Source organism: Lithobates pipiens, unplaced genomic scaffold (assembly GCF_037356315.1).
Source record: "Lithobates pipiens isolate NorthernLeopardFrog02 unplaced genomic scaffold, aLitPip1_a1.2 Scaffold_16, whole genome shotgun sequence".
Taxonomy (NCBI): Eukaryota; Metazoa; Chordata; class Amphibia; order Anura; family Ranidae; genus Lithobates; species Lithobates pipiens.
The window spans coordinates 462,003,308-462,075,396 of NW_027507748.1; the positions used below are offsets into that span (position 1 = coordinate 462,003,308).

At 42.3% G+C, this 72,089-nt stretch overlaps 1 protein-coding gene and 1 long non-coding RNA gene across 4 annotated transcripts; one reads left to right on the forward strand and one right to left on the reverse strand.

The window, feature by feature from the left end:
* Positions 1-15,950: 15,950 nt before the first annotated feature.
* On the reverse strand, positions 15,951-18,903 carry LOC143983334 (uncharacterized). 2 transcript variants are annotated; one of them, XR_013274595.1, is made up of 3 exons: positions 18,348-18,833; positions 17,727-18,257; positions 15,951-17,570 (listed from the first exon to the last, which is right to left on the reverse strand). It is a non-coding gene; the product is annotated as an uncharacterized LOC143983334 (long non-coding RNA). The 2 variants fall into 2 exon arrangements; XR_013274594.1 differs by having other exon boundaries at positions 15,951-18,257; positions 18,348-18,903.
* Positions 18,904-22,470: 3,567 nt separating this feature from the next.
* On the forward strand, positions 22,471-60,385 carry IRS2 (insulin receptor substrate 2). 2 transcript variants are annotated; one of them, XM_077482899.1, is made up of 4 exons: positions 22,471-22,736; positions 23,015-26,133; positions 27,696-27,737; positions 57,466-60,385. In XM_077482899.1, exons 2-3 carry the CDS (start codon positions 23,115-23,117, stop codon positions 27,734-27,736), a joined length of 3,060 nt encoding a protein of 1,019 aa, XP_077339025.1. In that variant the 5' UTR covers positions 22,471-22,736; positions 23,015-23,114; the 3' UTR covers position 27,737; positions 57,466-60,385. The 2 variants fall into 2 exon arrangements, with proteins under 2 accessions (XP_077339025.1, XP_077339026.1); XM_077482900.1 differs by lacking the exon at positions 27,696-27,737 and having other exon boundaries at positions 22,472-22,736.
* The last annotated feature ends 11,704 nt before the right edge of the window (positions 60,386-72,089 follow it).

Below are 72,089 nucleotides of genomic sequence, written 5' to 3' on the forward strand. Positions count from 1 at the left end.
ACAGTGTGTGCACATCCTGTAGGCTAAGATCTATTGCATTTGCTAGCTGGGTGCGTCAGCAACATAATAGCAGTACATAGAAAGAGAGCCAAAGCAAAGCTGAAGAATATAGCTGCCAATCAACCATTTAAAAAAAAAAAAATTAAAGATGAAATTCCAAAAAGGTACAGACAGCTGAAACTCCATACAGACATACTGGAATACATGAAGTGGTTCTAAAGGTACAAGGTTTTTACCTTAATGCATTCTCTGCATTAAAAACCTTCTGTGTGCAGAGCGGTCCCAAGTCACCTAGGGCAGTGATGGCGAACCTTGGCACCCCAGATGTTTTGAAACTACATTTCCCATAATGCTCATGCACTCTGCAGTGTAGTTGAGCATCATGGGAAATGTAGTTCCAAAACATCTGGGGTGCCAAGGTTCGCCATCACTGACCTAGGGTGACCGCTTGCTATGGGGGCACTCAGCAGGGCAGGGGGGTGCAGGAGCGCCCCCCAGAAGAGGAGAATCAGAGCTGCTCTGTGCAAAACCATTGCACAGAGCAGTTATGACATGTTTTTTTTCCCCCCTTTAGAATCACTTTAAAAGAATACTACACTGCAGATCTTCTACTTTGCAACAAAGATGCTAAAATAGACGTATTTTATGTATTAACACTAAGCATTCTCTGTAATAGACAAGTGCTTAGACAAGGGACATCCCATCGTAGAGTGCTGTACAACAGAGACAAGTATAGTATGGTTCTTCCTTATTACGACAGTGACACCAAACAAAAGGTGTGACATCATTGCTCTGGTAAGAAAGGTCTATACATTCTGTTTAGGATATTGTCTAATACTACTTCTTTCAGGACACTGACATCAAAGGGAGTAGGGATTTTCACTCCATAATCCAGGATGTAAAAGCAGGATGCACATTTAACACTGCAAGGTGACCTCAGGTCATCCAGCGTAGGGAGCTTGTGTTCTCTTGGAATGCCCCCCACACTCATTGAACTGTTCAGTAGTCATTTTGTCCACGTTTTACCAGATCACTAATGGATTAGATAAACCTACTATTTTTTGAACAGAGCAAGTAATGTGCTCCACCCTATCAAATCACAGAACAAATTGCCTGGTTTAATTCAAGAAAGTTTTATTGTATTTTCGTAGGTAAACAGAATAACATTGGCTCCATTGCAATAAAGAAACATGTAACAATACAGCGACCAGTATACATGTACCAATAATCAAAAGAAAAACATGAAATTGATATAAATAACATATCAAGAAAGAGCCATACAAAGAGCAAAGCGTAACCAATTCATGAACACCCTCAAGAATGGTCTAAACTGATCGGGGAGAACCCCCCGAAACAGGTCAGATAGGACCGGGAGATCAGAAGCATGGCATAAAAAAACGCAGGGGATCCAGTAGAAGGCCGCAGAGCGACCCCCGAGAGTCCAGGCCCCCCCACCCCAGTGGGAGCTAACTGTGTGAGGACCTAGGACTCCCAGAGAGCACCCCAACACCCCCCACCACATCCATCCCTTATTGGAAAAGTTCGTCCACACCCCTGGACCCCCCGGTCCCCAAGTCAAGGATAGAAATTTGAACCATATGTGCTTCTAAGGAGAAGGTCAGATCATAAATCCCTAAATCCGTAACTAGCCTCCGACCTTCAAATATGCGTGGGTGCCATAACAAGTATAGTAGAACAAATGGAGAGAGGGGAAAGGAAACCCCCCAAGAGAGAAAAGAAGAATACGTGGGAAAAGAAAGAGTGAAAATTAGAATAGAGACAGAAAGGTTATAACTGGTGTATCTACCGGAAGAAACAAATAGAAATCAACTGGACAGGCCAGGTCTAAGGGGAAGGTGGCAATAGGCTGCCCATGGATCCCAGGTGGTATAGAATCTCTCAACCTTATCATTCAATTTAGCCACTAGGTGCTCCTGTGACATAATCCAAGAGATTTTCCTTTTACAACACTGAAAAGAGACCGTAGGCTTTTTCCAGGCCTTCGCTATTGTAGTTTTAGCTCCCAACAGAATGAAGAAGGCAAGTTTCTGTTTAAGTTTGGACAAGTTGGGTATGGATTGATTGAGAAGAGCTACATTTGGGTTAGGATGTACTTTGGTATCGGATACTATGTTGATGGTTCTAAAAATTTTCTGCCAAAAGGACCGTATATGTGGGCAGGACCACCAAATGTGTATCATAGTACCCTCTAGTTCGCAGCCTCTAAAACATAGGGGTGAAGTACCAGGGAACATCCGAGCCAATCTAGCTGGGACATAGTACCAACGGAATAAGATTTTAAGGCTGGCTTCTATTAATGAAATATTGAAAATACCTGTAAAAGAGCGTGTGGCTGCCTGAGACCACTCAGTAGGGGACCATGAGCTTCCCGTGTCCTCCTCCCATGCTCGAGCGTAAGTCGGCTTTTCCTTCCTCGTCAGGAGCGCTGAGTAGATCAGAGAAATGCCGCCTTTCTGGTCTGTAGTATTGACACACCAGTGTTCATAAGGTGTGATGGTGGGGGGTGTCCGATGATCAGACCAAATTGATTTTAAAAAATGAGATATTTGGGAAAATCTGAAAAGTTCCGTATCCGGCATTTCCAGTTTCTTTCTACAGTGAGAAAGGGTCAGGGGACCCCCCGGAGAAAGAAAGTGGCCTATGCGGTATAGCCCCTTGTCAGTCCACCATTTAAAAGCCTGAATGTTCAACCCAGGAGGGAAATTGGAGTTGTTAAATATGTGGGCTAGCGGTTTCAGTGGAGATGTCAGAGTGTTACGTTGGAATAGCTTTGAACAGAGGGCTACAGAGTGGGACAGTGTAGGTGACATGATGGCTGGGCGCGCCTTCGGATTGCACCAAAGCAGGAAGTCTATAGTGTGAAGTGGGACTGCTTTCCTCTCCATAGAGATCCAATCCGGTTTTGTACCTTTGGAAAAGACCAGGGAAATCTGCGACAATTGAGCTGCCATGTAATAGTTCCACATATCCGGGAGACCCAACCCTCCTTGAGATTTTAAGCGAAGTAAATTTCTAGATGGGCAACGGTAACCCTTCTTCCCCCAGACAAAGCGAATGATCTCAGATTGTAATTTGTTAAGGACCTGCTTACGAATCGGGATGGGAAGAGAGCGAAACAAGTACAGAATACGGGGAAGTAGCGTCATTTTGACAGCATGAACCCTACCTAGCCAGGACAGACCACACTTCGACCACTGTTCCAGATCTCTCCTACAGTTGGTTAGCATAGGGGGATAATTAGCATTAAACAGATCTTTGATGTTAGGAGTTAGTTTAATCCCCAGATACGAGATTTCTTTGGGAGCCCATACAAAATCAAAGTTTCTAACAAGCTGCAGAAGGCGGTCCGGAGGAATATTAACGTTCAATGCCATTGATTTATGCATGTTAACTCTAAGTCCAGAAATCCCACTAAACTTACCCAACACTTTATAGATCATTGGTAAAGAAATTAGGGGAGAGTTAATATACAGAAGAAGATCATCTGCATATAACGCACATTTATGAATCTGGTCTCCACATACCACCCCCCGAATGTCCGGGTTCGTCCGAATAGCTATCGCCAAAGTTTCTATTGCAATTGCAAATAGCAGGGGGGATAGTGGACAGCCCTGTCTAGTACCTCTTCTAATATGGCATGGGGCAGAATATTTACCCAGCAATCGTATTTGTGCTGAAGGAGTAGAGTAAAGTGAATTTATTAAATTAAGGAAAGAAGGGCCAAATCCCCATCTGAGCAGGATATCTGATAAATAATCCCAATCTATCGAGTCGAAAGCTTTATGTAGATCTATCGAAAGAAGGAACCCTTCCTGTGGGGGGCCTCCATCCCATTGGGAATTGAGAAGAGAAATGATATCGATGGAACGTCTTATCTGGTCCGGGCCCTGCCTCCCGGGAATGAAGCCCACCTGGTCTTTGTGTATGTATGCGGGAATAAAGCTCGCTATCCTATTGGCCAATATTTTAGTCATAATTTTAACATCATTATTAATGAGGGATATAGGGCGATAGTTTCCCACATCACTGACGTCCTTTCCTGGCTTGGGTATTACCGAAATATACGCCGAATTAAGGTCTACACTCAGGGGTGACCCCTTCCTAAGGGAGTTAAAAAAGGAGACCAGGTGAGGAGCTAGGGTGGAGCTAAACTTCTTATAGTATCCTGTAGAAAAACCATCTGGACCGGGGGAAGAACCTGTTTTCAGGGATTTGATTGTACTTAACACTTCATCTTGGGTAAATGGGGCTTCCAGGAGGTCCTTGTGATCAATAGAAAGGGAGGGCAGTGGGAGTGAATCTAGGAAGGACTTCCGTTTCGAATCCGAGAGATCGGGGGTGTGTTCGTAAAGTTTAGAATAAAACTGTAAGAAAGCCTTCATTATTTTCTCTGGATTCTGTGTTAACTCACCTGATGGCAATTTAATTTTAGGAAAGGCTAAGATGCGTTGTTTGGGGCTTAGTTTAACAGCAAGTTTGGAGCCGATCCTATCCCGTTGACTATAAAATTTAGCCCCTGTCCATCTGAGATGTCTTTCTGCTGCTGTCGTTAAGTGTAAATTTAAAAGGGTCCTAGCCTTATCCAATTGGTCTAGGGAGGCCGGAGTAGGGTGACGTTTATGTAGCCTAGCCAACGATCTAAATTCATTAGTCAGCTTAACCGTGTCAGCTTTATGTTCCGCTTTAAGTTTTGCCGATAATTTGATTATGTCTCCTCTTACTACTGTCTTATGGGCCGCCCATATAGTCATAGGGGAAACGTCCTCAGTCGTATTGTTACTGAAATAGTCTTTAATAAAGCCCTCAATAACCGAACAATGGGCCGGTTCGCTTAAAAGGGATTCCTGTAGACGCCAACGAGGTGGGGACCCCGTCCCCATTGGCCTGTTTATACTCAGAGTGACAATGGAGTGATCAGATAATGGAGTATCCACTATCTTAGAGCAATTGACGAGGGGGATCGATGTGGGTCTGACAAATATGTGGTCTATCCTGGCCAGAGTATTATGGGGTGCTGAAAAGTGGGTGTAGTCCTTTGTATGGGGGTTGACTTCCCTCCAAATGTCAATCAGACCTGCTGAGTGTAGTGATTGGGCGATCTTAACGCTTTGTCTAGGTGGATGTCTGAGTTTTTGTCCGCGAATACTAGATTTGTCCAAGGAAGAATCAAAAGCTATGTTTGAGTCCCCTCCAAGGATGATAGTACCCCTAAAATGAGGTGTAATCTTATGCAGTAAGGAGTCAAAGAAAGCCCTCTGCCCTTTGTTAGGGGCATAGTAAGATATAAAAGTATACATCTCTCCATCAACCTTCCCCGATACCACAATGTATCTTCCCAGAGGGTCCGATACAGTCTCATGGTGTGTGAAATTAACATGTTTGGCCAAGCAAATGGCCACCCCCTTTGTTTTGTTTGAAGCGGAGGAAAGAAAAAATTGGGGGTAATGTTGGTGGAGAAAGGTAGGATTATATGAGGCTGGGAAGTGTGTCTCTTGTAATAGGAGAACATCTGCATGCATAGACCGATAACTTTGGAACATTTTCCTGCGCTTTACAGGGGAGTTAAGTCCCTGAGTATTATGAGAAAATATTTAGAGAGTGGGGGCTGCAGTGGTGGAACTAGGCATGAGACATGTGTGTAGAGGCTAGTTGATAGGCTGCTTTCTTACCTGTGTAGTGAAACAGCACTACTTGGAGGAGTAGACGCCAAGTGGGAAAAAAATCGCCGGAGCATGGGAAGGAAGACCACGGTCCGCCAGGATCTAATGACTGAAAAATTGAGCAAAAGAGAGGAGCTATAGGAAAGAGGTGAAAAAAAGGAAGGAAGGATAGAGAAGGGGAAGAAAGAGACAATGTTAAAAACACCAGTATAACATCAAATGTATAGATAGGCCCTAACAAAAACATCTCCCCATATAACCTGGGGTCCCCAGACCCCTGCCCACCCCACGGACGGAAAGTTTGGGTCATTCCGCCCCCGTAATCTAAGAGGACCGGAAAGTCCTAAATATAGGACCCCCAGTATAGTTTCCAAGGGCACCAAAGGTGCTCTAGAAACCTGTCAGAGGTGCACTGGGTCCACCACGGCCCCAGAAACCGGAAAAGTAAGACAAGCAAATGAGAGCCAAAACAAAAGCCCATAAGAAAACTCATAGGCCGAACGTCCCTGAGAATAAGAACAAACCTGAAATATAACTAACCACCAGTAAAGAAACGAAGAAAATTGATAAAAAACAAATAACGCAACCCTGCTACTGGTCATTGTGGTTGCAGTGAAGAGGCCTACTCAGTAGGTCTATACTCTCTCCAAACCCTCCCTCCCCCTAACAAGGCCCCTAAAGAGCATCCCGCTCTCGCCGGGCGTGGGGCTGGGTCAGGCTGCCCCTTACAACAGCAGGAGCCCCGTGGGCCAAAAACCCCGCCCCTAGCAATAGCCAACTGAAAGAGCATGCCTGCCTGGCCCAAAAACCTGAGATCCTAACTGGGAAGTCTCAGAGTGAAGAATGGAAAGTAGATAGCAATAGAATGAACCCCAGGTTAGGATATATACATTCATAAGGAGTCCTGTATAACTGTAAATGAATAGGATTTTATAACCCACCCTCCCCCCCTACCCCATAGGGCCAAGGCCCCTCAATCCCTCCCCTCCATTCCTCCCCACCTGAGCCCCCCAGTCCAATAACAATGAGAAAAAACAAAAAGGAAAGTATAATAAAAATTGGAAAGTACAGGTAAATGGCCCTAGGCCAGAGGAGGGAGTCCCAGAAAGGGTCACTGAATGGATCTGTAAGTGGTCAAAAAACCAGCGGAAAAAGGAAGAGTCTGGCATTAATCAAGAACAACTGTCCATTCTTCTGAAGACGAATCCACATCAGGGCGGGAGATTTTCTTTGGAGCGTTTGGAGTGCTGTTGTAGCCAATTTGGTTGTAGAGGACTGGCCGGAGGAGGCCTCTTTGAAGAGGCTGGGGTCCCTCTGATGGTTTGCCTGGAGGAAGTGTCCTGAGGAATTAAACCCAGCTGAAGTAAAAGCTTTTCGCCGTCAGCAAAAGAGGAGAATCCAAGATGCTTATTCATATAAGTGAAATTAAGGCGTAGAGGAAAAGACCACCTGTATGGAATCTGTTTATCCGCCAGGATTTGAAGAAGTGGCTTGAGGGCACGTCTTTTCTGTACCGTATAGGGTGACAAATCAGTGAAAATCTGAATTTTATGGCCCAGCAGTTTGAGGTTGTCTGAGAACCTGGCTCTTTTCATAACCTCTTCCTTTACAGAGTAAAAGTGTGTTTTGACTATAATGTCTCTAGGGAGGCCATCTGAGCGGGGAGGCTGTAGGGCCCTGTGTGCTCTGTCGAGTTCCAGGCGTTGTTCAGTAATATCAGGTATTAGATCCTTAATCAGTTGCTTCACAGCCGCATGGACATCTTTCTCGGATTCGGGGAGTCCCCTGATCCTAAAGTTATAACGTCTCGATCTATTCTCGAGGTCATCGATTTTTGCGCATGCGGTTTCAAGCTGATCCTGCAGATCCTGTAATCTGGCTGTATTCTGATTAATTCGTGCAACTGCCTGATCTGCTTTCTTTTCAATAGTGTCAATTCTCACCCCAATGTGCTGCAAGTCAGAGTGAATGGATGCAGAAATCTGTGCCGCATTTTCTGCCAGACTTTTGGCTAGAAGCTGAGAAAAAGCTTTCATCATGGAGGGAAAGTCATTAGGAGCAGGGGATGCAGTATCAGCATCAGCCTGTGAGAGAAGCATGCCTGTGTGAGGATCCAACATGGGGGTGGAAGGACAGTCCCCGTCCAATCTGCTTAATAAGGATTCTGTGGACGCTGGAGAGGCTGCCTGGGGGAGAGGAGGAAAGTCAGTACCTGGGGAGCACGGAGGGGCCAGGTCCTGGTCGGCTATAGACTCCTCAGCGAGTTCCGCGCTGTGTGTTGTCTTGTGTCCTGCCGCCGCCATCTTGGCATAACTGACAGGAACGGATTGCGCCGACATCTGTCCCAGGAGATTGCGCCGCGGATGCGCAGCCGACATCTGTGGATTCCTGGCGGTTTCGTCTATCCGTCTGACCCGGTGGTGATCGTCGTGGGACGTTCCGAGAGCTCCGGTGTTCAATTTGGGGCCGTGGTGGAGCGGAGCTCTAGAAGCCAGCGGCCATCTTGTGAGCTGCCGCGCATGCGCCTGCAAATTGCCTGGTTTACACTTAAAGTGTATCTGTCATGAGAGAAATATGAAAGGCTGCCATTGCACGTCTCCCACTGAAAACGCAGCAAAAGAAAGTAAGAATTCTTTATGTCGATGAATGTTGCAGGTCAGTGACTACAATTATTGACAACCATCAAAATGAAAGCCAGGAATTTAGCATTTTGAGGAGCAGAGATGAGCAATGGCAGCCTTCCTATTTATTTTATAATAGCTGTACTATAATTCTGAACTCCAGTCAAACAGTTAAAGAGGAAGTAAAAAAAAAAAAAAATACACCCTGCAAGGCAAAGGCATAATGAGCTAGTATGCATAGCATACTAGCTCATTATGAATTGCTTACCTGAGATCAAAGCTCCCGCATCGGCCCTTGTTTGCCTCCTCCTACGCCGCCATCTATCCCAGAGTGACTTCCGGGTATCGAGACTCCGGCGCTGCGATAATGTCACTCCCACGCACGCGCGCTGGTGCTTGATCGCCATTAGAAACGGCACGCTCGGTGCGCCCGATGTAGAAATCAGTGCCGCTATTTCTGCAAATATCTCCTAAGCCTTTTAAGTTTGGGAGATATTTCTTGCACCTACAGGTAAGCCTTAATCTAGGCTTACCCGTAGGTTAAGTGGTTGTAATGAGTTTACAACCACTTTAAAGAGGAATATTTAACTCTTGCCATCATTTTTGTGCACTGAAACTTAACATATTATGAAACCTTTATATAGGAAAATGGCCTTCTTCTGCAATGTGAGGTCCATGCTTCCCCACGCCATGTCACTTCCACCATCTTCTGCTGGGTTTTGGGTCTTCTCTGTCCTCTATTGGTTGGAACAGGATTACTGAACATGTGAACATTCCAACCTGTACCTTGTGTTTTTCACCAGCATTAGATGTGCATGGATCATGTAGTTTCATGGTGCCATTTGTTGCTTTGAAAGCACAGCCTATGGTAGAAGAAATCTTCACATTACTGCGTCAGAGGTTTCTGATTGTGTAGAAAAATGAGGTATTCAGCATAGAACTGCACAGGTTAATGCACAACCTCTGTGGAAAAAGTGCTCCTTCTGCGCTCAATGACAATAAATATACCAAACGGGGAGCTGCCCGCACAATACCCACATACAAGATATCAAATATAATAAAATGAAAAGTGCTGCAGTACCCCTTTAGAAGCATGTACAAGTATTATTACAGACCCTCTAAAAAGACATACAGTGGGTATAGGAAAGAATCCCCCCCTTTAAAATAATCACGTTTTATTATTTTACAGCATGAAATGAAGAGAGACACAGTTTTTGTTTTAACCATTTGCATATACTCAGGGCAACTTATAACATCCAAGTGAAAGATACAACACCAACATGTCAGAAAAAAAAACAGAATCACTGAGTTGGATTATCTCATTTCTTGAGGCCCTAACAAGCCGGGACAGTACAAATACCCCCCAAATGACCCCTTTTTGTAAAGTAGACATTCCAAGGTATTTAGTAGGTGGCATGGTGAGTTTTTTGAACTTGTAATTTGTTCCCACAGTTCTTTGCACAATGAAGATTTTTTTTTTCTTTTTCACAAAATTGTCATAATAACAAGTTTTTTCTCACACACAGCACATGCATACTTCCAATTACACCCCAAAACACATTCTGCTACTTCTCCCGAGTATGGCGATACCACATGTATGAGACTTTTTCACAGCCTGGCCACATACAGAAGCCCAACATGCTGGGAGCAGGCGTTCTAGCAGCATAAATTACACATATAATTTCTTGACTACCTCTTACAATTTGAAGGCCCTGGAGCACCAGGACAGTGGAAACGCACAAAAAATTACCCCATTTTGGAAAGCAAACACCCCAACGTATAGTCTATGAGGAATAATGAGTCTTTAGAACATGTTTTTTTTTTCCACAAGTTTTTGGAAAGTGTGGAAAGAAAATGAAAATGCTTTTTTTTTTTTTTTACACAAATTTGTAAATGTTTTAAGCTATTTCTAATACATAGCATGTATATAGCAAAAATTACACTCCAAAATACATTTTGCTACTCCTCCCGAGTATGGCGATACCACATGTGTGAAACTTTTACACAATCAGGCCACATACAGAGGCCCAACATGCAGTGGGCACCATCAGGTGTTCTAGGGACATACATTTCAAATCTAATTAGACTACCTATTACACATTTGTGAGGCACTGTAGTAGCACTGATGGGCAATTATGTGGCATTGATGAGCACTGATGTGGCACGGATAAGTAATTATGTGGCATGAATGTAGCACGGATGAGTACTGATGTGGCACAGATGAGTATTGATGTGGCACTGGTGAGTTCTGATGTGGCACGAATGAGCACTGATGTAGCATGGATGAGTACTGATATGGCACGACTGAGCATGGATGTAGCACGGATTAGCACTGATGTGGCATGGATGTGGCACGAATAAGTACTGATGTGGCATGGATGAGTACTGATTTGGCATGAATGAGCACTGATATGGCATGGATGAGTACTGATGTGGCATTGATGAGCACTGATGTGGCACGGATAAGTACTGATGATCATGGATGTGATAGGGATGATCAATGATATGGCACAGATGGGTACTGATGTGGCATGGATGAATACTGATGTGGCATGTATGGTCACAGATTTGGCATGGATGAGCCATGGATGGGGATGGATGAGCCATGAATGTCTGGATGAGCCATGAATGGGGATGGATGGAGCATGGATGAGACATGGATGGATGGATGGATGAAACATGCATGGGCACAGATCAGTGCTGTGGCACTTTTTAGATTCAGTCAGCAGCGCTGTTGCACCCGGCTTTCCCCCTCTCCTATCCTTGCACACTTTACCGATGTGTGAGAGGGGAGGAGCTGAACCAGACAAGCTCTGGTTTGTTGACATCTGATCACTCCGTTGGACGGAGCGATCATGTGGTAAAGGGCCACTGTCATTGGCCCTTTACCCCGATCCATGATGCGCTGGGTGCGTGATTCTGGGAGGACGTTATAGTACGCCCTTCCAGAGTTGTCCGACCTCACTGTAGCTGTTTTTCGGCTATGGCCCAGTCGGCAAGTGGTTAATTGCAGCCTTTAGTCTGTTGGGATATGCCTCTACTAATATGGATGTATATAAAGTGACAAGTGATGGCGCCAAAAATTGTGAATGGTAATGAATAAAGCTGCCCCTTTTAAGAGTGGGCGAGATCACTCTGGATAAGTGAAAAAAATTTAGAAAAGGCGTGGCACTAACTCATGCAATAATTTAAAAAAACTTTATCATATGTGACAAATTCATACAAAATAACACAAAATAATAAAATTCATAATCAATCCATAAAAAATTTATATAAAATAGTCCAAATGAAATTCCTCAATCTTCACAGAAAAGTCCATTCACCGTGATCCAAAGAAAAGTGCAGGAACAAATGTTATCCTTTCAGATAGTGCTCCACTACAGTTCGCCGTCTCACCAAGCTGCGGCGTGCGCTCCAACGCACAGGAGATGGGAACCCAGAAACCAGATGTGACGTCAGTAAAGGGCAGACACGCAGCCTCAATGCATGAGCCGTCGTAGCTGTACGTCGGCTCTTTATGATGCTGTAACAAGACGCGCGCACAGCATTTCTCTGAGCCAATGTGTGTGCCCGGCCGGCGCGTTGACCATCGGGCACCGGAGCTCGCTCGTTACAGAGCGAGAACCGGAATCTGTGTGTGTAAACACACATATCCCGGTTCTGTCAGAGGAGAGGAGACAGATTGTGTGTTCCTAGTAAGTAGAAACAACGATCTCTCTCTTCCTCTAGTCAGCCACATTCCCCCCACAGTTAGAACACACTGAGGGAACACAGTTAACTCCTTGATCTCCCCCTAGTGTTAACCCCTTCCCTGCCAGTGACATTTATACAGTAATCAGTGGCTATTTTTAGCTCTGATCGCTGTATAAATGTCACTGGTCCCAAAAAAGTGTCAAACGTGTCCGATGTGTCTGTCGCAATGTTGCAGTCCAGATAAAAATCGCACATCACCGCCATTACTAGTGAAAAAAAAAATGCTATAAATCTATCTCTTATTTTGTAGACTCTATAACATTTGGGCAAACTAATCAATATACAATTATTTAATAAAAAATATGTAGATGAATACATATCGGCCTAAACTGATGAAGAAATTTGTTTTTTTTGTTTTGTTTTTTGATATTTATTATAGCAAAAAGTACAAATTATTGTGTTTTTTTCAAAATTGACACTTTTTTTTGTGCAAAAATTTAAAACTGCAGAAGTGATCGAATGACACAAAAAGAAAGCTCTATTAGTGGGGAAAAAAGGAAATAAACTTTGTTTGGGTACAACATCCCACAACTGCACAATTGTCAGTTAAAGTGACGCAGTGCCGTATCACAAAAAATGGCCTGGTCAGGAAGGGGGCAAATCCTTTCCGGGGCTGAAGTGGTTAAGGAATATAGTATGGTCCAGGACCTGCCCCCACCTGTGACTACACAATGAAGAGGGAAAAGAACAATGCAAAGGTTATCTCTATGCTGTCCCTTCCAGTAAGATTGCTCCCTGTAAGCCATAGAGACCTGATTGACACAGAGCACTCATCCTCCCAATCTTTGTGATGTTCCGACCCCGGAGTACAGAAGGCTAATACCAAGATAGATTCAGGTACTTACTGTGTGCTTTTTTAATGAGCACATAACTGTGTTAAATTGAGTTTTTATGTCTGCTTGGAGTTTATCTTTAAAAGCAAAGGGAAGCGGATCAATAATTTTTATTGGCATTTATTTTTTTTTAACTGACATCCTCAATCTACCTGCATTTTTTACAGACAGTCTGTAAATTTCTGGCAATCCTGTGAATGTGTCTGTAAACGCACTTACCTTCCCTAGGAGACAAGCAAGTTTCTCTTTAAAGTAGACCTGTCACAAACTAGACTAATACAAGCATATCAAGGAAAACTGTATAAGCAGAGGTTACTTTTATATTAAAGTGGTCAGTAGATCCATAGATACAGACAGCTGAATTTATAGGAGATTATAAGCTCTTCTGAGCAGGGCCCTCTTAATCCTCTTGTATTTTATTGTATTATAACTGTATTGTCTCCTTTTATAATGTAAACGCTGCGTAAACTGTTGGCGCTATATAAATCCTGCATAATATCAATAATAATAAATATGGAAATCTCAACTTTCCCATAAAACCTGAGTTAACCTACACAGTTAAGGAGATATTTTACAAAAAAAGGTCTCCGCTGTCAATGGCGCAGGCGCACTGGGTGCGCCGCAAGTGAAGGCGATAGTGCCTCACTGACGGCTCCCGTGCATACGCCGGAGTGACGTCATTGCGGTTCCTCCCAATCACAGCACCGGAGCAGCAAGACCCGGAAGTCACTCCGGGATACATGGCAGCGGCAGAGATGAAGAACGAGGACCGCTTCAGGGCTTCAATCTCATGGAAGTTATTCATGATGAGCTAGAATGCTATGCATACTAGCTCATTATGCCTTTGCCTTGCAGGGTTTATTTTTACAGGGTTTTTTTTTCCCCGGGTTAACTTCCTCTTTAAATGGCTAGTAAGGAGACATAGGAGGTGCTTTAACACGGGTCCAGACCCCACCCATGAAGAAAAAATAAATAAATCACAAGGTCACAACATTGAGCGATCTAATGTGAAAAATATGATGGTGCTAATTTGTGCCCTAAGGCTGCTTTCACACTGGGGCTGTGCGGGCGTCGGCGGTAAAGCGTCATTTTTAGCGGCGCTTTACCGTCGTTTTAGCGGCGGTCTGCGGGCGCTAGCGGGGTGGTTTTAACCCCCGCTAGCGGCTGAAAAAGGGATAAAACCGCCCGCAAAGCGCCGCTGCAGCGGCGCTTTGCCGGCGGTATTACCGCGCTGTCCCATTGATTTCAATGGGTAGGAGCGGTTTAGGAGCGGTGAATACACCGCTCCTTCACCGCTCCAAAGATGCGGCTAGCAGGACTTTTTTCACTGTCCTGCCAGCGCACCGCTCCAGTGTGAAAGCCCTCCGGCTTTCACACTGGAGTGAAAGGGGCCGGTTTTTTTCAGGCGCTACACAGGCGCTATTTTTAGCGCTGTAACGCCTGAATACCGCCCCAGTGTGAAAGCAGCCTAATTAGCCCAACTTTATGCAAACTGGTTTTGTATTTCTCAATATAGCATTGAAAAGGGATTAAAGCTCTACTAAAGCAAAATCAGTGTTTTCACTGTTGAACTTCACAATTCCGCTATGTTATATATAACTCACTAATCTGCAATCATTTTAATCAACAGACTCTGTTGATCATATTTTGAGGTAAATATATGCAGGAAGGTAAATTATGCAAACGTTGCAGTGGGAAAAATGACAGCATTTTTTTTTTAGCAAATTGTTTTTTTTTTTTTTTAACCATTTATTCCCAATAAAAACCAAGGAAATAAAAATATACTGTGTTTATTCAAATCTGCCAAATTGTATGTACAATGTACAGTATATGTTAAGGTAAAGTACAAAACCTTAAAAAGGTATAGGGGTTGATTTACTAAACGCAAATAGACTGTGCACTTTGCAAGTGCAGTTCCCCCAGAGTTTAGTACTTAGATGGCAGGCTTCCATCATCCAATCATTTGCAAGCAAAATGCATTTTTTTCTTATTTTCCTTGCATGTGATTGGGTATTGTTTAAGCTTATATATACACCTAATACAAATGTGTACAGATTATGTACTGTTGGTAGTCATTTATTTTTTGTATACTTTTTTTTTTCTTTTAATTGTTTATCAGCACCTACCCACTATGTCCTGAGGAAGCATTTAGATGCAAAAAGCATTGACAAGCAAGCATGGAGGAGTCTATGGACCTGACTCATTGATACACCCCTTATTGTATCTGCACTTGATGGACTTCTTATTAATCCAATGAAAGGATCCATGCCTCTATGTCTGTATAGGGTATCTGTTGACCCTGTCTAGTAGAGGGTGTTGTCCGTGTCATATCTATGTGTAGTTTTAACATTTTTTGTAAGATACTATTATATATATATATATATATATATATATATATATATATATATATACACACACACATACACACACACCTGCCTCGTGTTGTGCCCATAAAATCTGCGTATTATTTGAGAGGGTCCTACGTACTTTCTCAATGCTTTTTTCTTTTTTAGTTCAGAGCGGCTATGCAGGCACAAGATCTATGAATGGAAAAATTACAAATCCTATCTGCCACTGCAGCAGAGGGACTCATAGAGGGTTATTTACTAAAGCTGGAGAGTGCCAAATCTGGTGCAACTTTGCATAGAAACCAATCAGCTTCCAGGTTTTATTGACAAAAGCTGAATTGAACAAGCTGAAGTTAGAAGCTGACTGGCTGCCATGTACTGCTGTACCAGATTTAGCAAATCTCCTCCATAATTCTCAATGGAGTACAAACAGTGTGATGTCCCTGCGTTTGTAGTCCTTGGATACTTTCTCCAGCGCCATAACCGAAGGTCCATACCTCCGTACATGAGTTGTATCACTATACCGCCTGTGTCTGAAAGGTGGAAATACACTTTAAAGCAGAGCTCCACCCAAAAGGGGAAGCTCCGCTTGTTTGCGCCCTCCACTGCCACATTTGTGATTTTTTTTTTGGGGGGGGGGGGGGTACCTGGTTTTGACAGGCACCTGTTCCAACGTTTGGGTGAGAGCGAGAGATGACACCAGCACACCATGGGTCTCCAAAAATGGGTCCAAAGCTTTATTCAGGGATCACATCATTACTGCAAACCACAATGTTTTGGAGGCATGCAGAACCCCTTCACGAGGCATGTGCAACTTTGGGGTCAGAAAGCTGCAGCGCACACACACACAGGTCCCAGAAGACTGCAAGACCATTCACAAAGCGCAGCGCAACTTGCGCATGCGCAGTAGACCAGCTATAAAGCTGCAAGGCCTTACCTAACATGCCCGGTGCCTGCACCTGAAGCCGATTGAAGAATGGGCTTAGGTGCCAACATCACTGGATCCCTGGACAGGTATGTGTAATTTATAATAAGGCTTAATGTATACTGCTGCTGGTAAACGGACGTTTAGGAGCAGTTGGGTGTTTTTTTTCAGCTGCCCCTGAACTCTCCTCAATGTTATCTTATCAGTACATGTACACAGGGTCCTTTATAGTCGTTTCTAGGCAGTTGAGTTCAAAAGTATTTTTTGGAAAGCAAAAAAAAAAAAATGCGTTCAGGACGGATGTTCAGAGGCATTTGGAATGCCAAATTCCTGTACCAGCTTGTAAACGCGGTAACTCACATTTAGTTTACAGGTGTTTTTAATGGAGAAACATTTTTGACATTTTTTTAACAGTTCTAAACATAAATGTGGCTAAATGCAGCATGTAAACGCACAACGGACGTTTTTAAACGTTATTTACTATCTGTCAAGTTAAATCGTTGAGGAGAGGTTTTAAAACATCCTGTCTACATGAAGCCTAAAAGTCTGCAGCTACAGTGGAATATTTTTTGGGAGGAAACTGGAGTTCTTCTTTAAAGCTGAGGTCCACCTAAAAAAAAATATATATATTAAAAGCCAGCAGCTACAAATACTGCAGCTGCTGACTTTTAATAAATGGACACTTGCTTGTCCCAGGGTCCAGAGATGTCGGCAGCCGAAGCCAATCAATCGCTCCACTCTCAGCAGCTGCTGCCGCCATCCTCGGTGAGGGAACCAGGAAGTGAAGCGTTGCGGCTTCACTTCACGGCTCTCTGAAGTTTCGCTGCGCGTCCTAACTGGTCCCCACTATCTCCTGTGTGTTTCCCAGGAGATGGGGTGGGGGGGGGGGGGGGGCGGGCTGGGGCATGACTCCCGCAGGAGTCTATTCCTGGAAGCGGGTGCAGATACCTGTATTATACAGGTATCTGCACCCCCCTCACCCTGAAAGGTGCAAAATTAGACACCAGAGGGAAGAAGGGTTCCGAAAAGTGGAGGTTCCATTTTTGTGTGAACCTCCGCTTTAAGCTAGAGGAAAATTCTGCAATAACCTGCACATCGCACCAGTGATCTTCTGATTTCAGCATCAATGCTTTATAGCAGCCTCTCAACTTTTTCAACACAGAGGAACCCTTGAAATTATTTTCTGGTCTCAGGGAGCCCCATCTAAAAAATACTATATCTGTAGCTCCTGATACATTCATTTGAGGGTGAGTGGGAAGAATGCTCCTTACACTTGTGGCCTTTGGGAAGAATTACCCCCTTACAGATAGCTAAAAAGATCAATAATGTCCGTGGGAGGTTATCTGAGAGGCAGATATTGCTCTATGCTTGAGGAACCCCTAGCAACCTCTGGAGCAGGGGTAGGGAACCTCGGCTCTCCAGCTGTTTTGAAACTACAAATCCCATCATGCCTCTGCCTCTAGGAGTCATTCCTGTGATTGTTACGGTCTTGCAATGTCTCATGGGACTTGTAGTTTCAAAACAGCTGGAGAGCCGAGGTTCCCTACCCCTGCTCTGGGGGAAACCCTTGGATTCCATTGAACCCTGGTTGAGAAACTCTGCTTTATAGGCTCCAATGCAGAAAAAAAAAGAAATGTACATTCTTTTTGCAATATGGGTACATTTTTTCCCCCCTCACAAAAGTGGAATATCTCTTTAAGAATACTGCATACAGCAAGACACGATACCAAAGATCCTGAAAAATAGATTTTTGGTTTACGTACACTTCGGCTATGGATTGTAAGCTCCTGCGGGCAGAGCTGTAGTATAGTGCTCTAAAGCCCATTAATAATCCATCAGACAGAGCCATGTGTGAGTGTTGCCATATATGGAGCGGTGAAGAATGTTTTGTTTGTGGCCTTCTCCTGCGGGTGGGAGGGAGATGCTGATCTGCCATCCTATACCGAGCACAAGACAGCTCTCTGCTTGTTCTTCATCATCAGGGTTTGGTGCTTTTCTGACGCTTTGCCTTGTGAGGGAGATGAAAGCAAATCCTACCCCATCCATAGACGGTGGAAACTACGCTCATTCAAAACAGATGACTTCAGTAGGATCCCCTGCGAGAATAAAAGCACAGAGAACATAAACATGCGTGTGTCATCATAACAGCCCACAAGGCACATGGTGACTCAGTAGGTCCCCCTTACTTTAGGTGGTACAAAGATGATCACGACATTGTGTGGGTTCAGCTGGCATTTCCTCCCACCGGTACGAATTGGCAGCCTACGGGAAAAATAAAAATAAAAATGGAACAGTCATTCCAGCATTACACGGCACTTTGTGCTGGATACGTGATGCAGCAGCATGGGAAGGGTTAATACTGGTGTGTAGCCAGCGCTGGGATGTACAGCCGTAGTACTAGAGATCTGCTGGGAGAAGCATGACTCATTTTCATCCTGGTAAACAAGAAGGGAGCCTCCCATTTACATTTGTTTACAGACATCTTTCCCAGGACACTTCCCTGCTATAACACACAGCAGGCAATGTACAAGGCTGAGCAAACATGGGCCAATTCATCGCCATCACTGCAACACCACAGGCCATGATAGCAAGCTCTTTAGGCAAGATTAGGGCAACCGAGTGATTGATCGCAGGACAGTAGCCCCCCCCCCCCCCATTCTTTATATCGGTTGCGTCATGAGCAAACACAGGAGTTTTTAAAGAGGAACTTCACCCCCTCCAGGGTTATTTTTTTAATTTAACCCCATTCTTACCTTGTATATGAAGTTTGGATAGAAAAGCAAACACACCCTCCCAATAAATACAGTGCTGTCCACTTGGAAAACCACCAAAAGCCACTGCACACAAGTCCCACACCACAATCATCTTTGTGATGCCATCAGGAAGCCCTCTCTCTCTTTGGGGTCCTGGCATCCAGCCCCCCGATGACACCGCACATGCGCAGTTTATTCTACATAGCCCCCAAAGCCTCATGGGACATGTGACACGTGGCTATTCCACATAGCTTTGGGCAGAGGGGGCATCATTTTCACCTAGGCAAGAAAGGCAGAAGCTCTGACTGCACTCTGCCAAAAACAGGTACCCCCCCCCCCCCCCCAAAAAAAAAGTTGCAATTTGCTGAAGTGGGGACGGAGCAAGGGGGGTGTATTGTACATTCACATCAGTCTCTGCCTTCACAAAAATGTAATGACAGTCCACTCTAAGGTCATTTATCAGTTAGGAGGATGTAAATTATTTATTTATGCAGGCATTCATTTAGTGCTTTACATATTGTACATTCACATTAGCCCTATCCTCCCAAGCTTACAATCTAAGGTTCCGATCTCAAATGCATACACACATACTAGGGCCAACTTGGGCAGGAGCCAATTAACCTACCAGCATCAGTCCCTGCCCACATGAGCTTACAACCGAAAGTCCCAATCCCCAATCTCACATACATACTAGGGCCAATTTGCCTACAAGAACCAGTCCCTGTCTATGGGCGCATTTCCCCCATCTGGTGCTGCGTACAGCCGGCCATAGACATCAATGGCTATAGAGGGGTCTACGCGTCAGCCTGTGCATGCATACAGACGTACCCCCCGAACAGTCTCCACCATATGTCTGTTCGCAGGCACAGGTTGACGCACACATACAGGAATAAGGCGTGAATGTGCATTGATCGGGGGAATAAGGCGTGAATGTGCATTGATCGGAGGAATAAGGCGTGAATGTGCATTGATCGGGGGAATAAGGCGTGAATGTGCGTTGACCGGGGGAATAAGGCGTGAATGTGCATTGATGGGGGGAATAAGGCGTGAATGTGCGTCGACCGGAGGAATAAGGTGTGAATGTGCGTTGACCGGGGGAATAAGGCGTGAATGTGCGTCGACCGGGGGAATAAGGCGTTAATGTGCATTGATGGGGGGAATAAGGCGTGAATGTGCGTCGACCGGAGGAATAAGGCGTGAATGTGCATTGACCGGGGGAATAAGACGTGAATGTGCATTGACCAGGGGAATAAGACGTGAATGTGCGTTGACCAGGGGAATAAGACGTGAATGTGCGTTGACCAGGGGAAAAAGACGTGAATGTGCGTTGACCAGGGGAAAAAGACGTGAATGTGCGTTGACCAGGGGAATAAGACGTGAATGTGCGTTGACCAGGGGAATAAGACGTGAATGTGCATTGATCGGGGGAATAAGGCATGAATGTGCATTGATTGGGGGAATAAGGCGTGAGTGTGCATTGATGGGGGGGGGGAATACGGCGTGAATGTGCTTTGATCAGGGGGAATAAGGCTTGAATGTGCTTTGATCAGGGGGAATAAGGCTTGAATGTGCTTTGATCAGGGGGAATAAGGCTTGAATGTGCGTTGATCAGGGGGAATAAGGCTTGAATGTGCGTTGATCAGGGGGAATAAGGCTTGAATGTGCGTTGATGGGGGGGATTGAGGCGTGAATGTGCGTTGATGGGGGGGATTGAGGCGTGAATGTGCGTTGATGGGGAGATTGAGGCGTGAATGTGCGTTGACTGGAGGAATAAGGCGTGAATGTGCGTTGACCGGGGGAATAAGGCGTGAATGTGCGTTGACCGGGGGAATAAGGCGTGAATGTGCATTGATCGGGGGAATAAGGCGTGAATGTGCGTTGATCGGGGGAATAAGGCATGAATGTGCATTGATCGGGGGAATTAAAGCATGAATGTGCATTGATGGGGGAATAAGGCATAAGTGTGCATTGATGGGGGGATACGGTGTGAATGTGCTTTGATCAGGGGGAATAAGGCGTGAATGTGCGTTGATCGGGGGAATAAGGCATGAATGTGCATTGATCGGGGGAATTAAAGCATGAATGTGCATTGATGGGGGGGAATAAGGCGTGAATGTGCGTTGATCGGGGGAATAAGGCATAAGTGTGCATTGATGGGGGGATACGGTGTGAATGTGCTTTGATCAGGGGGAATAAGGCGTGAATGTGCTTTGATCAGGGGGAATAAGGCTTGAATGTGCGTTGATGGGGGGATTGAGGCATGAATGTGCGTTGATCGGAAGATTAAGGCGTAAATGTGCATTGATGGGGGGGATTGAGGCGTGAATGTGCATTGATGGGGGGGATTGAGGCGTGAATGTGCATTGATTGGGGGAATAAGGTGTGAATATGCGTTGATGGGGGGAATAAGGCATGAACAAGCGTTGATGGGGGGGGGGATTAAGGCGTGAATGTGCGGAATAAGGTGTGAATGTGCGTTGATGGGGGGATTAAGGTGTGAATGTGCGTTGATGGGGGGAATAAGGCATGAATGTGCGTTGATGGGGGGGAATAAGGCATGAATGTGCGTTGATGGGGGGGAATAAGACATGAACAAGCGTTGATGGGGGGATTAAGGTGTGAATGTGCGTTGATGGGGGGGAATAAGACATGAACAAGCGTTGATGGGGGGATTAAGGTGTGAATGTGCGTTGATGGGGGGGAATAAGACATGAACAAGCGTTGATGGGGGGATTAAGGTGTGAATGTGCGTTGATGGGGGGGAATAAGACATGAACAAGCGTTGATGGGGGGATTAAGGTGTGAATGTGTGTTGATGGGGGGGAATAAGACATGAACAAGCGTTGATGGGGGGATTAAGGTGTGAATGTGCGTTGATGGGGGGAATAAGACATGAATGTGCGTTGATGGGGGGGAATAAGGCATGAATGTGCGTTGATCGGGTTGCCTGTATGGTGATGAGACATGCACTGTCTGGGATACTATAGAACCAGTCCTGATTAATGATAGTGGGGGGGAGGGGGCCCTCATCATCAGCCCATGTTAACCCTTCACACTACTCCCTGCTTTGCAGTAAGAACATGAATCGCTGCAGAACGCCTGTCTGCATTCTGCCCCCCACCCCCCTGCAGGGTGCAGTAAGGTCACCAGCCCCCCGGGTGAGGTCTCCTCCGGATTGCAGTGACCCCAGTGAAGGACACCATGCTCGACCAGCGCCTTCTGCATTGCCTCTACACAGGCGGCGTGTTCTCCGGCGGTCATTTTCCTGCGTTGGTCCTTGACAGCTCTAGGTGGGGGGAGGAGGAGGAGGGAGGCGGAGTCCCGCAGCTGAAGGTAGACTGTGGGCGGGCTTTGGCTTTAGAAGTTGCCGTCTGCCCCGGCAGCCCCGCCTCCTTTGCCCATAGATGGAGCTCGCCAGCGTCGTCTTCCACCCTCCGACCAATTCCAGCAGGAGACGCAGGCTGATGGACAGCCCCGCCCCTGTATGTACGATCCCACCCCCTCTCCTCCCCTGGTATGTGTGTAGATGTGTCTCCCTCCCTCCCCCCCCCCTCAGGTCGGTAACTTGGTACGTCACATGTTGTTTTGCTTCTTTAGCCCGGGTAGTCGATGAGATGTGCTATTTACTGTTGAACGCGGATCGGAGCGGGTTGTGCGCGGTGGCGGTGTCTGCAGAGAGCGAGCGATCTCCTGGTCAGAGCAGCTGATGAGCCCCCGGCATGGCTAGACAGCACAGCAGACCGGCGATCAGCTGCTGCACTCACCGGCTATGAGGAGGACAGCTCGGCATGTTTACTCGGAGCTGATCGGCTGCATTGGAAGGTAAGTGAGCGGTGTTTATGTGCAGATCAGGGTACCTACCTCCTGATTTCAATGTTGTTTTCATTCAGAGAATGTTTATGTGTCATATACGTCACATCAATGCAGCATCTGGGTGGCTCAGGATCGCTGCATCCTTCGTAGTAGACTAAAACTTGCCTGCAATATTTATTTATTAATAATAATAATAATAATAATAAAAAAAAGCGACCGTCTGTACGTTACTGCATCTTACACAAGTCTCCTCTTTTTTTTCTTTCTTTTTTTTCTTTTTTCTGAAGGTCACGGTAGAGCAAGGGGAAACCTACAAATCCCAACATCCGTCACCCACGCAACGCGAGCCAAGCATTGGCCGGGGAAATACGGCGTCCAGGTAAGAAGATGGCCAGCCCTCCCGCTTCGGGGCAGCCGCTTCCGCCCACCGGCTCCAACAACCTCAACAACAACAGCAGCAGCAGTAGCGTCAAAAAATGCGGCTACCTGCGCAAGCAGAAGCACGGCCACAAGCGATTTTTCGTGCTGAAGGAGCCCGGGGAGGGGTGCACCCCCGCCAGGCTGGAGTACTACGAGAGTGAGAAGAAGTGGAGGAGCAAGTCGGCCGCGGCCAAAAGGGTCATCTCTCTGGATAGCTGTCTGAACATCAACAAGCGGGCGGACGCTAAGAACAAGTACCTGATAGCCCTTTACACCCGTGACGAGTACTTTGCCGTGGCGGCAGAGACTGAGCAAGAGCAGGAGAGCTGGTATCGGGCTCTCACCGAGCTGCTTGGTAGCGGTAGAGGAGAGAAAGACAGAAATGGAAGTACAGGTACAGGAGGATGCTGCTGTTCTGGGACTGCCAGCTGTGGCACTAATTGTAGCAGCCATCTGGCATTGGTTGAGGACCCAAATTATGGACTGATAACGCCAGCCAACGCAGCCTACAGAGAGGTCTGGCAAGTAAACTTGAAACCAAGGGGTCTGGGCCAAATTAAAAGTTTGATTGGTGTGCACCGATTGTGCTTGTCTGCACGAAGTATCAGCTTTGTGCGGCTGAATAGTGAAACTCCTTCAGTGACCCTTCAGCTAATGAACATTCGACGTTGCGGTCACTCAGACAACTACTTTTTCGTGGAGGTGGGGCGCTCAGCGTCCACTGGACCTGGAGAGATCTGGATGCAGGTTGATGATAATGTGGTTGCCCAGAGCATTCATGAGACTATTCTAGAGGCTATGAAGGCTATGAAGGAGTTAGCTGAATTTAGGCCTCGCAGCAAAAGCCAGTCTTCAAGTTCCAACCCCATCAGCGTACCAGGAAGACGACATCATACACAGCTGCCACCAAGTCAGACTGGCCTGGCCAGGAGAACCCGCACTGACTTCCCCTCAACTTCATCAAGTGTTCCCGGAAATCAGTCTTCTCGTCTCCGCACTGCTAGTGAAGGAGATAATTTAAGCAACAAGACGGTCTTGAGCAGTCCCTTAAGTCCAAGTATTCTTCGTGCTCCACTAAGTCGTTCCCATACATTGAGTTTGGGTGGTCGAAATGGGAAACTGTTTCCTGCTCCTGGTCCCCTTCAACACAGCAGGTCTATGTCCATGCCAGTCCCGCATTCTCCACCATCTGCTGCCAGTCCAGTTAGCATCTCCTCTGGGAGTAGTGGCCATGGCTCTGCTTGTGACCCCCTAAACCCTCCACGTCCTTCCAGCTGTAACGCATCTGCATCTGGGTCACCTAGTGACCCAGGTTTCATGTCTTTGGATGAATATAGTTCCAGTCCAGGGGACTTAGCCCGAGCATATTTAAGTTGCCGGAGTGGCACTCCAGACTCCGTTTCTGGTACTCCACCACACACAGGAGACATGAATGGGTACATGTCAATGGAAAGATCTTTCTGTGGTGGTTGCCAATGCCTTTCCCGACGCATGGAATGTTCAGCAATAGAGAAGTGCCCAAGGAAGAGAACTTACTCTTTAACTACACCTGGAAGACAAAAAGTTGCAACTCCTCATCTTTCCTCTGCTTCCCTGGATGAAGCAACCCTTGTGCGTGCCACATACAAGGGTAGTTCTAGTCTTCTGTCATCATCTCCTAAAACATGCCATCCTTATCCAGAAGACTATGCGGATGTAGAAATTGGGCGTCACAAGGATGATGGGTATATGCCCATGAACCATGGAGCTGTTACTGTTTCCTCTTCCAATGATTATGTTCCTATGAGCCCAGCAAGCGTGTCTGCCCCTCAGCAAATATTACAGCCACGGACAAGCATTGGTGGCAGTTCTCAGGAAGATTCACCAGATGGCTATATGCCAATGTGGTGCGCGTCTAAAACAAGGCCAGTACCTGTACAGCATAGACTTTCCCCTGCAGAGCCACTGTCCTTTACTCCCCCTGATTATTTCTTCATGCAGCCTAAAAATTGCTGTTGCCAGAGTCATTCAACAGCACCTCAACATAATAGCCCAGCAGATGTTGAGCCTTATGTCTTGATGAGGTCTCCAGCTTCCTCTTCTCCCCATGGCCGAATCGCTCGACCTTCTCGTCTTGCACTTCGCACTCTGCCGAGCATGAGTGAGCATCCACCAGAACCTCCAAGCCCTCCGGGTGGGGAATATATTCACATATACTTTGGAGAAACAAGATCACAAGATTCCTTGCCTTTGCCTCCACAAACTCCCCATTCAGACTCTGCACCTATGTCTGCTGCAGGGAGTCCATCTTCCTCATCTTCTGGGTCTGGGCCTCAGCCCTCCCCTATTTCAGACTATATGAACTTGGATTTTGGGCCTCCTTCACCAAAACCGAAAGCCTCAACGAGCTTATGCCCAAATTCAGACTATACCGAAATGAGCCCAAGGAAGACCTCACCACAGCCATCTTCCCCCATGGCATCACCTACCGCTGCAAAATTACCTATAGAAAGTCCAGTTCCTGGTGTACAGTGCCTCACAGTGCTTATGGACAAGATGAATGGGGCATTTAGCCTTCACAGTCCTCCACCGGATCCACATATGGGGGCTAAGGTCATCCGAGCAGACTCCCAAGGGGGGCGCCGTCGCCACAGTTCAGAGACTTTTTCATCCACCACTCAAGTGACTCCTGTATCGCCTTCCTTTGCGCATAGTCCCAAGAGGCACAGCTCGGCCTCGGTTGAGAATGTGTCTCTGAGGCCTGGAGAAACCTTGGAAGCTGGCGAATGTGGCAGCCCCATGTGCAGGGAAACCTCAGCAGGATTCCAGAATGGACTTAATTACATTGCCATTGACTTGTCACCTGAAGATCGAAACCTGTTGCTGCTATCCCAAGCCTCTACCAGAGGACACTTGCCTGCTCTGGGACTTGCCAGTTTGAACATTGGGTCCTATCCAAGCATGGATTTCCTGGGACATGGAATGAAGGGTGCCACCACTGTCAGAGGTGAGAATGGTCTACAACACGGGTTAATTTACTAAAGCTGGAGAGTGCACAATCTGGTACAGCTATGCATGGTAGCCAATCGGCTTCTAATTTCAGCTTGTTTAATTAAGCTTTGGCAATAACACCTTGAAGTTGATTGGTTACTATGCAGAGCTGCACCAGGTTTTGCACTCCAGCTTTAGTAAACAAACCCCACTGTTACAAACGTGTACAGTAAAATAGCTACCCACTTTAATCTTGTAAGATAACAAAACTTTTTTTTTTTCTCTTCACTCATATGTAAAGGAACTTTTTCATTTTTAAATTGGTGAATCCGAAATGAATGTGTCCATCTATTTGTAAATAATCCTAGGTGTATACATGCATTTTGTCTATTACCAAATACATTGATTATTTACCATTTTTTTGCAACTACCTTTTTTTTTTTTTTTTTTTTTTCAGGAGTATGCTGTCCCTTTAATCTAAAATAAATACTGTAAATGTGTTCCACAGCAAATGTTTACAGACCATCCAGCATTTGGAGTCAGGTCTAATGAATTAGTGTAGCCGGTAATAAGGAAAGCCCACAACTGCATGGCTTCCATTGATTTATATGAACAGTGGGTGCAGTCGCATCCCACTGCCTGGTTGTAGTAAAAAAAAAAAAGGTTCACTTACTTTTTCTTCAGATTCACACAAACAATGCAAAGCCCACATGTCTCTGCTTACAGAGACATCAAAGGCACACATTCTTTTAACCTTTAACCAGAAGGGAGCACAAAGCTCCCCCCCCCCCCCCCTGTTCCCTTGTCACTCACTGACATATGGATCAAGGGATGGACACTTTTCTCATTTGACATTGTCATGTCATGTCAATCTGGGCTCTGCATTGCAAAATATTTTTGGGATTATGCACAGTTTATGTTGTTAAATGCAAATCTGTTGAAAATATATGCATTTTTTTAAAATTATTTTATGAGGGGGAAAAAATTCAAATAATAATAAAAAAAAAAAAATATATATATATATATATATATATATATATATATATATATATATATATATATATATATATATATATATATATATATATATATATATATATATAATTTTATTTATTTTTAAAGAATGAATAAGAGCCTTTTTGGCCAACATCATTGTAGTTCAGTTGTTTAGGTACTATATGAAACCAATCATGTCTCTGTATCCTGTTGGGAGAAAAATTAATTTCCTGTGCACTTTTATGTACGTATAAGTACTGTCACCTTCTTAACTATAGGATCATATTTTTAATCCGAGTATTAGCACAGCTGAATAGGAAAACCTTGTCTTTTGTAACCTGAAGGATGTTCCTAAGTAATGGCTTCAAGTACAGTTTATTATTTAAATTAAATGTCTATTTTGGTGCATGTAGCTAATACTTTTTCCATATAAAAAATATTCCAAAAAGTGTTTAATGGAGCCATGAGTAATCAGATGATGTTTCACGTAGGAGACCAAGCAGCATGAATTGACTAGGCTATAGTAAACTGAAATCTGGTTGTTGGGGGTTCCTACCCTTCTTTTTTTATTTCCATCCCCAGAACTGATAAATAATCCTGTGTGTCTGAAGCCAATTTCGTAAGGTATGTCTACAGGCACTGGAAGAGCCATGTAATCCTCTTTTATAAGGGAAAGGTTAAATAAGCAGAAGACTTCCACTACGATTGCAAATACATATTCAGCCATGGAATGGGAACGTGTGAATAGCTCTTTAGTCCAGTATTCTACAGATGTATTATGACATTGTTTATTGTTGCCATGTTTAAAAGGTTTATGAATGTGTTCCTTCTCCTGCAAAGAAATGGCTTGTAGTAGAATAGCTTCTGCTAGTTACGCTTTGCTTGTTTTGCCATTGAAGACCAGCTTGTCGGAGATTAGCATGGAATGGGGAGGGGTTCATCATTTGTTTTGCTTTGTAGGAGACTCTTGTGAATTGTGTACTACTCCTTTTCCAAGGGGACCTGCAAAGCATAACACGTCGTACAGTAAACCAAAGAGATGGAACATAGTAAAGGTCCCTATGAAATTTTATACTGGCAGAGTGGGAGAAATACAGAATTTTATGAATCGGGAATTGGAAACCAAGGCATTATTTTAATTTCAACCATTAAGAAGCAGAAAAAAAAATGCTATTTTATTTTTTTATTCAAATTCCTTTTGATATCTGCAGTAAGTCAGGTCAAGATTTTGTTTCACTTTTACAACTGAGGAAGTATAGAGGTTGCCATTGCTCACCTCTCCTTCTAAAAATGTTGGTTCTAGGTCTGTCATGATAAACCAATGGCTTCATTGCTTTCTAAATTATTAGCTTGCAACAAGTATGCAGAGGAGGGTGGAGCTCTGATTGTCCTAATCTGATACTTGTTCCAGGTCTCTTAAAGTGGTGGTAAATCGCCACTGAATTGGGGGGGGGGGGGGGGAGTCCCCTGTCCCCTGTCCCCTGCAAGGCAATGTCATAATGTACTAATATGCATTGCATACTAGCACATTATGAGAGACTTCTCTCAAAACAAAGCCCTGCAGTGCCTCACTGTCACCACTGAGAGGGCTTCCATCTCTTCTGATTTTGTGGCCTCCAGCTACATGAGTGGCTGGGGGCTCAATGATGTCACTCCCGCGGTGTCCTGCATGCATGCAGGACCCGCCGTTTACGGCACGGGCTCTGAAGGTCCAGCATACAGTGCACTTCAGAGTGCATGCACCAGTGATGTCACCAACCGCTGATTTATCTCCTAAACGGTGCAAGTTAGGAGATATCCACAGTACCTACAGGTAAGCCTTATTATAGGCTTACCTAGAGGTATAAGTGGTATAACAGAATTTGCTACCATTGTAAGGAGTACAAGAAACAAGACAGCCAAGTAATTGGCATTTTCAGTAATGGCAGCCATTTTATTTCTCTCAGTACAAGTTTCCTTTAAGATGAATAATTTAGGCCACTGTTGTAAGTAGTTTTTATAGTGGCGTGTAAAGGTACCCAAGTGTGACACCCAACAGAGTGTCACTGAAACTGTAACTCCTGAGGTCCTTAGTTTAGTTCTAGGTTATTTTACCCCTCCTGTACCACCCCCATGCCTGATAATAAGATGGGTGTGTATGGCAGGAGTGGGCAAGCCAGCTTGGGGCAAATCCATCAAGTGTCAGTTTCCAGTCTAACTTTTTTTTTGGGCCTACCTCCTTTAAGCAGTGTAGAATGCTTTAAATGTAATACTTCTTTAATGATTGTCAAAACTGTGATGGCAGTAGCCTGTTGGGTGGTTTTTTTTTATTTATTTTTCCCTCCGTATCGATTTCTCAAATTTGTAAAAAAAAAAAAAAAATTGTATAGCTTGGATGGAAAAAAATGTAATTCTTTTTCACTGCACATGTTAAGAAACTGCAGCCTGTATGAGAAATTGCTTTTACATTTATGGCCTATTAGGATTACATTGAGAACCTTTTTGTAGTAATTTGTACTGACAATTTGATCCCATATCCCTTGCCATTCTAGGTGTAGTGAGTGAGACTGGTATCCTAGGGGTGTTTAAATAGCATTGCACAACCACATCCCCTTGTATAGGACTTTTTTTTTTTTTTTTTTTTTTTATTGGGACCAGATCCAGGCAGTGCATTCTTTAGATAGGCCACGTCATGTTATGGTTCGGCGTTTAGGAAAAAAACATCTGTAAGCTTATTGCAGGTACCATGTGAATTTGCAGTGATTCATCATAATAGAGAATTTTTTTTATATATATATATATATATATATATATATATATATATATATATATATATATTTCTCGGAACAGTGGTGTAGTGGTAGTACTCTCGCCTAGCAGTAAAAAGGGATTGCTGGTTTGAATCCCCAACCACAACACTACCTGCCTGGAGTTGGCATATTCTCCCTGTGCCTGCGTGGGCTTCATCTGGGTACTCCGGTTTTCTCTCACACTCCAAAGACCTGCTGGTAGGTAAATTGGCCCTAGTATATGATTGTGAGTTAGGGACCTTAGATTGTAAGCTCCTTGAGCTTACAAGGTCAGCCAAGTTGCTTTAATTACACTTTGTAGTGCAACATTTTAGTGCTCAAATATGGAAACAGTATTAGACCTTGCCCAAGTCTGCATACAGGCACTTGAACACCAGAAGGACCTCCAAGTGCTGCAGAATCTCTATTTTAAACATGGGCACCCAAGTTGCTTTAGTGCAGTTGCACCTTGGCACACAGCATCTAGTGCTTAGATATAGATACTCTTGTGTTTTTTTTTTCTCTTCTCTTCTGTACTATGTTTGTCAAACCATAGTAGATCACTAAGGCTCCATTCACCCTGAGCTTAAAACTCCAGTTCCCTTGGCAGAAAAAAAAAACATTTTTTGGACCTGTTTTAGGATAAGGTGTTTTTTGTGTTTTTTGGGGGGGGGGGGGGGGGGGGTGGAGACTCCAGGTGGTCATGTCAGCAGGAGGCAGAGAAACGACAGTACACTGATCTTGCCCCAATTATTAGTTGTGCAGGGGTGCATGTCAGTAGAAGTCTGACCGATGGAAATCAGGCAGGCTGTGGTTCAAATGGAATGCAAAGAAGAAAACTGGCCATGATTGGATAGATGTGGTGGTGTGACTAGTTTGAAATGGCAAGGGGATTGGCAGGATGACCAAAAAAGCAATGCAAAGTAAACGGGATACTTTTTTAGTACACGTAAATGGAAACACAGACTATTAACAAATATGAAATGTTTAAGATAACATTGGAATCTCTAAAGCAGGGGTCTCCAACCTTGCTAAGCAAAGGGCCAGTTTACTGTTCTTCAGGCTTTAGGTGGGCCAGACTGTGGCTAATGGCTGTAGAAAATGCCCCGGCATCAGTTCCCCATCATTGGTATTAATGAGAGAAATGGTGCCCCATCGTTGGTGTCCTTTAGTAGACTAGTGCTCCGGGGCCAGATAAAAGCAAGCAAAGGTCCACATCCGGCCCCTGGGCCACAGTTTAGAGACCGCTGGTCCAAAGCCTCCTGCCATTTTTGCTCTACACTGGAGACCTTGGTGAAAGTTTTTTACATACAAATCTTATATACATTTTTTTTATCTTTTCAAAGGCTGTAAAGGAGGGTCAACCATTGGAAGGAGGAGACTGAGGGAATTCTAGACTGTATTTTAAACGAGAGAGGGAGCTTTGCCCATGTAGCAATTGAACTGTTTTCCCCCAAATCGTACACAGCATAAAACATAACAGCTTTTGTGACCTTCTTGTGCCATGAGGGCAAGAACTTCCCTATAGGGATAGAGGGGTTTTGCTTCTATTATTCTAGAAAAAGTTGCTGTTTAACATATCTGCTTAGGGTTGTGCAGTATATGCTGGAAGCCTTATACGGTCATCTACCTGTAGCTTATGTTCAATTTACACTTGGGTTTGCTTAAGGTACTTAAGTAGTAGTGTTGGTCTACCATGTTGCATTAGGTATTTAGGAGCACTTGGTACAAACTATAATTTACATTTTCAAGGAAAGGGAACATGTGACTTTCAGACATAGTCACTCTTACACAAGTTAAGTGCATCAGTTATTTAACAGTAATGATAACTAACCCATTCTGGTTTAGCTTGTACTCTCCTGTCACAGCAGGATGATTCTGGTGTCTGCTTTCCAGCTAGTATCGGACACAAATATTCCCTTTGAACTAGACCATTGTTTCTTCTATTTCACCTAGTACATCATGTTCCACTCCTCCTCCTATTTTTTTTTTTTTTCCTTTTGACTTTCCCATTGTATTAAAACTCAGTGACTGAATCAACACCTAAAACCTTACTTCTATCATAGGCAACGTCCTACAACGAAAAAATAAATACTGTGTTCAATTAGTATACACTGAGACTCTGCTTCACTTTCTCAAGGACATGAGCAACCCAAGGAAATATAACTGGCCAACCATCGCTCCATAATTGGGATTTCTGCAAGTTTTTATAAAGTACTTGTGGGCATTTTCACTCTGTGTATTCTTTCATTTACTGTCTACGTAATATAAAATGTACTTCCCCTTTTTTTTTTTTTTTTTTTTTAACAGTATTTTATTCTAGATATCTGCATGCATATTTTTATTTTTTTGCAAAGTTTGCTAGAGCAAGCTGACCGTTCTGATTTTCTTGTATGTGTTTTAACCGCTTCAGCCCTGCAAGATTTTACCCCCTTCCCGACCAGAGCACTTTTTGGGATTTAGCACTGCGTCGCTTTAACTGACAATTGCGCGGTCATGGCTCCCAAACAAAATTTGACGTTTTTTTTAAAAAAAATTTCCCACAAATGGAGCTTTCTTTTGGGGGTATTTGATCACCCCTGCGTTCTCCTTTTTTTTTTTTTTTTGTTTATCGCGCAAATAAAAGAGCGCAAATTTTGAAAAAAAACGCATTATTTTTTACATTTTGCTATAATATCCCCCAAAAATATATAAAGCATCTTTTCCTGTTTGGACAGATCCATATTCTTCTACATATTTTTGGTAAAAAAAAAAAAAAATCACAATAAGTGTGTATTGGTTTGGTTATAGCGTTTACAATATAGGGGATAGTTTTATGGCATTTTTATAAAAAAATTATTATTTTTTTTTTATCTCGTGACTGCGACATTAAAGCGGACACGTCGGACATTTTTGACCCATTTTTGGGACCAGTGTCATTCATACAGCAGTCGGTGCTGATTCCTGTGTAAATGGCAGTGAAGGGGTTAACCACTAGGGGGCAGGGTAAGGGTTAAGTGTTTCCTGCGGTGTGTTTCTAACTGGGGGGCGTGGCTACGTGTGACACGTCACTGATCTCTGCTCCCGATCACAGGGAGCAGAGATCAGTGACACTGTCACTAAGTTGAATGGGGAGATGCTTGTTTACATTAGTATCTCCCCGTTCTTCCTCCCCGTGAGAAGATTGCGGGTATCCCCGAGGCGATCGAGTCCGCGGACCCGCGACCCGACTCGCGAAGGTCCCAGCTAGTGCTCACACGAGATGGAACCGTGGCAAATTTAAAGGGACGTACCTGTATGCCCATTTGCCTGTCCGTGCCGTTCTGCTGACATACATCGGCGTGTGCCGGTCGGAAACCGGTTATAAAGAACATTGGCACAATTTTTTGTCTACAAAATAGTAATTTATTTTCATACCGCATACCTGCCACTTACGCTAGTGATTTTACAGTAATCGTAGACATGAGCAGACTCTTGAGCAGCCTTTCTCAACCTGGGTTCCTTCAGAGGTTGCTAGAGGCTCTCTGAGCAACTTCTACCTGTTAGACGATAACCACTGACATCAAAGAAATATTAGCTATCTTTGCCATCCTCGACAAACTTCCTGGTTCCCTACTGAACATGCGCGAGTTGCGTTGCATGTCCTCATTGGTCCCTGCTGTGTTCTAGGACCTGTGTGTCTCCCAGAAGACAGTGGGGGAGGACAGAGTAGTCGCCGGAAGTGGCGTAGATCACCGCAGTGATCTATGCCAGGAAGTGGGAGCAAATACCTGTATTAGACCGATATCTGCTCCCTCCTTCCCCTGAAAGGTGCCAAATGTGACACCGGAGGGGGGGGGGGGGGGGGAGAATTTCAAAAAGTGTAAGTTCCATTTTGGGTGGAACTCCACTTTAAGCAAGGAATCTTTGGCTGACTGCAAATGAGCACTCTTCTCATTGACCATCACACCAAAGTACTATGAGCTGTAGATCTAATAATTAGGAGTGTACCCTTGGGACCAGAAACTGGAACATTGAATCAAATACTTACTGTAATGTTCCTTTCCTTTTGCCAGTCCATGGCAGCTACAAGTGGTAGTATGCTGCCGATTTGGTGCTAGGAAAACCAAAAAATGTATGAAATATTTGCTGTAATTTTTCCTTTCCTGGTGCCAATCCACGGCAGGATAAATTTGGTACTATGCTGCCATGTTGGTGCCAGGAAAGCAGAAAATTGTATGAAATACTTACCGTAATGTTCCTTTCCTGGCGCCAATCCATGGCAGCATACTATCATGCTGGCACCGGGAAATTTTCAATAGTTCCTCCCATGTTAAAAAGGTTTGAGAAAGGCTTCTCTAGCAACATGGATGTCTGGAGAACAAGAATCTCCTGTGTTTTGGAATGACTCAATGTATTAATACAGATGCATGCCTCCCACACAGTTTCAGAGTTTTACTCAGAGTTCTAATTTCCAGATATCGGCTACAGCACCATCATCTAATACTGTGGCACATCTATATAATATGATAATCTAGGCAACCTTTGGTACTGCCTGAAATGAATGCTTTGCTAAGTACTGCTATATACCATACTGATCCATTTGACTCCATGCATTTTCCCTTCACAGAGTGGGTGGGCACACACCAAGGCCTTGTTTTATTGGTGTTGTGTGGTATTAAAGTGGATGTAAACCCGATGTCATCCTTTCTAAATTTTATCTATAGGGATATACATGCCTCCTGCATGTATCTTTACCTGTCAAATGTCTCCCCTCTGTCTGCTATGAGACCTGAAAACTGCAGATTCTATGGTTGGATCTGTTGTCTGGAGCTCAGTGGGTGGAGTCGTGATGTCATTAGACACTCCCCGCCCACCTCTACACTCCCCTTGTCAATATGCATTTTCTCCTGTGTATTTCTTACACTGAACTTCTGCTATGATCTCTAACATCCAGTGAAAAGACAGGAAAGTCCCCACATGACTTCAGCATGCCAAATCATGTTGAGGTGTGGAACATCCAATCCTGGCAGAGCAGTAGAAGAAAGGATTGGGGGAGGGAATTAAAAAAAAATAATGCATGTCTCTTAGGCCAGTGCACGAGATATGTAAATCACCTGTCACTCACAGTAAGGGGGAGGATTTGACAAACTTTTTCTGTTTGTCAAGATTTATCTGACTGAACAATAAAAGAGGATTTCTTAGAGCTGCATTAACTCTTTGTGGCAATAGGAAATCTTATACTCTACATTGTGACATCATTTTTTGGGGGGTTTACATCCACTTTAAGAGAGAAAATGTTTTAAAAAAGCACAATCGTAGAGAAATATAAGATTCTGTAGACTTATAACCCTTGTGGAAATAAATCTAGCGTGCCAGAGTGTTAGGACAGCAATGCTAACTGCTGAGCAACTATGATCTGATGTGGGGGTTTCAATGGTTCTGCCATGTCTACCTCGATGTCAGGTGTGAATGTGCTTCCTAAGATCACTCAGTAGAAAGGCACATGTATTTGTCATTAATAAGTGGACTCGTAGTGTTTCTCGAAGAGTTAAATTGTTTCTGTGTCGGTCTACCTTTTTGAGTTTTAAAATAGAATGCAGCAGAGTTTTCTGAATGGAGAGTTTGTTCTGCAGTGAACCTAGAACAGTTGCTGCTTAAGGCACAGGAAGTGCTTGCTGAGGATTGCCTCTGATTACTTTTAAGATGGCAAGACAAGATTACATTCATTTGTTCTCTATATATAAACAACATATTGAACATGGGAAGATATTTGATCTGTCTGCATTTACTAACAAAGTATATGGTTAACATCGCTAGTGTGTGTGATCAAAGGGGATTTGAAATAATATTTAAGCGCCACTTAGGAATAGTTTTATGTACTAATTAACTCCAGTTGTAATGTATAGCACTGTGTATGCAGAGAACAGTTTAAATGAAATGAATTGCTTCACAGTAAAAAAAATCGCACATAGCTCCTTCTACTCTACAGGCTTGTTCACATGACACGTTTTTGCCTTGTGGCTAGACTTGTGAAAAAAAAAGGGACGTTTCAGGGGCGCTTTACTTGACATTTTGGAGTGTGAGCCCTAAATGATTAAACCCTGGTTCACACGCATGCAGTGTGGGAAACGCCACGTTCCCTGCGTGTTTCCGACACTGAATTGCAATGTGTTTGCAGTCTGGTGCAGGTGTCAATCCAAAGTCAACGACCCCCTCAAACTGATTGCAAATGCATTGCGGTTTGCCTGCACTGGATCACTTGGTACAAAATTACCATGTGTTCAATTGCAGTGTAGCTGCTTGTCTTGTGGTGCGATTTGAGCCCATTCAAAATGAATGGGTTTAAATTGCACCGCACGTGTGGTTATAGGGTTAACCGGGGTTAAATCAGCTGCTGAAAATGCTTTAAAGTGGTGTGTGTCTGTCTGTCTGTCTGGGGGGGGCGGGTGGTGTTGTATATATATATTTTTTTTTTTTATTAAAAAAAGATATTTTTCTCTGTCCCTTACCTCCTTTTCTTCTCTTGAATCCCCCACTGGGATTTCCCGTTCCCCTTCTCTATTCTTCCCCCTTTTTTTTTTTTTTTTTTTTTTTTTTTTTTCTTATTTAGTTTTCTTATTTCTTTTTGGGTTCCCCCCCAGGAAGCCATGTGCTGTGGATGCACCCGTACGGGTGTGCTCTGGAGCCAGGCTCTGAGCTTCCATAGACCGCAGCGTGGCTCGCCCCCACCCCATGCTCATTCCTCACAGGATTTGATTGAAAGCAGCAGGAGCCAATGGCTACCACTGCTGCCTGATTCTCCTGTAAGAAGAGGAAACTGGGGCTGCAAACAGGGACAGCACAGGATCAAGAGATCTTAAAGTACATGTGTAGGGATGGGGGTGGGGAGAACTTGTATTGGGGGATGTGTGTGTGTGTGTGGTGTGTTTGTTTTTTTTTTTTTTTTTATATATGTATACAGTGCATTAAAGCGGAGTTTTCGCCACAAATTTAACTTCCGCTGTCTGGGTGGAACTTGCACTTTTTTGGGAATTTTCTCCTCCACCCAATTCCCCCCCCCCCCCCCCCCCTCCTGTGTCACATTTTGGCACCTTTTTTTTGGGGGGGGGGGAGCAGATACCTGTCTCCCACTTCCTGGCAGTATCCGCAGCGATCTACACCATGTCCAGCCCCTCCTCCATTCCCCCCACTGTCTTCTGATAGAAACACAGGTCCCAGAAGACAGCAGGTTCCACTCAGAACGCAGAGCGTGACTCGTGTATGCAACGATAGTGCTGCAATAAAATATGTAGGATGCATGGAGCTGTAAAATAATTGGCTTCCTGAAATAAAAATGTCTCTAGGCTTCTTTTAACAATGGTCACGTGGCCAGCATTGAGGACTTTTGTGACCAGGTCTTGGTGGTACTGATGATTAGGCAAAACAAGCCTTCAACATTGCCTGAGAATTCAGGACCTCGTCAGAAGAGGTGTTGCGTATCTGGCCGTATCCCACATATATTTAATGAAACACTATTGCGACTGTAGCCTTCATGTGTCAGTAGAAAATAGGATCGGCTTCAATTCTGTGGAATGTGTAAAATGTTTGAGTTTACAGAAAAGTTGAAATAGTTTTTGTATTGTGATGAGATACGGAACCATAACTGACATATCCTAACATTCTGAAAAATGCAATAAATGTTTATAGCCAATGCAGTTTCTAAAAAAAAAAAAAAAAAAATGCAGAGCTGCATAGTGGTGAGAATGTTGTTGAACTGTTTTCTCAACCATGAGAACTAGAAATTGGAATTTATGATTCATAACTTTCCTCCTAGCATTTGACAAACAAATGCTGTAAACTGCCTTGAAAGGAATGCAGGCAGGTCAAAACGTGAATGTTGTTTTTAAAAACCGGTGCTATGTAAAAAGAAAACTCTAAAGAGGAACTAAAAAACGTTGGAACCAGCTAGATTGGAACCATTAGCCAGATAAGATTAATTAACATGCATGTGTGTTCCTGGAATCTTACAACTCCTGACCTGTCTAGGTTCTCAGGCCTCCCGATGCCGTATATGCGTCATTTTCTATCTGTATGTCGTTATTTGTTTTAAGCATGAGGTATGTGTGACATTGTATAATCCAAACAAAGGACACAACCTCCCTGGGTGTCGCCTAACTGGCAGCTGTAAGATTTCTGATAGATGAGCATTGCAGCTTAGACTCCTAGTCCTGTGGGCTGAACAAGAGAAAATCAATTCCCCCAAACACGCTAAAGATGGCCAAATCGCCTCATGACTCTGTTAATGGGAGAATCCCTCCTGCGGAAACAATTGTATTCTCTGGGCAGGGGAAGTCGTCCTTGCTGGGAGAACACAATGATTATCGCTGGCGGCTAGAACAACCTCTAGCAATAATCGCATGTAAAATCCAACAGGTTGATTGTACCCAAGTTGATCGCTCAATCAACTTTGGTACATTCAGCCAGCCCATATATGATTTGAATCTCTGTTGGTTCTCGATGAATGTCTTTGGTCGGCTTAAGATTTCTCTTGTTTAAACCCTGCTGGATACATTTTGAGAAATCCCTAGTTTAGATGGAGGAATCTCCTCTGCTGGCTATTATTGTATTCTGATAGCCGGCACCCGCAGCTGTTTACCTGAACAGTGCCTGCATCTCATTGGATGTAGGTACTGTTCACTGACTATTTTCCACTTGACCAAAATCGACTTGTCAAGTTGGGTGGTGCTGACGGGGCCACCTATGGATCATCCGATCAATGTATGACCAGCTTAACAGCGTGGATGGAAGAGTCTCCACTGCCACCATTGTATGCAACATGCCACCAAACAGTGACTGCATTTGATATCTGTCAATATTCAGCCAATAATTTCCCACCAAGCTACCGTGATTATTTTTTTTTTTCGAGCCACATGGTGCTCCATTTATCTATTTTTTTTGTTGCCTTTATTTTTTTGGCAGATTCTATTGGCTAAACAAGAAGCTCTGAAGCTGTAAAACATTTGTAATATGGTTCTACAAAAACTTGTAATGTACTTCTAAAAATGCTCAAACTCTCAGCCTTAGACCTACCTGTGGCCAGCCTTGGTTCCTCCTATATATTTAAAAAAAAGTTTTTTATTTTATTTTTTATTTATTTTTTGTTAGCCTAGTACACACAGGCCTGCGTGTAAGGCAGCCGGTCCGACAGAAGCCTGCCATTTTGGCTAGCTTCTGTCAGAGTCATAACCGAAAAAAGTCTGCTGACCGTCTCCTAGTCGGCTCTCTCAGCCAGTGCCACAGCCGCAGTGTTCTGGTGAGGGGGCTGTCCCCCTGTCAGAACACAATGGCACAGCAGGGAAGATCGCTGTACTAACTGTCAGGGGTTTTTTTTTTATTTATTTTTTTTGGGGGGGGGGGGCTGGGGGTTGAACTAAAAAAAAAAAAAGACTAAATTTTTTTTGTTTTGTTTTTTAATTTAAAAAACCTGCAAGACAAAGGCATAATGAGCTAGTATGCATGGTATACTAGCCCATTATGATATACTTGCCTTAGAGCGATGCCCTGAATCAGCGTCGGCCCTCCGAGTACAGCTCGGACATCTTCTATCAGTTACTTCCGGGTTCGTGGCTCCGGTGCTGTGATTGGCCCGCACGTGCCGCCGGTCACAGTACAGCTACTGAAGAAACTGCACCATTGCCTCGGTTCTTTACTGCGTATGCGCCGGTGAGGTCGGCAGCAGCGCATATACTGAATATCTCCTAAACTGTTCAAGTTTATTAAATATTCAAGGTACCTACAGGTAATCCTTGTTATAGGCTTACCTGTAGGTAAAAGTTGTGTAACCAGGTTTACAACCACTTTAAAATACAGTCTAGTATCCTGCAGTGACGAATATGTAGTGATCTCATATCTGACACCGTGTAGGAAAGTGGTACAAAACGTCACAAGCTACGTTGTAGGTAATAAAAATAAATTAAAAAAAACTGCCGGTACAGGAGACTGCCCCTCGCTCTAAAACTTTTATGCCTGAAAACCAACGTGGCCCAAAGCCAGCTCTGTGCTTGCTTTTTAGTGTTTTTGATATTTTTAGGCTGAATAGGACACACAATTTAACGGCCAGAATGTGCACATTTGACTAACACCTCCTTGATAATGAAGTCCTTGATGAATATAAATAGCTCTAATAAAGACGAGGAAGGATGCTGCCCTGAAAAGACCCCAGGCTTTGCCTGTGAGTTCAGGATTAGTGTGTGTGTTGAAGCTCAGCATGTGCACAGTGCCAAAAATGTATTCAAGGTCAGTGGATGTCTGAATGAAGGGAGCTAATCGGTTTTATTGGGAGAGGAAAGGTACTTGCTTGCGATGCATGTAATTATACGTGAGCAATGCAATTTGGGGGTCCTTTTTATTTTATTTATTTATATATATATATATATATATATATATATATATATATATATATATATATATATATATATATATATAATAAATGTTGTCAAATAAAAAGAATCCGGTCTCAAGTAACTTTAAAAATAAATAAATAAAAAGTCTTAGAAATACAAAGCTTTACGTAATTATGTATGGTCTACCTATATTTGATGAATGAAAACCTCGTAATGGCTGGAATAATGCCTACGCTGATCAGATTCCAGTGTTGTGTGTTGTTTTTTTTTTTTTTAATTTTTTTTTTTTTTTTGTGTGGTGTTTTTAGATGGAGATTATATTTGTAAGATTCCCATAAAATATGCATAGTTTGGCAAACGCGTATTTGTTGTTATATAGGTAAGTTAGTCTCTAGCTTCTTCATACACACACACACACACACACACTTATTTATTTATATATATATATATATATATATATATATATATATATATATATATATATATATATATATATATATAATCTCACATTTTTTTTTTTTATATATATTTACAGGTAATAAAGAGTCTTTTGAAGGCAGATTATTTAGTGCCATAGATTATTGTACATCTGTCATAAACTATAGTCCAGATTTAGTCATATCAGTGATTATTAGACTCGTGTGGTGTTGGCACGACAGAACAAAGGGCAACGTGCGTGGGTGTTTGTTTAAAAAAAAATATATATATATTTCTTGTAAAATTCTTCATACACATTTGTGGGCTGGATTTGGCTATACAGAGATCTACAAACCAGTCTGTTATCTGTCTCACTAGAGCTGAACTGACATAATTAACTTAATTTTCTAATCGCTTATTGAATTATGTATCACATCATGTTGATTTTTTTTTTTTTTTCTCTGTAATTTCTCTTTCCTTCCTGTCTGGATGATGATGAATGGGGGCAAGCTATGCAATGGATGAAAATAGCAAAAGCCAATTTGCCCTAAGATAGCGGCCTTGATTATGTATTAGTGAAGGTGTTTTACAGGTTTTCTTGTAGCAGTCATCATCACAAATAAAGGGTTGTCTATTCTGTATGGAAATTGGCTGTGCCGTGTACAGAGAACCAGAGATTCCTGCCAATCAATGGAGATTCGGTGTTGTTGTTTACATTTTGTATGTCCCATCTTCCAGGAGAACACTTCCTTCCTCGGCAGATGGCAGCCTCAAGGCCATGCACCTGCCATGACAAGCAAGACACACTAGTAATCTACCCCAGCACTGCTGCTGACAATAGGCTAATGATTGCATACCATCTGCCTCCCAGGCCTAGTATAAAACAGAAGAACGGATTTCTTCAACAAGGGAATGGCAGATTTTTTTTTTTTTTTTTAATATAGACAATGGTGACAAAGCAAGATTAGAGGACAAAGGGGGCAGTGCACAACTTGTTTTGAAGGAGCTTAGTCCAAGCTATGAAGAGCCATCACTTTCATTCAGCGCCTTGAACCCCTGGGAATTTCCTAGGAGCATGTTCAATGTAACCTGCTACTACACTGGAATAAAAGATTTTTTTTTTTTAATAATATTTTTTTTATTTATTAATTTTTTTGTGCATTTTCATGTATCTGGACTATAGTCAGGCGTCCTGTGATCTTTTCTAATCAGCTTGTGGTATATTGAAAGGAATACACAACCCCCTGTGCTTCCTGCACTTGGGTTATTTTTTATTTTTTTTCAAAAGCTGGTCAAAGTGCAATTCAAGACTATCTATAGTAATGTGCTTGAAAGATGGAATGTATGAGCTTGTTGAGCAGGTTCAAAAGGTTTAGAAAAACAAGTAGGAATTCACTAAACATTCTCATTATCATTAAACGCACTCTCGTACAAAAGTCATTTTTGTTTTTCGTGTGTGGTGTTTTTTTGTTTTTTTTTCAATATACTATTATGTGGTACCCTTTTTAAAATAAATTTTTATTTTATTGATCTTGTATCTTTTTAAATCATACGGTTTAAAGCCCAATGGATTTCAGTTTAAAGTGATATTAAAGGCAAAATTAAATAATAAAAAACAAAAACAAAACGTATACATACCTGCTCTGTGCAGCGGTTTGTGCACAGAGCCCCAATCCTGCTTGCGTCCCTCACCGGCGCTCCTGGTCTTTCCCTCCTGTCGAGTGCTCCTAGGGAAAGCCACTTGTGATAGGGGCACCGAAGCAGGCATGCTCCCAAGTCGCTGCTCTTCGTATCCATTCAGACACTGAGCCATGGCTCGGCCCTGCCCCCTCTCCTCATTGGCTCGCTGGCTGTGATTGACATGTCTCCCACTGCTGTCTCAGCCAATGAGGAGATGGAGGCCCCACAGAGCTGATTCTTGAAAGCACATTGCTAGATTGAGAGGGAGCTCAGGTAAGTATTTGGGGGGGCTGCTGCACACAGTTTATTTTATTTATTTATTTTTTACCTTCAGGCATTTAGAACTGCTTTAAATCCACAATAAGCCCTGGAATACATAGAGCGTATTGTAAACACTTGTTAAAACTTTGTGGTGCCTCAAATTTTATGTACCTGTCAAATATTGCATGTTCATGTACCCGTCGGAGAAATTACATCAAGACACGAGGGCGGGGGGGACTGAGGCCAGAGTGTTCATACTGGACACTCCATCCTCGCTGCACATTCAGGCCTCCGGCAGTAGCGCATCCTTTGTTGCTAAGATGCTGTCAGCTACAGAGCATTATTAGTTACTAAGATGACAATGTAGTAGCAACCAGTGACTCCCCAACCAGTTAAACCTCAGCACCCTTCAGATGCCAGGCAGCAAATTCCCATTTATTGATCAAATGTGGCCATTGGCATGTATTGATAATATCACTCAGAAGAGCTAGGCCCATTTGTTTACATTTAGCATTTGAGGTGGTATCTTGATCAAATTGGCTTTAGTTCACTAAATCATTTTCGGCAAAGTGAATAAGTAATACTTGCACTAAGTCGGGGTTGACATGGTAGCCACAACTAGGCTCAGTTTATGGGGAGCATAATTTGGAGTATGCCTTCATAAATGTTCACACTGGAGGAATAATGGCTCTTGAACTGTAGAGGCAAGATTAACACACAGACTGAACCCTAAAACGGGAAGCTACAAAACAAGGAACATATATGCGTACTGCTTTTGAAATTTTTAGCTAGGATAAACCTACCCATGGGACAGTTTACTAAGATTGGAGCGAACAGAATCTGGAACAGTCATGCATAGCAGCCAGTCAGCTTCTAGCTTTCATTTTCAAAGTGTAACTGACCTAGGAGTTAATTGGTTACTATGTACATCTACTTCAGTTTCAGTAAATTCCCCATTGAATGTTTTTATGTGTTTTTGGTTGGCCTCTTCAGTTTTATTTTTTTTTTTTTTTGACATTGCCATTTTTACTCGCTCCATGTTGGAAATGTTTTGATACTGGTCTATTCTTTGAAATAGGCCAAGATGTTCTCACTAAATTAAAAAAATGTCCAAACATCACCCAGAGTTTATACAGTATTAAGGAGGATTATATGACGCATGGATTAGGCATTGTTGAGCAGCTTGGTTTAATGGAAAGGGTCAGAGATGGTGGCATTAGTCTAATACCAAACTAGTTGATACCAGTATCAACAGGGAAAGTTAACAGCAACTTGAAAGACATATCTAAATAAATAACTCTAATTTCTGTAAGCCTTCATGATATTGCAGATCATTTTTATACTGATTATGTTGGATGAAACTATTTTCACTTTTTATATCTTTAAAAAAAGTAATCATTCGATTGTTCATAGTAAAAAAAATTAAGTTTTGATTTGTCAGCATTGTTTTTGTTTGCCTTCTGGGCAATGCCTAATTCAGAGTTTTATTTATTTATTTTTGTTGTTTTTGCCAGTTGTTGATTTATGGTATCAGTAGCCATTCCTCCTCCACCTTCTTATCTCTGACCCCCCTCTGGTGCCTTCACATTCCTCTGATCCCCTCTATCACCCAATCAGATCTTATTGTGCTGTGTGTGTGTGTTTGTGTTTTTTTTATTTTTTATTTTTTTTCTACTCATAGCTGGCCTTTTCAGGGCACACTTCTTTTAGGACAGACTGGAGACATGAAAGTGGGCTCCACATTCTTCACGTTTTGGCACTGCCTGTCCCTGGTTCCTCGTGGCACTGTCTCCACTCCCTCCTCTTTCCTATGCCGCTCCGTACAGCCTCTTTGGCTCAGTGCCCACCTCTTTCATCCATTGATAAGGAATCAAGCTGAAAGGGTTGAGGAGGAAATGGCTTCCTTCACGTTCAGCTTTCTTCTATCCATCTGGCTCCCCTGTGGCGCAGAGATCCTCAGGTACAGCAAGGTGGCAATCACAACCTTGACCAGACATATGGAGCTTTGCTTTCTTGCCCCTGGCAGAGGCATATGCGATCTTCCATTCTATTGCTTTCCTTTTACATATATTTATTACATACATTTATTTATATAATATAGCCAGCAACAGAGTGAGATTATCCATAAGGCTACCTAGGCAGGAGCATAGCATGTGTATATGTACAAACTTAAAACCCCGAACACATATTGTGCTTGGGATTTTACACAAGTACCTGCATGCAGTCACGAACAGTCATTCAAGTCTATGGGGCAACTGTATGCAGCACCGATGGCTCTTGTGCAGAGAAATGCACCCAGACTTTTTAACTTGTAAACTACCAGGCGGTATGGGCTTTAAACTCAAGGGTTATATGAAACTTAGCACGTTTTAAGAAAATAATGGGTAATAACAGGACCACGCAGGGGCGGACTGACAACTTATGGGGCCCCCAGGCAATCGGAGATTATGGGGCCACACAGTATACACACACAGTAAACAATCACACAGTATACACAGACATGTTTATATTGGCTGAGAAGGTACTGAAGAGGTAAGGCAGCTATAATCTCAGGATTTATAGACCAAAAGGATGTCGGTAAGGGACATTTCAGAGACAGATGCAAAAAAAAAAACCCAGATTTTTACATACTGCCTCTGTTTTTACTGAGGCTGGCAATCCTGATGGGGCCCCCGGGCAGTGCCCGAGTGGCCAAATGGTCAGCCCGCCCCTGGTACCATGTGTCTTCACTACACATGGGGAGGCTACACCCCAAAAGCTTATCAAGCATTAGATCTGGGGGCTGCATTTGTTTTTTTTGTTTTTTTCTTACTATTCAATAAAAAAAAGAAAAAAAAAAAAGCCAATAACACACTACATGTACTGCATATGTGCTGAACTGCAGTGTTCTAACCCTGGTCTGCAATGTGGATATGTGCTACAAACACCACCTCCTCCCTCCATCAAATTAAATTTTGTTAGCAGAAAATGTATATCCTTAAAAAACAAAAACAAAAAAAAAAACCCTAAACAGCCATCACATTGAAAAAACAGTAAGCTACAATATATTCAGCTTTGACATTGACATAAAACCTATGGTTTTGCCCATGCATGGCAAAGTTTCACTTTCTATTTAATGGTAGCCCCACAGGCAGTTTAACTCTCTTACCTTTTGCTCTCTCGTCATTCTGTTTGTCCCCTAAGAGAGCAGAGAAAGGTAGCCTTTTGAAATGCCTACCTCATGACAGCGCTCAGTGCCCAAACAGCCCGGTAGCAGTATTGTCGCATGAGAAGGGGACCGAGTTGCCCGCTTTACATATCCAGAAGTACCATGCAATTTTATTAAGGGCTGCCACAAAGTCCTCTTTTGGCTTATTTGAACCCCTTCAAGCCCCCTGCATAGGCAATGTAAATGTTCATCTTGATATGTGTCCCCAAACTAGTGATTGTGGAAAGGAATGGCTTTCTGTTTAGGATGAGGTGCGTACTGCTGAGGTTACTACCGAACAAGTTTAACATCCCGTCTTGCAAATGTTTACAGAGTAAACGAAAGAACTGCCATTTGAACTTCTCATAGGGCATGCTCTGTTTCTGTTGAGAGCAAACAAAGTGCTGATCTGTGCAATGATACAAGTCCCATTCCATGTTTATTAAAGGGGTTGCCTTCATTTAGACTCCTTTCTTTTTCAATAGTGTTCCACCCAAACTAGCATTTTGCTGGGTGTCCCTACTATTATTTATTTTTTTTAACCTGGGATTCCCACTGTAACCTGATCATAGGTGTAACCAGGCAACCTCACCTTTTCCAGAGAATTTGTGGTGTGTTGCTATAAAGGAAAGCTATGTAATGAGTTTAGAGATCTTGCAAAGTACCGCATTGCTTCTAGATGCAATATACATTAACATGACCTTGATGTGCGGTGAAGGAGGTCCTTTCACTAAAATTGTAGTGGGATTGTTTTAAGAGGACCGTTTTTAGCCATAAAAGCCCCTCCTGGAGGTCTTCTTTGAAGACAGGATGTTTGGAAAGATATAAGGGGTTGTTGAAATCCCTAAGTGGTATCAACTTACGCATTTACTTACTTTCCCTGCAAAGGGACAGCAGGCAACTTGAAGTCCACTACATATCACCCATTCATGTTTTTGGCTCGGTGCCTTCCCCCTCCTCTATATAATGCTAATTGGCGAAACGTAATGGAAAGCATTGAAGCTCGCATTGCATTGTAGGAGCCTACCTTTTTGGTGATCCTGACCTGAAAATTAGGTGCAGAAATGCATAAGCGCAAAACAAAGTGGAAACTTTGGCTGTGATGCGGTGCACGAAATGATGTGCCTCCATCTCTATTTAACATGTACACAACACAATACGTTTTGCCCATGGGATTTTCTATGAGGCATATCCCTGACAAACCAAATTCATACATATGTAAATACCAGTTTATTATTAAATACATACACCTCGCATTACATATATAAAAAATGGATTAAAAATAGTAAGCTGGTTTATTATCACATTTTACGTAGGAAAAAAAAAATCCTTTTACTTTTAATGCGCCTATTCTTTTCCAGATGTTCTCACATGGCTAAATCAAAAAAATTGCATCCAGTATTCTGACACGTTCCATAAAGGTCTATTCACTTCATCAGGAGTAGATGCTACTGCACGTATCCACAGAATAAAACCTCAAAGATATAACATTTAGCAACGCTAATAATATCACTTGATACTTGAGGGGTATGGCTTGATTTCAACCCCAATGGTAACTGCAGAACTGAATCCTTATAAAACAGCTTAACATAATAAACTTGGTAATTCCTCCAAATGGTGATCGATTGCAAGGGATGTCTGCCCAGAGAGTTGAGAGTATAACCCACAAGGCCTTAGGCCCCTTTCACACGGACGGCTGTTCTGCCGCACTTTAGCATGTTTATTTTTTTCTGTGAAATTCAAGACTCCAGGCACAGCGATCAGCTGCATTTGTTCAGTGCAATTACCTGCGTTTATGTGCGTTTCTGTGCAGTTGCGTTCAGCTGCAGTTATCTAATATAGTCGTTCCCATAGCAACCCTTTTTTTTTATTTTTATTTATTTTTTTTGTCCCTTGAATCCCTGCTCACACTGCTATCCGCAGTTGACACAAAAGACTGCGATTACCTGCGGTTATGTGCATATAGCTGCGCTACATCACACCTGGGCACATTCAATTCTATTTTTTCTAGTCTCACCAAACCGCATGTAACTAAATCGCAGATAAACGCTGTGTGTGAATGGGGCCATAAGAAAGCATTGTGTGCTTTTAGCTGCGTTAGAAAACTAGAAAATCCGCAGCTAAAAGCACCATTCTATCCGTCCGTGTGAAAGGGGCCTTAGAAGAACAAACTGAAGGCAGAGCCAGCGCAGATGGAATTTTAAGGTTATTATAGCCCATGACATCACCAAATGTAAGTATAAAAGAAGTCTATAAGAAAAAAAAAAAAGTAGTGTTCGTTTATATTGTTAATATTAAAAAAAAAAGTGACTTTAAAAACAGACAAGGTGGGAAGTTAAACCCAGTGCTTTGCTACTGTGTAGATATAGCCAGATTAATAGGAAGGGTGCATAATAAAATATAATGCTCAAAAAGTCAAATTATATGATCTCTTTATCCTGTAGATAATTGCAGTCTAGGCTACTCCTGATGTAGTATTCATGAGACATGCTGAATGCACTTTTTTGATTTCGCTATGGAATGTGAATTATATATATATATATATATATATATATATATATTTTTTTTTTTTTTTACTTGCCAGGTGATTGATGCATGAAGTGTAGAGCATGGGTATTTAAAGCAGAATCCCTATTTAAAATGTGTGATTTTTGGTGTGTAAGGGCTCATTCATGCTGCGCTTAGATGCACACACCATATAGCTTTGTATGCATCTAACGAGTAAGGCCCTCTGATTTCTCCTGTACTAAAAAAGTATTGTAACTGTACTGCTTGCCCTAATGTTGTAAAGTGCTGCACAAACTGTTGGCACTATATAAATCCTGCATTCTAGTAATAATTTAAATGCAGAAATATAAGAATCAGTGGGGCCATGTACACAGCTGCATCTACAAATGAAAATGTGCGCTGTATTTAGCAAAAAAAAATTAAGAACCCAGCAGTGACCAGGGCCATACATATCTCTGACTTTTTTTACGAGTGTATGTGTATAAACGCATGTATGCATAAATGCGTAAAGTCCTTTGAAAAATGGTACGTGTCTAAACGTGAGCCATTTTAGGTGCGTATTGTGTGCAGAATCTTCTGCAAGAACCTATGTTCCGAAAAATACGCACACGTCAATGAGCCAAAACAATACAAGGAAACATTTCTTAATTAATGGGGCAGTATTTCTGTGTAGGAAATTCCTTTCTGACACGATCAACTCCCTTGAAGTGTACATCAATAATGTAAAAAAAAAAAAAAAATTGTTAGCAGTACATAGTAACAGCTTTGTACAATCCCAGGTGCGAATGATTTAGGAAGAATGGAAAGTGATTAGCATTTTCCTGTGGAGATATAAAAATAGATGTACTTGTTGCTTCGTGTGTCTTCTGTAGCAGCCTTGGGGCTGTCAAAGCTAGACTGCCAAACGGAGATTGTGTTTGCATAGTAATGTAACCAGAGGCTAATTGGTAAACTCGCAGTGAAGGACTGATGTATTGCCGCAGCCAAGCGCTGCCTTCGTATTCTGCTCATGTGCTTTTTACTCTTGCAGACTTTATTTATTGTTTTTTTGTGTGTGTGTGTGTGTGTGTGTGTGTGTGTGTGTGTGTGTGTGTGTGTGTGTGTGTGTGTGTGTGTGTGTGTGTGTGTGTGTGTGTGTGTGTGTGTTTGTTTATTTATTTTTTCATATGAATTTTTCTCTATTGTTATCAATGTCCTGATCAAGCAAGGCTTTCCTGTCTCAGGTCACTGTACAGCAAAAACGGAATAATTGTAGAAATGCCTTATTTTTGCTGTCAGCTCTTCATAGTTACATAGTAAAGTTGAATAAAGACACCAGTCCATCCAGTTCAACCTGAGTGAGTGCCTACAATTGTCCATATCCATGTACATTACACACTCACATGAGTCCCTACCCTCAAGGAGCCCACAATCCAAGGTCCCCATTCATATACTAGGGCCAATTTTGGAACCTACCTGCATGTCTTTGGAGTGTGGGAAGAAACCGGAGTACCCGGAGGAAACCCACGCAGGCACAGGGAGAACATGCAAACTCCAGGCAGGTAGTGTCGTGGTTGGGATTTGAGCCAGTGACCCTTACTGCTAGGTGAGAGTGCTAACCACTACATCAGTATGCCACCACTGTGTCGCCACTGTCATGTGACTTCTTTTCTTTTTTCTTTTTTTTTCTTGCTTCCTTATATGTCTCTAGTGTACAGCGGAGAGCTTTTGAGATCTGTATGAAGATGGTACAGAGTGGTATGCCTCTTGCAGCATACAGAAGGCCATGAGAGCTGTGTTAATAGGCCACATTCTGTTTTTTAATAGGCATGCTTTTTAATAGGCATGTCAGTGAGTATTAATGGGCATTACTGGGTGGATAACTTAGAACATAACTCCACCACTAGTAACGTCAATTAGTGAAGTCGAAAATAATGTTGCGTCAGCACTAGTAACGTCCACCAGCGGCACCAGAATTCATGTTCTGTCACCCATATTTTCTTTATCCCCAACTGATCTAGCAAACCTCATATTTTCTTTTTTTTTTTTTTTTCACAGCCAAATTGGAATAACACCTAGCTTATGTTTTTTTTTTTTTTTTTGTTTCATGTTCCCATTCCCATAGCAGAACTTTGAAAAAATATTTTAATTTTGCATCTTCCCTTTTTCCGATTTTTGTTGCTTTGTGGAAACTCCAGGGCTGATAAATTTATACAAGACTAAGACCCCTTTCACACTGGGGCATTTTGCAGGCTCTAGAGCATTAAAAATAGCGCCTGCAAACCGACCTAAAACAGCTGCTCCATTCACTCCAGTGTGAAAGCCCGGCTTTTACACTGGAGCGGTGCGCTGGCAGGGCATCAGAAAAAGTCCTGCCAGCAGCTTCTTTGGAGCGGTGAACTCGCTGCTCCTTCCCATTGAAATCAATGGGGCAACGCTGTCATATATCCACTGCGGCAGCATTTTGCAAGAGGATTTAACCCCTTTTCGGCTGCTAGTGGGGGTTAAAACCGCCCCGCTATCGGCCGAAAAGCGCTGCTAAAATGACGGTAAATCGGCACTAAAAAAGCGCCACTTTACTGCTGACACCCGGGGTGGCACAATGTGAAAGGGGCCTAAAATATCAGATATGAGGAGTGGTGGTATTAATAAAACCTTTTTAGCATTGATATTCAAAAAAAAGTAATTAACTTGGAAAAGGGGGGGGGGGGGGGGGGAGCAAGTATCCGTGCCAGTGCGCATTCCCAGTGGGAAAAGTTAAACCATCAAAAATATTGGAATATTTACTCTCTAAAGGTACCCCTAAATTTCAGAATATACCAATTCTGTGTCATATTTTGTTTGAATTGTGCTTTCATTTAACATTGCATGAGCGTAGTCAGGAGTTTTCTAGACATTCTCCATCGTTCTGGTATTTGATACAATGTCAAGTAATCGGGGGGGGGGGGGGGGGGGGGAGAGAATCTTTCTATATCAGTTCTTGTGGTATGGTCACAGAAAGAAAAGAACATTTTGGATTTAGTTATGAGTTGCTACACCCCTCTTTCCCTTTTTGTAGGGGTTATACTCCCCTTTATGGTTTCATATACACAGCAGCGGGTTACAACTTGGGCCCCTTTCACATGGGGTGGATCTGTCGCTCCGCTGATACCCACTGAGCAGGCAGATGATGGCTACATGTTCGCTCCACTATGCAGAGCGGACAAGGACAGAGCACGCTCTCCTCTATGGGGTGGTTGGATGGAAATGGCCTGCATGTTGCTTTCCATCTGATTTTTGTCATCCGATCCAACCCTCTGGACGGATGGTGAACGTTTTTGCTGCTCGTCTATTTTCAGCGGATTTTGTCAGATCATCAGCAGCCCCATAGAGGACAATAGGTGGCCAGTTCGGTCCACTGGTGTGAAAGGGGCCTTTTAAAGGATAAGTTAACTTCCAAAATAAATAAATGAATGCACATGTTTTTGCAGGTAAAACAATTTGCATTTACTGTATACTACTATTTTTAGTAGCCTGGAAAGCATTGCACCAGCGGTCAGCAGATCACTGATGACATGCAGGTCTTCTGCAGACTCAGTGTGAGCCGTCTGCCCCCGTACATTGTACAGCCAAGCAGTTTCACCCTTAAAGGAAGACTCCATGAACATTGAACTTCATTGAGAACCACAAGCCGAGAGCTGCAAGGTATGTCGGGGCTTGTAGTTCCTTTGTACACAGAGCTCTGTGAATGAATGACGCAGCCCCCACGTTTAATATAGACCTGCAATAATTTAGCATTTTATTTATGTCCAGTGTTCAGCTTTTACAGCTATTACAGAAGAGCATGTTCCTTCCAAATATGATGATGTCTCAGGCAGGGTATCTCGGAACGCTTTTAAATGGAAATGTTTACATAATGGTATAATTTCCATTCACGTAGATAGTTCAACCTTTGCTTGTCCTTGTTTGAGGGAATCTCCTTATGCACACAAAGCAAAGGCAACAGTTATCGCAGGTTCCAAGTTGTGCGCTGATGATGATGAGTTTAGAGATTTTCCCACGTCATCGGAGATGGATATGATGTGAAAATTGGTATGATGTTGACATAGGACATATTAAGTCAACATCATACTAGTTTAGTACCTAGAAATGTATTTCATCCAAATCAAGTGTGTAGTAATGTAAGCAGAAAATAGTATTGGAACAAACTCCTTTGACAAACTTTATCTTTCATTCCGTATGAAAAACAGAAGTCAGACAGGAAGCAGGAATTTCCTTATTTTCCCTTGTGACAGATGGGCCACACGCTAAAGCAATAGGCAGCTGTTCAGACCTGTGGCTGAGCACAAGAACGCAGAGGAATCCCTTTTAACCCCTTCTACTCCATGGACATCATTGACTTCAAAGCAATTTAAGCAGACTTTTACAACTTTTTTATTTATTTTTTAAGTACTGCATAGGAGCAGATGCCACGGGAATCATTCTATTACCTTTTATTAGCCAGAATTGCTTCTTCCCTTGTTTGGTTGTTATATTTTTTTTGGTGCCCTTTTCTAAACTACAGTCCTATTCAGAGTGAACTACAGAGTCTGCTATGTTCAAAAATTGTGAATATTTGTGTGGTGCCTGCATTGTCCCACAAAGTTCTCTTAAAGCTGTAAAGAGACCTCCCTGATTGAAGGAGAGACTTTGACTAGTCATGTGACCAGGCATTCCTCCTGGGAAAAAAAATTAAAAAAAAAAAAAAATGTGTATATATATTATTATTTATTTATTTTTATTTCCTTTTAACCCATGGTTGAAGAAAAGAGAATTGCATGATCTATGGCCAGCCTAATTCCTGCCAACTGCAATGTTCCTACTGTTAAGTGAGACTGCCTCAATGGTTAAGTGGATCACTCTCATTGGACCAGGGGATGCCAGTTTTTCGAGACTGTCTACATCTCAGTGGGGACACAAATTAGTAGGGTGGGGAAAGCTTTTCCCTAATTTTGACGAAGATTACACAAATGAAAATGTTGTAACAAAATTCTACTAGTGTATGGCCAGCTTTCAATGGATTTGCTGTAAAGCATTGCTCCAGGGAAAATATAAGTTCTCTCAATCAACATTTAAAGCAATATTAATTTAAAGCCAAGCATTTTTATATAATAAAGTCTTACCAATCATTTAGATGTGGTAGCTGCATTTGTTTATATTTTTTTTTTTTTTTTTTTTTTTTTTTTTTTTTTTTTTTTTTTAGGCTATCCTTCTGTTTTCACCTGGTGATCTGGCCAGTAACGCACCTCCTGTATTAGGGTGACCCCACTCTGGATGAAAGAGCACAGGGACACCTTTTGGACAGCAGGACTTTAACTGAGCACCACAAAGGCTATGTTTTGGTTTTCAGCCATTCATACCTTTTTGGACTCTGTATTTAACCTTTTTGGCTCATTGGAAATGAAGTGCTGAATTTTAACTCTGCACCTTTTTCTTGGTAGATCACCTGATCTATTCCAGTTGGGTATTTTTAATTGACACAGATGGGCAGTTAGCATGGACACTAAGGCCGCGTACACACGGGCGGACTGTTCGTCCAACTTTGTCTGCTGAACAGTGTTTCAGCGGACAGTCCGCTTGTGTGTGGGCTTCAGCGGACAGTTTCAGCGGACAGTCTGACGAACAAAGTTTTTCGGAATTTCCGTAAGACTGTCCGCTGAAACTTGGTTTGAGCGAACAGTCCGCTCGTGTGTAGGTTTGTTCGGCAAACTAAGTCTCGCGCATGCTCAGAAAGAATTTACACGGCGAAGGTTGCATTGCAGTGTATCGGACGCCGAATTTCTCGTCCCGTCGTACGTGCCGTTCACGTCATCGCGCAAGTTTTCAGCGGACTGTTCGTTCGTCGTGTGTGGTCAAGTCCGCTCATGCAAATTTTGAACGGACTGTTTGTCAAACTGTTTGACGAACCTAGTTGGGCGGACAGTCCGCCCGTGTGTATGCGGCCTAAGGCCTCTTTCACACCATGGTGCAGAGACATCAGTTCTTTCCACATGTGTACTTCTCTGTATGTACTGTTCACACCACAATGTGCAGATTTTTTGTGCGCAAGAATCTGCAACATGTATGCACTTTTCTACATGAAAATTGGTGTGAACAGTGCAGAAACTGATATGCATGAAAACTGATGTCAACCTGCACAAGAACTTACTGAAATGCGGCTGAAAACTGATGTAAACTCATGTCTCTGCTAGTGATCTCTGCGCAGCTTTCCCATCAGTTTTCATGCCCGTATGGTGTGAATGATCCCAAAAAGAATGGTGGTTTTTATTTTTTATTTTATTTTTTGCGCAATAGGTAGCCCTGATTTTTTTTTTTTTAAATATTCCTGCAAAAACAGTCGTGTGTAATTAATAAAGCAAAGAACACCATGGGGTTTATTTACTAAAGGCAAATCCACTTTGCACTGCAAGTGCACTTGGAAGTAAAGTCGCTGTAGATCTGAGGGGTACATGCAAGGAAAATAATAAGCAGCATTTTAGCTTGCACCTAATTGGATGATAAAATCAGCAGAGCTTCCACTCATTTAAGATCTACTGCTTAGATTTAGAGTGACTGCATTTCCATGTGTACTCTCAGTGCAAAGTGGATTTGCTTTTCATAAATCACCCCCCATGCAGCAATCCATGTTCTATATGTATTGAGTGTAGTAGGAGATACCTCTGTAAACTTCCTGCTGGTTGTATACAGTCAGATGAAAGCATAGCAAAGGTTTTGTGATTTCTTAGTGGATTAGCACTGCAGAAGTTCCTACAGGGCATGCCACTGCTTTGCGTGCTGTAACCTGATCACAGGTGAATAATTCAAATACACTTCTGGAAAGTACTTTAGAGAAACAAATATTTTCAGCGTTTCTAGTCAAGTGTAATTTACATGCTTACTTGACTTCAGAATAAACCAGTGTAACATGTTCCTTTTTCACATTTTCAGTGAAAGGAAAGAGGAAGAGAGCTTTAGAAGGAAGTCTTTATTTTCTTCAGCTTCAATTTTACAAGAATAAGCTATTGTAGAACAAGTGGATTCTGTTGTGTGAATTAGGTGTTTTTTTTTTTTTTGTTTGTTTGTTTTTTGATCTCATGGTCTGAATAGTTTACTGCATTCATACCATATTATTTTGATTGAAATGGAGCCACTTGGCAAGGCAGAGTAAAACATTCTGTAGTATGGAGGAAACTCTGTGGTGGATAGTTATCATTTGGTGAACTTAACCATAGGTACTTGTTGGACTGGGAATGGTTGAACTGGTTATAAACCACTATCTTTGGTTAAAAATAACTATCAGTTGCTGGTCCCCGACCAAAGGTAGTTTGCTGGTCCCCGACCAAAGGTAGTTTGCTGGTCCCTGACCAAAGGTAGTGGTTTATAACCTGGAAACGGTTTCTAAGTTGTTGGTCTTAACCAAATGTAGTTATTTATGGCATGTGAATGGTTGTCAATGCTTCTGTACAATGATTGGTTGTTTCTAGGATGGACAGATTGGTCATAATGTATGAGAAAAGACCATGGGTTATTGGCTTATGCCTGTATTTGCATTTGTGTGAATCTAAGTTTGTTTGTTTTTTTGTTTTTATTTTATTTTATTTATTTTTTTGTTTTTTGTTTGGGGGTTTTTTTTTCCCCTTCTTTTTTTTTTTTTTTTGTTTCTTCTTTCTTCTTCTTTCTTCTTCTTTCTTCTTCTTTCTTCTTCTTTCTTCTTCTTTCTTCTTCTTTTTTTTTTTTTTTTTTTTCTTTTTTTATCTGTACCATCCAGTTCTTCTGTAACTTGCCTTTGGTGTTAAAATGCCTGTTTTCTGATTATTGGAATATATATATATATATATATATATATATATATATATATATATATATATATATATATATATATATAAATTTTTTTTTTTTTTTTTTTTTTTTTATAATAAGAATTTCACAAGAAAAGTTTTTTTTTTATATTTTTTATTTTTTTTCCTGACATATTGTACTCGTAACGGTTAATGTAAGTTGTCACATATTTAAAGTGATGCTAATTAAATTCAAATATCTTTTTATATCAAGTGTTCCATGGGGAAGATTTACTAAAACGGGTGCACTCAGAATCCGGTGCAGCTCTGCATAGTAGCCAGTCGGCTTCTAACTTCATCTTGTTCACTTTATGCTTTGGCAATAAAACCTGGAAGCTGGCTGCACAGCTGCACCAGATTTTGCATGCTACAGTTTTAGTAATCGGCCCCATGGCTCTGTGGTGGTTTGTTTTTTATTTATTATTTTTATTTTTCGATCTCTTTTGTCCTGTGCACGCTTCATACCCCCCAACTGATGCACCTCACTGCTATTAGTTTAGAGAGAAGTGTGGTGATTTCTGGTCGAATGCTTTGCTCATTGTGCTACAATTTCCATAGAGCGCGTTTTGTCTGCACGTAGATGTGTAGTCCGTCCTGGGGGCATGGCGAATGAACATCGCTTCTAGACAACAGGAGGTATTTTTTTTTCCCGAAAAGCAGAGGTTCAATTTTTGTGTGAACCTCCGATTTAAACCCACAAAACAAAAATGGATCATATTGCAGCTTTAATAATCATTAGATATAGTGGTTGCATCAGTTTTCTTTTCTTTGGCTTTTTTTTTACCTGATGATCTGGTCAATAATACACCTGGTAAAGTTAAATGTATTAACAAATTTAGATACACTAATAGAAGTGAACTATAATAGACTAATAGAAGCCAAACTTCAGATCCCACTTTTCGAATTGGCTACGGTAAACAGTTTTTTTAAGTGGTTTGCCTCATCCATGTAAACTGATACATTCTGCTGGAGAGCTTGAAACGTAACAGACTTGCTGGCTAGATCACCAGATGAAAATTGACAAGAAAGAAAGCCTAAATAAGGGAACCAATACAACTATCACTTCTATGACTTGGTAAACTGCAATATAATACATGTTGGCATTTGGGATTAATACTGCTTTTAATGCTATGATCACATGTGTGTTGAAATAGGTGAAATGACACCTCTGCACTTCCATGCACCAACAGTGCTGTGTACAGGACACCTCTCATACAAGGAAGCATGTGTGTGTTATCATAGCCATCTGAAGATTGAACTAGAAAGGATTGGGTATTATAATTTTTCTTAAATGCAGAGCTATCCTTTAAAATGAAAATAGACTGCCATAACATATCTAATATATTTTTTTTCTTTTCTCTTTTCGCCTTTCAGAGTGAAGGTACTGGTTCCAAACTTTAATATGCCACAGAAAAAAATCCTTGGGCCTATTTTGTGATCAGATGCTGCTAAAGTCTCCCTCTTTCCGCTAGTGCGGTTTGATTGGTTTCCGCTCAGGTATATACTGTGGAGGACGCGTGCCAGACAGCTACCAAGACAGACTTGATCTATTTGGATGGCATTATTTACAGTCTATCATTTTTGCTTCAGACATCATGAAATTCACCATGAACACACAAGGAATGACGAGGCCTTCATCAACTCTTCTTATTTATTCTTCTGTAGGCTGGGACGTCACGTAAGGCAGTAACATTACCCATATTGTCCGAAAAATGGTACTGCTCGCCCCTACCTCATGAAACAAGGAAAGTAATACATTTTAAAATATGGTGATATGTTGATTTTCTTTGTGCAATGAAGTTACTGAAGAAGTGTTCGGCCTTATTCTACAGCGAAAGAACATCTGCTTGTTGAATCAAAATTATTGACTGTGCAGTTTACTTGGAAACCTCATGACACCAAGTGGCATGGCAACTCTAACATAATGCAGTCGTGCACGTTTTGCATTTTCTCTTTTTAAATGTGGACCAAAAATGTGACTAATGGACTTGTTTTCTTCTCTTATGCTGTTAGACGCATGCACTACATGGTTACATAGAGCTTCATTTGACTCCTTACAGATTGATCTAGCAGATTACTGTATGTACACAAGCCACAGGCTGAGAATGGTGATTTTTATTTTTTAAATTTTATTTTATTTTTTGCTTTTTATCATTGACATTCAAAATGTATGTACGTTTTTAACAAGAGATTTTGTGTTTATACGCTATTACTACTATTGACAACTTTTATGTTTTTTTTTTTGTTTGTTTTGTTTTTTGTTTAAGGTACTTTTTATTTTGAACGTTGATTGTAATACACACGCACACATAACTGCATTGTGCTTAACCAAAAATGTCACCCTATGGAATATTCATCTTGACTAATGTGCGGTAACAACACTGCAGTTAATGGGCTAGCCTCTTGGCGCAGCTCTTCCTGGCCGACCAGTTGCTCTAGTATTGACCCCTGAATGCTACGTGCCCCTCTGAGATTGCTTTGTGAACTTTCAAGCCTGATCTTTGAAACTGTACCTGGAAAGATTGCAGGGCATTCAGTTCCATGTTTTCTATATGTTGGTGGAAGGTTCTTGCAGATGCAGAGTTTTACAAAATCTGAGTGATCAGAGAAGGGCCCTCAATGTCCTGGTTGTAGATTTCAAACTGTTGGGCGATTATGTCTAACATTACTCTTCTCGGTAAGTACTGCTTTATCAGGTATACGAATATTTTACAGCCTTTCTATTTTTACTTGGGAAAATATATCAGAAATATTTTACAGAAGGGGACATTACCCTTTTCTTTTTGAAGGTACAAGCAGAATCGAGGTATATTTTCTCAAAAGGACTTTGTCTCTTGAACTTCACCGTAGATCATTCACTTCCTAATCTTGCTAAATGTCTGATTTTTCTTCTTCTTTTTTTTTTTAATCAATCTGAAAGCCGAAAATGGTGGTGAGCATCGCCGTCTACTAAGTAAAAGGCATTCAATTCATTGTGACTTCTATTTAGGTACCAAAACTTTTTTTTTTTTTTTTTGGCGTGTGGGAGGTTCAAAGTTCATTCCTTTAAAAAGGCTTCCATTGGGAACCATATTGGTTTTGGCTCCCAGAACAATAGCAAATGGAGAATCGGTTATCCCTAACGCATACAACAGTTCATCTCTGAACAACAAAAAAATTTTTTTGACACTAAAACAATGGATGCAGACAATGTATTAAAAACACCACGTCTTCCTGCTAACACAACAAAAAAGTCTTACTAAGAAGGATTGTATTTCCAGACAAGAGTGAATGTAAATTCATATCTTTTTCTATATCTCCTTTTTATAGTTAAATTCTTGAGGGGAAGGGGGAAGTGCCGCTTTATAGAGTAATGCACAGACCATTAAGAGAACTGGTCTGTTAAAATGTGTACAGCATACTTTTATAAATGAATATATTGTAAAAAGTTAACTCTCAAATATTTTGGTTTAGTTTCCAAATCAAAAATTCATATTTGCTACCTTAAGTAATTTACGGCACTGAACATTGTGACCTGCTAAGGTCAATATTTGATTTTTTTTTTTTTTTTTTATGAAAATATAGACCTATAGGAGAAATGTCTCGGTAGTATTGTTACCAAGTCATATTAATAGTTGAGCAACATATAGTAAAACCTAGCTTGGCTCTGTAAATTTCACATGAGGCATATGCAATATTTAAATCTGAAGTTTAGTTTACAAACAAAACAACCAAAATGTACAGGTTTTGCAGAAACCCTATGGTGTATATTTACATATTTGTGCATTTTTGCCCGCAGTCCCTTAAATTGAAAATATTTTGATATTGTAAAATTTAAAGGTTCTCAAACAGTATTTTATTCTTTATTTACTGGGTACATATTGTTTCTGAATATCAAGATGTTAAATATATTTCTTACAATTGTGGTATGACAAGAGACTTAACTTATCTTGCAGTGTCTTCCGATGGACATGGCGTGTGTGTGTGGGTGTATGGTATGTGAGAGATGATATATATATAAATATAAATATATATGATGCTGCTGGAGACCTGGATAAACAAAACCTAGGGTAGTGCATTATATTTAATCTTTATTGATCTTGGATGCTGTCTTAATAGCCATATGCAATAAATACATTATTTATGATAGGAATCGGTTTTGAGCGTGCTTTCTGTAGACATGTGGCTGAAAAAGATATTCTGTTATTTTATTTATTGGTTTTTGAAATCATTGGGACTATGGTGTACAACTAAAGGGTAAATGTTTACTTTGATTTTATTATATTCATAAATAAAATGTGTGACAAAAAAGGTCCTATTTTGGGTTTTTCTTTTATTTCTATTTCACATTTTCCCATGTCTTTCATAGATCTCGTAGTATCTACACTTTTCACTTTGTATATCCATTTTATGGAATTATGATTTAAAAAAAATCATTTATTTTTTAAGGTAAACTCTACTTTTGTGGGAAAACAAATGTACATTTCCAAATTTTTTTTAGTGTTTATTAAAAAATACTTTTCTGTTTTAGTATAAATTCTGCAAGTAGATATGCCTGTCAAAATATTCAAATGTTGCCTTTGTAACTATGGCAACTGGGAGTTCTTTTCTGCAGAATCCCCCTCCCCCCCCCCCCCTCAAAAAAAAAAATACTGGTTATAGCAGACCCCTGCCCACTTAGCATGTAGAAAGATTCATTCCAGTGTCTTCCTATTTTCCATGGCCTGCAATGATGATTTGTAATTGACCTAAAGAGGAGTTTTATTTTATTTTTCTCTCAATGGAAGATGGGAGTTGAGAAATACTTATTTTAAAGTGCCAAACATTTGAGAATTTGCATAAAACGATTATATGCCAATGCAAGTGATAATGAAGGGAAGGCGCTCACATTTAAACAACATCAAACATATGTATAACCATGAATGCAAAAAAAAAAAAAAAATTGTCAAAAAAAGATTAAGCCTGGGTTCACACTAGCCCGATCTCAGAGATCGTATGTGAATTGCACCAGCACCGCAGGGGCCGATCACATGCGATCTCTAAGCAATGCGAGTTCAGCCATACAGTTGTATGGCTGAAATCGCATTGAATTCGCACAGAGAATAGTGCAGGGACTTGTTTTTCCCCGCACTAGAATCAGATAGCATGGGTGTTCTAACCTATGCAATCCCATTCCTGTGCAAGTTCACAGTTCGCACTGCGATCTAAACTGGGGGTGTCATTAACTTTTTGTTAATGACCCCTGCAGCGGTTCGCACAAGGCAGTGTGAACTGCCTGCGGGAGAGGAGCGATGCGGGAACTGGGGCTGGAATTGCGCTGGTTCCCGCATCGCACTTGTGTGAACCTAGGGTAAAGGGGAATACAAAGAAGATAAAGTCCAGTTTGACAATCCCCAACATCCAATAATTGCTTCAATGATTGGATTTGCCTAATCTTCACTGCTTGTGCTCAAATGGGGGGTGTACACTCACCAGAGATGGTTTGACCCCTTGTTGCATATAGGTCAAAATGTGCTTCTAACACCAAAAGCTCTGATGGAAAGCTCCACTTCCTTCCTCCTGTAGAATATGAAACTCATATAAAAAGTAACCCAAAATGATGTGCCAATGCAAAAAAAAAAAAAAATTTCCTGGGAGATGACTTAAACCTGTCAATGAAGTCAGACAGCTGTGAAATTTAGAAAAAATAGTGGTCCTCGAATGGCATTTCCCTGATGATTTTTTTTTTGTCTGTCTATGGCTGCTTCCAAAAATGAAACTAAGGTCCTGAGAAGTTAGGCACTGCCCTGGGGGACATAAAGCAATGCAAATATGAAAAAATCCCTTTTACATGCTTTGGGGGTGCCCTAAAATTGCCTGTGAAGTGGCACACCTGTACTAATGCAAAAAGTGACATATAGAAGAGAAAACATGTCATTTAAATTGCTGACTGCTACATTTGACTGACTTCTAGGATTACATTTTCTGCCCACTTTGTACACAAAGCGAGCAGGGATTGCCCTGGTTGCTAGGGCACAGAGGGAAGTTGTCATTTAGCAGCAGTAGTAATATAATAAAAGTGCAAAATGGTAATTTACAGTAATTCTTTTTACCCAATAAAAAATGATATACTAGATTTTTTTTTTAAGTTATGACCATAATAAAGACTATTCTAAATAAAAAAAACTACCTTTTTTAAGCCCCTTTTTATCAGGAGCAGCTTTAAAAAACATTTAACAATAATGTGTTTTACCGCATTAAGAAATGCAATGGGGTTGATTTACTAAAACTGGAGAGTGCAAAATCTGGTGCTGCTCTACATGGAAACCAATTTGCTTCCAGGTTATTATTTTTTTTATTTTATTTTTTTACTTTGTGTTTATTTATTTGCTTGTCGATGCTTTATGGAACAAGCAGTTATGAAGTTAGAAGTTAATTGGCTACCATGCAGAAACACAACAGATTTTGCACTCTCCAGTTTTAGTAAATCTGCCTCACTGATTTATGCATCTTTCTGGGTTGGATGCAGCCTTTCCCTTTTTTTTTTTTTTTTTTTTTTTTAACTTTAAAAAAAGTCCATAGGTTTGAGATTATGTTGACATTTTCGCATGCAGGGTGTTGAACTGCAGTATTGACATTACCTCAAAGCACATGGCCTCCTAGGAGGTATAGAATCTGCATAGATGGCAGATTAGGGGAGCCATGTGTCTGCTTCTTCTCCATTCTGCTTATTGGCTTAGAATAGTTAATGGCTGCTAGTAATCAGGCTATTGTGTAAGCAAAAAAATAGTCAATAACTATGCATTTTTTTTATTGGAAAGAATCCATTTACGCTGATGCCATTTGCATATAAATGGGAACTGTGAAAGCTGTCATGCTATGTGCAATGCTTACAACCTTTAATACTGCACATATTTTCCAATAAGCCAGAACTGATACGCTGCTTGTCGCCGACAATTTTGGAGCAAATAAATGTCCAGATGTGAATGATCTTGTTTATTTCTGTAAGAAAAATATTAGAAACCTGAGGAAATATGAGTGAGGTTCTCCCACGGACCAGGACCCCCAAACTACTATTTACTAACATTCACTATGGGCCTTGCAATCATTTTATTTTTTCATGTAAAACACATTATCCGTGTTTTTATGCATTTATTTACATTCAAACATGAAGTGTAAAATGACAACTAGAAAAATTTGTGCAGCAGCCTCCCTTAGCCCTCCTAGTACTTACCTGAGCCCCATCTCTGTCCAGCGATGTCCACGAGTCAGCCGCCTCTCTCCCTCCTGATTGGCTGAGACACAGCAGCGGCACCATTGGCTCCCCCTGCTGTCAATTAAAGTCCGTTCAGAAGAGAGAGGGGGCGGGGCCAAACCACAGCTCCATGACTGGAGCTGTGGCTCGGCTTGGGTGCCCCCATAGCAAACTGCTTAATCCTGTGGCACTCAACCAGAGGGAGAGGACAGGAGCACATAAGAGAGACTCAAGAAGAGGAGGATCTGGGCTACTCTGCAAATCCACTACACAGAACAGGTAAGTATAACATGTTTATATATATATATATATATATATATATATATAAACAAAGACTTTACAATCACTTTAACCACTTCCCGCCCGCCGTATGCAGAATAACGGCTCGGAAGTTGTTCTGTTATCCTGACTGGGCGTCATATGACGTCCAGCAGGATAACATGCGGTGTGCGCCCATCACGAGTGCGGCGTGCCAGTCTGACACCTCGCATCTCCGATCGTGATAAGAAGCTCCTGTCAGAGGCTTCTTATCACGTGATCAGCTGTGACCAATCACAGCTGATCATCATGTGAGCCAAGAAGTGCCGGTAAACGGCATTCCTCTGTTCCCGCTGACGGAGAGTCAATCGGCGTCTCTCCCTGTCAGAGTGGGGGTTTGTGCTGATAATCAGCACATTGGTTATCAGCACAGCCCCCTCAAATGTACAAATCACCTGCCAACCAGTGCTCAGCAATGTAAAAACAATAAATTCTGCCAGTGCCCACCACAGTGCTAATAACTGCCCAGCAGTAACACCTGTCAATACTTATTAGTACCCCATCATCAGTGCCACCTATTGGCCCTCATCAGTGCCCATCAATCCTACATATCGGTGCCTCCTCATCAATGCCACTTTATCAGTGCCAACTCATCAGTGCCCGTCAGTGAAGGGGAAAACTAAATTTTATGACAGAAACTAAAAAAAACTCTGGTCTTTTTTAATTTGTTTAGCAAAAAATAAAAACTGCAGAGGTGATCAAATACCACCAAAAGAAAGCTATATTTGTGGGAAGAAAATTATAAAAATGTACTTTGAGTACAGTGTTGTATGACCACGTAATTGTCATTTAAAATGTGACAGCACTGGAAGCTGAAAATTGTCCTGGGCAGGAAGGAGCGTAAGTGCCTGGTATTGAAGTGGTTGATCATATAAAGTTGGAGATTAGTTGGAGATCGTCATGTAGTGCAAGGGGAGATAGTATGCTTTATCCCAGCAATGATGTTCACAAATAGGGTTGTGTCCTTTCCGGGTTTTGAATCATGTGTATCAGTCTGCCTGAAACCCGGACACATTATTCAGACCGGACTGTCCCTACACCTTACACCAATTTTATGATCCACAATGAGCCCATTCTCAGGAGACTTCACATTCCAGAAAGAGGAGAGCAGTGCCAAGGACGGCACATCTCTGCCGCCACTGCCCGGATGCCCTCAACAGACAGAGCCTCTCTGCTCCTCCTATGGCCGCTCCTGCTCTTGCCTGGGTTGATCCTGCTGGTGAGGACAACTATCCCAACCTGTACCAGGAGCTGAACGAGCTGAAGGAAGAAAGAACTCCTGAAGGGCTGGTAAAAGGGAAGACCCAGGGGGTGAGGACAACGGGAAGAAAGCAACTTCACCCCCCAACTTTATTATTACTGAAAACTATACATCCCATCCTGAATTTGTCTGTGTACAGGTGACAGGACATGGGGGGACTCTGCTACATTGTAAACACATAGCAAGACACAATGGGGGTTATTTACTAAAGGAAAATCCACTTTGCGCTTAAAGTGCACTTGGAAGTAAAGTCGCTGTAGACTGGAGAGTGGACATGCAAGGAAAATAAAAAAACAAAATTTTAGCTTGCACATGATTGGATGATAAAATCAGCAGAGCTTCCACTCATTTCAGATCTACCCCTCAAATTTAGAGCGACTGCACTTCCAAGTGCACTTGTATTGCAAAGTGGATTTGTCTTTTGTAAATAACCCCCCCCCCCATGTCCTGTCACTCTGGATCTGTGTGTACACACAGCAGCACGTGTTCTGTCTGTCACTTTGTATCTCTGTGCACACACATAGTAAGACATGCACTCAACTCTGTCACTCTGTGTATCCCACTATGTTTACAGACAGATCCACTCTACTCTGTCCCTCTGGATCTGTCTGTAAACATAGTGGGATACACACTCTATTCTGTCCCTCTGGATCTTGTGTACACACATAGCAGGAGATGCACTGTACTCTGTTTTATTTAATTGTGCCTCTTTAAGCCCCTTCCACTTTTAATCCAAATAGCGTGCCGCATTACTGCTTTTCATGGGCCACCCAAAGGCGTCCAAGGTCTTTTACAATCATATAAGGTATACTACAAAAAATAATATAAAAATTGCAGTGCACTGCTAAAGTGTTTGGGTTTGGCTTGAAGAAAAGAACCCTCACCTGGACTCTTTGGTGAGCTGCTGTTAGTATAACACAGTATTTCCCAGCTCTAGTCCTTGAGGCCCCCCAACAGGTCATGTTTTTAGGCCTTCTGTTATTTTGCACAGGTGATTTGATCAGTTTCACTGCCTTAGTATTTACCACAGCCGTTTATCTGAGGGAAATCCTGAAAACATGACCTGTTGGGGTGAGGACTGGAGTTGAGAAACACTTGTATAACATACATTTGAGTTTACTTTGAAACATCTGGCCTTGTCACAGGTCTTTTTTAACTGCTTCCCGACTGCCTCATGCAGATATACTGCGGCAGAAGGGCACATGCAGGCAGATTACTGTACCTGTACATTGCCCTTTGAGAGGCGGCTTGTGGACACCCGCTGGGAGCTCCGTCACCATGATCACGGGTCCCGCAATCGTCTCACGGGGAGATGCTAATGTAAACAAGCATCTCCCCGTTCTGCCTAGTGACACTGACGCTGATCAGTGACGTGTCACGCACAGCCCATCCTCCCCACAGTTAGAATCACTCCCTAGGACACACTTAACCCCTACATCGCCACCTAGTGGTTAACTGCCAGTGACATTTTTACAGTAATCAATGCAATTTTTGTAGCATTGATCGCTGTATTATTGCCAATGGTCCCAAAAATGTGTCAAAATTGTGTCCGCCATAATGTCGCATTTACAATAAAAATCTCTGATCGCCACCATTTCTACAAAAAAAAAAAAAATTATCAATAAAAATGCCATAAATCTATCCCCTATTTTGTAGATGCTATAACTTTTGCACAAACCAATCAATAAACGCTTATTGCAATTTTTTTTTAACCAAAAATATGTAAAAGAATACGTACCTACCTATAAATTGAGGAAAAAAATGTTTTTTGAAATATTTTTGGGGGATATTTATTATAGCAGAAAGTAAAACATAATGTGTTTTTTCAAAATTGGCGCTATTTTTTTGTTTATAGCACAAAAAATAAAAACCGCAGAGGTGATCAAATACCACCAAAACAAAGCTCTATTTGTGGGAAAAAAGGACATCAATGTTGTTTGGGAGCCACGTCGCACGACCACACAATTGTCAGTTAAAACAACGCAGTGCCGAATCGTAAAAAGTGCTCTGGTCAGGAAGGGGGTAAATTCTTCCGTGGCTGAAGTGGTTAAAGGAATAAAAACCATCAAGGCATAAATAAACATTACCCTAACCCACAAAGTTGCTATCCAAAAATACACTCAAATGTAGAATGAGCTTCTGGTTCAGACTGAACCTAACTTCTGTCCCAATTTGGCATGTTCGGATTTTATTAAATATCAAACTAAATGAGTTTTTTTTTGCTGAGGCTGATCCTCGCTACATGCAACAGGAAGTAAAACATTGAGCAATGGTATTACTAACATTCTCAATGTGAAAGCTTCCTGCTCAGGCTGCTTGTTAGGGATCTGGTGGCCAGCGTTGTTCAACTAGTCATTCTCACCAGGCCATTCAGCTGTCACCTGAATGGCCTGACACATACCAGGCCACATTCACTCAAAATTGGGAGGGTTCCTTGCCAAGTGGGCCCCCTGGCAAAGCATATTGACGAGGACAAGGGCCTCTTTCCCACAGCCCTAGACCATTGGTTGTGGGGGTCTGTGGGCAGGGGCTTATCTCTTGGTTTATTACTAATCAGGACATACCTTTATAGGCAGCGTGCATACATAAAATAAATTGTAACGCTGGTCATACAATTAAAGTGACTATATCATGAAAGAAGCATTGAGACTGCCAATATTGGTAGCTTTCTAAAAATGCTAGTTGCATGGCTTTGTCTAACCTAAATATTTCCAGAGCTCCCAACCTAACATGGTCTCCATTTTTAAGGCCCATCTCTATCTTGAAACAGATTTGTAGTGGAGTGAGAAAGCACTATAACTGGTTGTTATTGTATGCTGTATTAATTAAAGTGATTATAAATGTAAAGGTACATTTAAAAAAAAATAACTGATTTCCGACCGTCTTACATAGGAGTATGGCAGCACAGTGTCTCCTGTGCTGAATCTACCTAGTACATGATCCGCTACTTCTGGGCAGGGGATACTGTGGCTGTGATTAGACACAGCACAAGCTCATCAGTGGGTACCAGCCAATTAATTATTGACCACGTCTGCTGATCAGCAAGGAGACACAGAACAGAGCTCTGCCTATGTAAACAAGTCAAAGCAAAGCAGAGAATAAAATCCACCACATCCCTTAGTAAAAACAGCACATAGTAAAGACATGAACACTGGTTAGGTACACATTTAACCCTTTGATCGCCCTAGATGTTTAACGCCTTCCCAGCCAGTGTCATTAGTACAGTGACAGTGCATATTTTTAGCACTGATCACTGTATTAGCGTCACTGGTTGCCACAAAGTGTCAGTGTCAGACTGTCCACCTCAAAATCGCAGTCCTGCTATAAGCCGCTGATCTCCGCCATTATTAAAAATAATATTAAAAAATATATTAAAAAAATAAATAAATAAAATTCCAGTATATAGACCCTAGTTTGGTTTGTAGCGTCTATAACTTGTGTGCAAACCAATCAATATAAGCTTGGGATTTTATTTTTACCAAAAATATGTAGCAGAATAATACTGGCCTAAACTTATGAAGAAATGATTTGAAGTGATGTGATTTTTTAAAAAAAAACTATTATTGGATATGTTTTAAAGAAGAAATAAAGAATATTGAGTTTTTTTTTCTTTCTTAAATTGTCTGCCTTCTTTTGTTTATAGCACAAAAAAAAAAAAACTGAGATAATCAAATACCACCAAAGTAAGCTCTATTTGTGGGGAAATTTTTTTTAAATATAGTTTGTGTGCAAATACACACAATTGTCAGTTAACGTGACACTGTGCCAAAAAGCAAAAGATGGCCTGGTCATGAAGGGGAATACATCTTTTGGAGGGCAGGTGGTTACCAAACATGTTATATTTACCTGCTCCATGCAATTGTTTTGCACGGCGCAGCCCCAATCCTCCTCTTCTCAGGGCTCCCGATGATGCTCTAGCTCCCCCCCACTGAATGCCCCCAAAACAAGCTGGACTCGACCCCGAGCTCCTCTCTGTATGTCCATTGACACACAGAACAGGGTTTAGCCCCACCTCCTGCTCCCTCCTCACTGACTCTTGCTGCCGTGTTTGAGCCAATGAGTAAGGAGAGAGCAGCTGCTCTTGTGCACATCGCTGGGTCGAGATGGGGCTCAAGCAAGTATTGGGGAAGCTGCACACAGGGCTCCGTACAGACTTCCTGACAGAGCACCTCCGCTCCCTGCAAAAATATCAAATGATATGTTTGCAAAATGCAACACCCACAATGCTATGCTTTGCAGTCATGACAGAAGTGATACCCCTGTTGAATTAGACCCATTTAAGTGAACAGCAGCACAAAGGCAATATCTTCACCCCTATAGTGAGCGATCAGTACAGAGTGAGAGAGAGAGAGTGTGGAAAGAGAGAGATTGAGAGAGAGAAAAGTGAGAGTAAGATGTGGGAGAGAGAGAAGGGGAGACACAGGGGGTTGAAAGAGATGGAGGGGGTGAGAGAGAGGAAAATGGGGGAGGGAAAGAGGGGGCTGAGAGAGAGGGGGGCTGAGGATGAGAGAGAGGTAAAAGGGGGTCAGAGAGATGGGGTGAGAGAGAGAGAGATGGGGGAAAGAAGGGGGTGAGAGAGAGGGTGGGGGATAGAGAGGGGTGTTAGAAAGATAGAGAAGAGTGAGAGAGAGGGGGGAGAGAGTAAAAGAGAGGAAGAGAGAGGGAGTGAGAGGGGAGAGAAGAGGGGGGATAAGAGGTGGTTGAGAGAAAGAGGAGGGTGTTAAAGGGGGTGAGAGATAGAGACGGGGTGAGAGAGAGAGAGGTGGTGGGTGAGAGAGGGAGAGAGGAGGGTGAGAGGGAGTGGGGTGTCTGCAGTCCCTCCCTCCCGTGTCCCTCTGTCCCAATCCATGTCTGTGGGTAGGTGTGTTTAATGCCCAGTACCTTCCTGCTAGCAGTAGGAAGGTGTTCATGACCATCAGCAGGCAGGGCCCATTCTCATTCTGGTGATGATGGGGGTGCTGTGCTGCGCTCCTTCCAATGGATCTATTTAGTGTGATAACTGGGCTGCCCAGTGTCTCCTACACATCCTCATCTTCTGGGCCGGTCCTTGCTTCTCACCATTCCCGGGCCTCCGTCTGTGAGGCTGCCCACTCGCCGTGTGGAGATGGTAATCAGAGCTGGGTGCTGTCATTTTGCCAGTACTCCAAGGCCTTCGCTGCCCTCTTCCCACCACTGGACCTGGACGGTCTATGACCGGGCCTCTACTAGCCCCATGTCCTCGGGCTGTGCCCGACTACCTGATGGGTAAGTCCGACCCTGCCTGTAACCAATATGTGGTTAAATCCTGAGAGGAAAAGAGCGCTTTATTTATTTTGTAGATAGTAATATCTATATTTGCGAAAACACAGCTCTGAGAACCATCAAAAATACAACATACTAAAAGTGCATTAAAAATGTGTAAACATAAAATGCTAATGTATACAGGAAAAATAATAATATATGCAAAAAAATTATTTGTAATGATAAAGTCCAGTAACTGAACCCATGAAAACGTGAAATCACCACTAAAGGGAGCTTATTTGAGCAAATGTCCACAAATGTGAAATACTTGAGATCCACTCTTAAAATGACACTTAGAATAGTGAAATAGAGTGTGACTGGTCGTAGAGATGTCAAAAATAGTATATCTTCTACCAAGAAAGTATAGATGTATACTCATACCAGACGGAGTTGACCCACATGCCAGCATCAGTGGGTCAATCGAGCTTGTATCAGCCAAAGCCTGGGACTCCAATGTTGCACGAGGCTGGATGAAACTGGAACCCAGTTGGGGATCAATCCAAAAGTAGGTAGTAGATAGACAGGTGTTCTCACCCGGACCAATGTAAGGATGATGAAAAACAAAAAGGCTCCATATGGTGCAGGTCAAAAAGGGGATTTATTGTAAAAAGTACATACATCGAATCATAGATGAGTACAAAATTGTGATCACAAAGGTTAAGAGCAATGTAGGGAGCAGTAAAATGCAAGCCCAACGTGTTTCACCCCAATGGATTTAAACGGGGGCATATCGATCAATATCTACATTTACAGATCAGCGCAATAATCCCAGAGAGGTATATCTCCCCCCAAGGAGCAGCAAGGACAAAGGATATATATACCTAATAGAGATTAAGTGTCATGTTTATAATTGAACATTATAGAAAGAAAACAGGCATACATGGAATAGTTGTTACATTTTACAGTGCCTTTGCTATTTAAATCAATACATCTTTTGAAAAGCAATTTAAAATAGTTTAAAAACAATTGATTCAGTGCAGCCATCAATCATTCAGACACAGCTTTGTAAACACAGTAGAGCAATTTGCTGATTAGTGTTTTAGATGACACCGATCTCCATATAGTGAAGTACCATAGTGTTTGTGTAATGCCGTGTACACACGACCAGACTTATGTCCGACAGACTTTCGAAGGAGTTCTGCCGGAGTTCTGACAGAGTTCTGACGGACTTTCCGAATGAGCGGACTTGGCCACACACAATCACACCAAACTCAGACGGATTCGAACGTGATGACGTACGACTGGACTCGAATAAGGAAGTTCATAGCCAGTAGCCAATAGCTGCCCTAGCGTCGGTTTTAGTCCGTCGGAATAGCATACACACGAGCGAATTTTTCGGTAGGAACTGGGTCCGGCAGAGTTCTGGCGGAAAAATTTGAAGCATGTTCCATTTCTAAAGTCTGTCAGACTTTTGCGAATCAAAAGTCCGTTGCAGCCCACACACGATCGAATAGTCTGCCGGAATCATTCCATCAGACTTTGGATGTTGAAAAGTCCGCTCGTGTGTACGGGGCTTAAGGCAGCCTTTCTCAACCAGGGTTCCTTCAGAGGTTGCCAGGGGTTCCTTGCGCAATGACCAGGGGTGGTCCGTCCATTAAGGGCGCATGGGCAGCGCCTCCCCTGTCCTTGCTTCCACCACCACCTATCCATGCGTCTGTCAATTTTGTGTTTTTTTGAAGCACGGATTAGAGCCAGAGGCTTTAATAGGCTTTAAAATAACACATCGGGCCCACCCAGGTGTGTTAAAATAGTGAATGAATATTCACTATTCTCGCCTCTCCGCCAATCAGGAAGCATTGGTCTGAGACATGTTTCCTGAATGGCCGAAAGGAGAAGCATTCCAATTGGCCTCGGAGGAGGTGGGAGGCGATACACAGCGGAAGTTGCCATGATACAGAGGAGAGCAGGGGAATAAGCTGCAAGGAA

What these genes read in the sequence shown, in the direction of transcription:
- IRS2 (XM_077482899.1), top strand. Translation starts at nt 23,115, where the DNA reads ATGGCCAGCCCTCCCGCTTCGGGGCAGCCGCTTCCGCCCACCGGCTCC. An exon ending in GGGTGCCACCACTGTCAGAG is followed by an intron (nt 26,134 to 27,695) that starts GTGAGAATGGTC and finishes TTCCATCCCCAG; the next exon opens with AACTGATAAATAATCCTGTG.